General features: G+C 38.4%; 2 protein-coding genes across 2 annotated transcripts; both read right to left on the bottom strand.

The window, feature by feature from the left end:
* Positions 1-42,165: 42,165 nt before the first annotated feature.
* On the bottom strand, positions 42,166-47,387 carry LOC149786982 (toll-like receptor 2 type-2). Its single transcript, XM_089978311.1, has 2 exons — positions 47,321-47,387; positions 42,166-45,679 (listed from the first exon to the last, which is right to left on the bottom strand). Exon 2 carries the CDS (start codon positions 45,614-45,616, stop codon positions 43,232-43,234), a length of 2,385 nt encoding a protein of 794 aa, XP_089834437.1. The 5' UTR covers positions 45,617-45,679; positions 47,321-47,387; the 3' UTR covers positions 42,166-43,231.
* Positions 47,388-57,732: 10,345 nt separating this feature from the next.
* On the bottom strand, positions 57,733-60,774 carry LOC149786981 (toll-like receptor 1). The gene has a single exon (XM_089978309.1). It carries the CDS (start codon positions 60,714-60,716, stop codon positions 58,377-58,379), a length of 2,340 nt encoding a protein of 779 aa, XP_089834435.1. The 5' UTR covers positions 60,717-60,774; the 3' UTR covers positions 57,733-58,376.
* Between the last annotated feature and the right edge of the window lie 11,315 nt (positions 60,775-72,089).

Below are 72,089 nucleotides of genomic sequence, written 5' to 3'. Positions count from 1 at the left end.
TCACGCGCTTGATTCTATCTGTATTGTGCACCGTCCATATATATTTTTATGCAGTAACCAATTGAAGTGTTTCAGCTACAAATTCCAAACACCACCAGAAGGATGTTGCGGTTAATTTCTTATCAGCTGCTTCCAGAATAAATATTTCTTCGGTTCCGTTATTTAATATAACAGATACAACCCCGGAAAACCTGTCGGTGGAATGACGCCATGGAAACGTTGTAAATATTTCAAATTTTGCAGCACTAAACACAGACAGCCTGTACACGCCAGTGACTGTTGCGGTATATTTGATAGTATTATTTTGCTGCGACCATGTTGCAAATCCCGATGATACCGTGCATACGATGTTTGTGATATGCCCGGGAGTTATTCCAGCTGGAATTTTAATCAAATTGGTTTTATTGATAATCTCAGGAATTCCCGCTACGATGTCTTGCTGTGTTCGTTTGATCGTGTCTAGGTCAGTTTTGATATCAGAAAGTTTCATGTTGATGACTGGAGGAGTGCCAAAGAACTTATCAATGGAATCATCGGTTTTTTGAAAATTTCTTCGAAGTCTTATAAAAGCGCCTGCGTGAACATCATATTCGGCCCGTAACGTGGATAATTTACCGTCTACGGTGTCGACGTATTTTTTTGTTGCTACGTCTTCGTCAGATGTTGGATCTCTTAAAACTACTATTTTATTTCCGTTCATGCTGAGTTCACCCGTCATTGTGTCACCGGTGTTTTTCATACGATTAGCAACACTTCTTGCAATTTCATTTCTAATTGTTGCAAACGATATACTTGAATCTCTGATTTTGCCGCTATCAGTAAACACGGGAATATTATCCGTAACTGCACCGAGTACTCGCCGGACTATATCATTCCATTTGATATTGCTGGTTTTTAGTTTACCATATCGATCTTGAAAAATAACAACTTCATCTGGGTCAACTCCAGCCAGGTTCATAATATCAGCGAGGTCATCCTTAGTCGCATACTTCGACAGATCAACGTCGCCGGGCTTTTTCTTAACGCGTGAAGAAGATCTTCCGTAAATATCAACCATTATATAAGATCCTTTGGATCTAAGATCTGTTTAAAACGCTTTACGCGCAACAAATCGGTTGCTTGTATAATCGTGCACGACTTTATGTGGCGGCCTGGATGATTTTGATATAGCGTCGAGTACATTAATTACTTCACGGCCGCATATTGGCGGATCTGTCATTGTTTGTGTGGGTAGCGTTGAATACCAAACTTTGGAACCTCTGGTTCCTGCGTGAAGTGGTGCGACATACTTGATAAATTCAACAGGTGGAGCTAACCCGTACGAATCAAAATAAATGATTCCACGTGGATCAACCGCGTATGATACCCAATGAGTACCGGGTCCGGAACGTACGTCAAGATTAATAATACCTGTTTCGAGTTTGTTTGGTTGTTTCGGTAATTGATCTCGCATAAAAACACCTCTAAAGGCTTTTATTTTTAATTTTTTAGCGGCATTAAGTAAATCAAAATTTGATGCTGGAACGTCTAACGAAGTGATCCTGGAAGCCTTAGGCCTCTCCCCCAACGAGATCCTGGCAATCTTAAGCCGCGTCCCTTTTTTTTTGTATCCTTGCCCTGTTGCTTTCTTTAGTGCCATTTCAGCAGCTGTTCCAACAGCACCTAACGCGGCTGCTTTTGCTACGGCTGGAGCAGCTGCAGCTATTAATGCCGGAATGGCCGCAAGAAGTGGAAATATACCACCGGTTTTAAACATGTCTTTGATGGCGCTCGGGGAGAGATGAAATTGAACTCCAGTTTTTAATTCCAGAGCTTTATTGAAATGTTTAATCTGATTATTTGTCAACGATAATTTGTTTGGATCACCACTAATCTGATCTCGTTTTAGTGATATTTTAGTTCCGCATTTGTTGGCGGTTTTTGATTGAAGCTTTTGTAACTGACCGGGAGTCAGAGTAACATTAACATGACTATACGACATTTTTTATATAAATAATATTTTTTCTGAATAATTAAAGATTTTCCACTGGTGCATCAACAACTCTCATTCGACCACTACCACCTTCAAGTAACATGGCTTTGTCGCTAAGTATGACCGCGATCGCTCTGTAATCAACACCACCGGTATTTAATGTTGCTTTGAGATGGATATCAACGACAGATTGTTTTGATAGATCAAGATGTTCTAATGAAAAATAATAAATCGGGTACAAGTTTTTAAAATCTAGTTGTGATATTTGCAACCCAGTATCAACATTTTGATCACGTCCCATAAATGACATCAAACGATGATATGCACGTCCTATATGATTTTGTGCATAATTTAGTTGTACGTTCTCTGTTGGTTCCTGTTGTCCGTTTATCCGTAAGGAAATATTTGTGAGACCTAGTTGGTCAAATATCATATGAGAGTGAATTTGTGAGTTTAAACGATTAGTTCCCTGAAAAGCAATAAAAATATGTCGTGGTGCAGAAACACCCTGTTGTGATGCTATATGCCATGTAAACTGACCGTTAACGTTAGTTTGCATGCTATCCGTGCTTGTTGTTAACCATGACAACAAGGATTTACCACCTGCATCCATGAAAGAAATCAATTTTTGTTCTTCTGCGATCGTTGGAGTCATTACCGGCATCCACAGTGAAAGTTTCGATAATATTACTTTACCAGCATCACCAGCGGGTCTCCACAGAGCATCATTATCATCGTTCTTTCTTACAAGAACAACCGTGTGTCTAGCTCCAAAAATAACCTTTTTAACATTCCTGCAAAATCCAAAAATATGCGATAGTTGAATTGTACATGAAAAACCTCTATTGCCTCCTAGCAACATATTTCTACGTGCTGCAAATCCCAAGTTGAAATTTTCATTAGAACCATGAACTACTGGCCACACAGGAGCATCAGCGGTATCGGCATCATTTCTTGGTCGTCTTATATTATACGGATCATTTTCAGGGTTATTGGAGTTATCTTTCACAAACATCATTGTGGGACCTGCTGATCTTGTATAATCATCAGAATATCTTGCTAATCCTATTATTGTTGTAGCAACGTCGACATCATTCTGAATTGATTCAATATTTTTTCCATCAATCATATATGTGGCGCCACTAAATAATGCCATGATCCCGTTGTTGACAAAACCAATTTTTACTGGATTTGCGTAATTAGTATCATCCGTTTTTATAATTGTACCTTCTACCTCAAGAAAGGCATCAGCGGGTAAAAAGTATCTACTTGTGTCATGAACTTGTAGTTCAATTCTTCCACGTTGATCTGGTTGTTTTGCGTCATAGGAATAAAATTGATAATCACGTACCGATTCATCCTTAAGGACGGGTGCTTCCATGTCAAATGCTGTGTCGGATACGCGCTTGAACATTTTATTATAATTATTTTTCGTCTAACACGTTGATTACCGCGTTCGGGAAATTCCACCTCGGGAAGTTCCACTTCGGGAAGTTCCACTTCCGGATATCAAACTTGAGATATTATTTCCAGATTCACCGAATCCTTGATCTGCTAACGCTGCTAGTTTTTGATTTGCAGCTTGATTTATTATTTTACTGACATCTGCAGGCATCACCTCAGTACTTGCCAGTTTCACTGGTGGTTGTTGTTTTCGTCGCAATAATCGTGCTAGTCTTTCTTTGATCGCCGAGAACGCCTTATCAGCAACATTGACAATTGCACCAGGAGCTTTATCACGAACAATATCAATAGCTTTCATCGATAATTGTTTTGCAACAGGTGCTACTTTTGGAGCTATCCTTGTAAATAATCCCTGAATAACATCACCAAGTCCATCTCCGTAAGTAGCTCTATAGATTGGTAATCGTGAGTTTACCGCTCTGACCTGTACAGGTTTGCGATGATTATTATGCATTATCATCTTATTTTTATTTACCATTTATCTGACAACTAGTCATCAACAAGTTCATCAATAAGTTCTCGGTAAACGCCGATATCCATGATACCACCTTGAAATAGTCGCCGACAAATATCAGCTGCTTCATTAATTATTTCTGGTGAATTATTTCCAGCTCGTTTTCCTCCTATGAGAACTTCTAACCGTGACACGTCATTGATGATATTATCAGGACATAAACCAGATCCTGTTTTAGGTTCATCTTGAGGTGTTTTAAATACTGGTGGTTGCATTACCGGAGTAAGTACTTCAGTGGTGACCGGGGGTGAGTCACTTCCTCGAAATCCAGGTGGTGTATCTATCGGTGTAAATGTTATTTCCGGTGCAGAAATTTTACGTAAAGGTGAAGGAATTTTCTTCCGGGAGGGTGATTTTTTAAGTAGCTCTTCAGCCCTTTTAAATTTCCGACTTCAACCTTTGCTGCGGCGAAGAAGATTGCTGTTGTTCTATTTGTTGCAGAGGTGGAGGAAGCTGATACTGGGAGAACTCTCCTTGTTCTGGTTGTTCCAGTCTCTCTCTGTAAAGTCTTTTTACTTCTTCATTAAGTCTTTTAAATTCTTGACCTCTAGCTTGTTTTTTATTGTAATATACGCGATATATCCATTTAATGAAATTATCATCACTTGTTTTTTCATGAAAGGGTTTTAAAATATTAGATTTATCAGATATATTATTTAATATCATCTCAGGTAATTTTTTTCTTTCAGTATTTCTAATAATATCAACAACTCCTTCGTTAAATCTTGCAATTAGTTTTAAGTTTTCTTCTTCTGATTTGGATTCAGATGCAAGTTTTTTTCTCACATCGGCGACTTCAGTACGAAGTTCTCCAATACTTTCAAGTATTTCCTCACCAACAGGTGGAGGTTGAGCTGCAGCTATGTCAGTTGGAAGGTCTCGTAAAATCTTCTTTGCCTGTTTAGTTCTTCTTGCTATTTTTTCTGATACCGGAAGAAGATCTTCTTTGATGACAGTTGTAACTTTCTCAGTAGCTGCAGTGACGGGTTTAAATAGTTTTTTAGTTTCTTCTTCATACTCAACTTGTGCTTCTTGCTGCGCTTGCAGATTTTTTCTGAATGAGTCTCTGACAGGAAGAAATTTTTTAATTGCTTCTAATCGTTCTCGAGCTGTTCTTGCAGTATGAAATTCTGGATGTATCATTTTGTTATAACATAATGATTTAATTAATATCAGCAGAAGAGGTGTAAATTAAATTAAACAGATAATGAACAACTGTGCGTGGCTGCGTCAAGGAACCACTAACAAATGTAATAAAAAATGCCGTGGAGAATATTGCAAGAAACATAATTATCTTATAAAGAAAAACCTTCATGCTGGTCCACGAAGTTGTGTTGAAAACAACGGCGTTAGAGGATTATATCAGATTTGCAAAAATTGCGGTGGAGATCGATACAGAAGTTTGATGATATATTATAAACACAGAAAGAACATAAATCCAAAAATAGAAAAACCACCATCAGAACTTGAATATTACTTGAAACATAGAACAAATAAAGATGAAACAGATGAAGATGAAACAGATGAGGGAAAACGACAGCGAGAACGCGTTGAAAAATATTCATCAAACTTGGTATGGTGGTAAATTAATAGCAGCAGAGAGGGTACCTACCAACGTTGGTCGTCAAAAAAATAAACAAAAATAAATAAACACGTAGAGTACTTTATTTTTTCAGCTACTATTTCGAACTGAGGTTTTATTAGTACAATCGGTCATTACAGAAATAAAACATCTCAAGGAAAAGTTCATTTGTAAAAATCTTGACCTTTCTACGAGATGATTTATTTTGTTTGTTTTATTTGTTTTGTCGGAATTTTATGGTCTGTTCACCCTCTCTGCTGCTGTTTTGGTTATTATGTTCTTTGTCCCTATTTGTTTGTGTCTTTCGACGTTAACCCTAATGTTGTTAATAATTTCAATTTCTAGGAATTTGGCCATTTGACTGCGAGTGCTGCAGTGTACTATTATGTATCTTGTGTTTGGCCTAAATATTTTGAATTGTCCTTGATGAACCCTAAGGAGGGCCTGTGTGAGACTGTTAACAGTTAAGTTTATCAGTTTATTGGAGTTGCTACTGATATAAAGTGTGTGTTCTATGGGGTGGTATGAAAATTTGGCCTGTTTCTTTGGTTCTTTGGGGGGGGGTGTGAGTTTGAATTATTTTGGGGGGGCAGGTTTGTTCTTGGTAAACATGGGTCCCTTCCCTTTACCCTTGCCATCCCACACGTTAGGTTTTGATTTAGTGGTTGGGTTAGCTTGTGTTTTGTTTCGGCTGCTGAGTAATTGTTCTTCAGTTAAGGGTTTTGATGGTCCAGGGGTCTGACTGTTAGGTTTTGATTTAGTGGTTGGGTTAGCTTGTGTTTTGTTTCGGCTGCTGAGTAATTGTTCTTCAGTTAAGGGTTTTGATGGTCCAGGGGTCTGACTGTTAGGTTTTGATTTAGTGGTTGGGTTAGCTTGTGTTTTGTTTCGGCTGCTGAGTAATTGTTCTTCAGTTAAGGGTTTTGATGGTCCAGGGGTCTGACTGTTATGATATTTCGGTTTGTTGTTACTGATATGAATGGGTGGAGTTATCGTTACCATGGGCGCCATTTTGGGTGTAGTTTTTCCTTTGTTACATGAGTTGGGCCCTATTTTCGGTGGGTTTCTTATTATCATGGCTATATGTTTTTTTTCCGGGGATTGTGCAATGACCATGTATTTGGGGGTGGGTGGCTGGTCTTGTTTTTGGAGTGGCGATATTGGTGTTTCTAAAGGTATTGTATCATCCAGGTCCTTGTTTGCCGATGGATCTAGTAAGTTTTTGAAACTTACAGTTGAGTTGATACTTAAGTCGGCTGCTGATATTTGAATTAGTTCATCTCTCTCAGGGGTGGTTAGATGCGGTGTTGTTAAATCATTCCTTTCAGGAGTGGATGAGAAGTTGAGTTTCTTCTCGCAAAGTTCAAGGTGCTTGGAGTTTGCACTGAGATCCAATTTCCCCGTGATTATTTGCGGGTTTGGTGTCATAGGGGTGGGAGGTTTATGTGATTTCATTTCCTTTTCAAGCCTATTGTTTCTCAGAATTTGTTTTCTAGTGTTAAAGTTAAGTTTGTTTGTGATTGATTGAGACATTCCTACTTTGGTTTTGAATAAGGTTTAGGTTACTTATTGTTGTTAATAGTGGTTGTGGTTATGAAGAAACAATGAGAGATCAGATTCTGTTACGTTCCGTGAATCGGAAAATCTCACAGCGGTTAGGTTGTGCTTGTAATTTGTGAGATTCTGACCAGGCGTGGTATCAGTGTGTTTCCTAGTGCCTGTTTTCGGGAACAGTGCTAACAGCTAGAGTTGTTATTATAAGAAAAAGGTAGTGGTTAGTTGTGTAATTTGTCGAATTTATTCTCTATGATTGAAAATCACACAATGATATTTGGTGTTTGTATCATGTGTGGGTTCAATCCAGTCGGTTCTAGTATGTTTCTTAGAGACTGTTTAAGAGAATAGGCGGCAAATTGAGTAAATACGGAATTTAGTACAAGTAAGGTAAAATATATTATAGTGAGATGTAAACAGCATAGAGTTTTAATTGCCCGCAGGCTTAGTAATTTTCCTACCTTGTACTAAAGTACTTAGCTTTTATACGAGGTGGTATGATCCAAAATGGCTGCGTGGCGGGCTGCTTGGCTGGATTTCCTTTGTCTGATATATTACTATCTTACTGCGTGTTCCTATCGTTCCTTTGTGAGAGTTCCTTAGATCGGTGCACTTCCTTTGTTCACGGCTTGGCGGGTTGCTAATCGTTTCCTCTTCTTAGCATTATTTCTTTGCACAAGTTGTCCTGTTCCTTTTTTCTATATTAATTGGTGTTGGTGGTGGCCGCACTCAGTAGAAATTTTAAAATTATACACCAAGCCGGTTTTAAAACAGTAAACAAATCAAGCAAATTCAGAGATAGTTTTCAAACTTATATTACCTAGATCATCACTTAAAGCGCGCGGACGTGAAGGAAAACATCCCTACTTTTCTCATATCATATTATCTACTATCCACATACGTGAAGCAGCAATAAACAAACCCAAAATCTACTATTCACACACGCAAAGCATTAAAATGAAACCCAAATCTACTATTCACACAAACATACGTGATTGATTACAAAACCCAATAATCTACTATCCACACAAACGTACGTGAGCGCTTACAAATACACAATCATATATACAAACACATACACTCACACTATGAAAAAAGAGTCAGTGTTTATATTCACACTACTCTACATACACACATTGGCAAATCGATTGCTATTTCTTTTCTAGAGATTGGGGTAGCCCTGAAAAGGGCTGTTTGTTTTTTTAACTCCAGGGCACCTGGTTAATGGTTGAACCTCCCCGGCCTGGCACCGCAAACACATCTCCGACTCCAGTCTCCTTTCATTCTTTTGACTGGGAGCGCAGAGGGAGGATGATTGGTTTCATCACCCCAATCCTCTGTCTTTGGTATCTTGTAAGTCATCCTCTCTCCTATTTTCTTTTCCTCCTCTTCCCTCTGTCTTCTCTCCTCCTCTTCCTTCTTTATTCTTCCATCTTCTACTATGGCCTCTGCAGCCAGCTCATTCACTATACGCCAGGCATATTCCAGGTGCATCTGGAGTTCTAGAAGTTTCACAATCCTTGTATTCATTGTCTTGCTGTTAACAGGTCGACGATGGGTAGCCCAACTGACGAATAATTTTCAATTTATACGGAAAGCACGGACGTGAAGGAAAACATCCTCCTAAGACAAAACTTATATTATCTAGATCATGACCAATCAACGCGCGGACCTAAAAGAAACACTCACTCACTTTTTTATACTACCCATCACTATTCTAAACATTTTCATTAATCACTTAAATATACTATCCACATACGCAAAGCAATCAAATCAAAACCAAAATCTACTCTCCACACACGTCAAACAGCGAAAAATAACATTATTATTATCTACTATCCACACAAATGTACTTGATCGCTTACAATCACAAACACATACAATCACACCAGAAAAGAGTGAGTGTTTATATTCACACTACTCTACATACACACATTGGCAAATCTATTGTTATTTCTTTTCTAGAGGTATGGGTAGCCCTGAAAAGGGCTGTTTTTTGTTTGCTATGGCGATCTTTTATATTCTAAGAATGCGACGTCCTCTGACGATAGGCTTTCTGACGATAGGTCTGCTTCTTCGGAAAGAGAAGAAGAACTCTTTGGTGTCGATACGACAGTCGACAAAGCCTCTGTCAGGTTCAGGTTGCTGCTGCTTCTGTTGCTGCTGTTGCTGCTCTCTCTGCTGTTTCTGAAGTCTGTACTTCTCTGTCCATTCTTCTTTCTCCCTTTTAATTTCTTCTCTGAAGAGCTCTTCTATCAGGTCTTCAGTGACTTTTAACATTCTCACATTCTCTGTCTCTTCAGGCTTCGGTATCAGACTGTGTCTGACCCTATGCAAATTCACGTAGGCTTCGTTTAGCTTAGCTAGTCTGGAGCACATCTTCGTAGGAGGATGAGTCGACAATAGATGGTTAGACTGTTGTTGTTTTGTTGTTGAGTTGAATTATCGTGGTGTGCGCTCGCATTGAGCATGTACCACTGGTTTATGATGCCACAGGCACCTATTTGATTACTCCTGGGGGAAGGAATGGTGCCACTTCCTCCAGGCATTTATGTGTTCACAGAACACTAATTGATTGGGCCGTCAGGTCGAGGTACTTTTGTGTACGTATCGATCTGATTGTAAGGCCTATGTTTTTGATTGAGTGGGATTGGATCCAGCACGCACTCAGTCTTGGTTAGACTGGAAATTTCCCCGGTTTTTAAAGTCAAAGCGCGGACGTGAAGGAAAACATCCCCACACGGTTTTCGAGCCGGAACGTTTAATGAGTGTCATGAGAGGGATAGTAAGAAGTCAAAGAGCATGAATCAAGATTCCTATAGCCAAACAAACCACAAAGGCATTTTTTTCTTCAAAACAACATTTTTTTATTCAAAATCACTTAACACTAATAAACAACTATAACATTTTTAACAATAATCCATCAATATAACATCAAACATTTTTTCAAATGACAAACATTTTTTTTCTTCAACTAACACATTATTTTGGACAGGGCTGACAACGTTGTGAATGAAATTGTGATTTCCACTGTTGGAAGTCATTAGGCCATTGATGGACACTACGTTTCCTAGCTTGAGACAAAATTTAAGCATGATGGTCACAAAACCATTTATCTACTTTCACATCGTTTCTAGAAGAAGAACGAGGATCAAAATGAGTCACTAAATGTTCTAAGGAATAACCCAGGCTGCGATGATGCAGAAAATACATACAATATTGTCCACACACCAAGGAATATGTGCCTTGTAATTTCACATTATTGAATCGTGTGGTCTGAGCATTTCTTCTCATAAAGTCAATGATATCGTCTTCCAAAGGAGGCAATCCATAGGAATCAATATATTCCACACATCCTTCTTGAGGAAAGAAAATGGCTACCCAGTGGGTTCCTGGGAGATGACTGTCGTCAGTGTTGATCACATAAGTTTTATGGTCTTGAGGTTTGCGATGAGGGAGTTCATCTTTAGCACAGACGACAGGATTCCAAGAAGCTGTGTACGAACTGTGGTTCAAAAGGTAATAAAGTTCCCAGGTATCCATGTTTTCTTCTTCTTCACAGGTAATGATAAGTGATCAATTCGATCCTGACTTTTTGCTTGAAAATGTCTGACAAATAACCGTTTCTTCGCCTCGTCTCCCCACTCTGATTCTGGAGAGCTTCGATACGATGGATCTCTTGAGTGGTTAATGGTGGACAAGAATGTTCACGCAAGTCTTTATACCACTGATGCAACACGACTTGTCCGAGATGAAACTCCAAGCTTCGTCCAGATACTCGTCCAATTTTTCTTCTTGACTCAGCATCAGGCATTTATCGTGTTGAATTTGACTGGGATGATCGTTTTGACATCCATAGCAATCTTTTTTGATCAATTCCGTAATTTTTTCGACCAAGTGTTTGGAAAAACAGGAGACTAAATGGGCTTCTTGTTCTGGCCATCTCGACTTCATCATAATAACTTTTTCGTCTTTGTCTTGAGATTCTTCTTCCACAGTCTCCTCACATTCCATCTTCAAAGTTTCCCCGCTAGGTAAAGAGGGATAACAGTCTTCCATGGCTTCTAATAATCTAGAATGACTTCTCTCAAACTGTTGATTTCTATGGTATTATCGAATTCTGCATGCAGGATGACGTTCACCGTTTCATCAGGTTCTCGTTTTGCAAACTGAATTTCCACACGAATTTGGCCGGATTTTATAGGGTGGAAATGTCCTTCGTCGCTGCCTTGGTCTGGAGTGAAATCAAAAGCCCACAAAGCATAACCTCCTGCATAAGTTTCGTACGTAATACGGTGACTGGTGTTGGTTCCTAACTGGCCGGTAGCTTCGTACAAGGACAAGTACGATCTCAAGTAATTCTTCTTGTCAATGTCAGGTTAGAAAGGTCGGGTACACAAGGTCTTGCCATCGCGACTGACTTCGATCTTGGACACGCCAAAGTGTTGAAAGTAGAAAGGATTTTTAGCGATAGCTCCGTTGAAGGCTTCATTCTCGACGATACCAACGATTAAACGTTTGGGTAGCTGTCCTTGGAACAGATGATCTTCGATCATGGATCGTTGCCCCTTGGGAATGGTGAAGGTTTTCACTTCCACGCGACGTATCGGATACTTGGCGGTCGTTCTGTTCAACGTCTGACTGATGTCGTTTCCCACTTTAGGCAACACTTCCACACGTCGTACTTAGAATCTGGCTTCTTGGATTTTGGTTTTGTAATCGTCACTATCAGCTATTAAATGGAAAGCGGTACTGCTACGATTCAGTCTCAGGCGGACATCCTACCCGTTCAGCAAATACTTCTCGTGCAACCACATGTCCAAATGCAAACGATCCATCGGTTCTAAACTTGTGTTGGGACCCATGATTCTCTTTCTTCGTTATACAAATCCCTCATTGTATTCTTTCTTTTCATCAGTTGTAATAATTTCGAATAATTCAAACTGGCCTGCTTCGTCAGCTTCCCATACCACACAGGCATTGAGATGAGTGTTCTTGGCGTCTATTCCGTACGTCAAGAGATTTTCCAGGTAGGCGCGATAAGGGTAAGTATCCATGCTGCTACTGACTAGTTTGTTATTCAAGTACAAGTCCACTCCACTGTCCTTTGATTTTAAACTCGATGGGAGCGGAATCAGTCAAAGAGGAGACGGGATGAAATTCCACCCACTGGGATTCTTGCATGGTCATCATGGTGGGAGGCATGGCAAACAGATCTAGTTCCGACTTGGAACAGGCGCAAGACTCTCGGTGCTTCATTTTATTTCCGTTTCTCAATAATCGAAAACGTCTAAGTCTCGAACGGTTCTTCTTTTCTTTGTCTTTTTAGCTTTAGACGTGTGAAGTCTGGTGAAAGGGTGTTTTCTTCGTCGTCTCTTTCTGCCTTGTCCTTGCTGAATGCCTGACTCGGTAGCGTGCAGGGCATTTATAGGTGTTTCTCGTCGGCCCAAAAGGTCTTTACCCGTTTGCAGCAAGACGTTTTTGCCTGCCCTCAAGAAGGCTTCTTTGGGGTTTTGTTTGTCGATGATGACATTTTGGAGAAATTCTTTACCGTGCGTCAGTGCCGCATCTTTCAAGGCGTGCAATCCGCCTGTCACCATCGGTTTCAACACGGGAGCCATCGAACGAAAGGCTGATTTTAACATATCTCCTAAACCGTGTCCTCGCTGTCGAGCAACCCCTCGGTACACTGGATACATGACTTACGAGTCGTGAGAGAACCGTTTTCGAAAATGGAGTTTCACCGTGACTTTTCCTTTGGTGAATGAAATATTTTGTCCCAGATCTCCTTTTATAGCAATGTTGACCGTGTCCAAATACGACTTGCTGACGGGCAAATAATGAGGATGTACAAATTCGCAGTGGAAGTGATAAGTGTTTCCACCTTCCTCGTCAGCGGCCGTGGCAGAATCCACTTTGAAAGGAATGACACGCAGTAACGGTACGGAGGTGTATCCCACCACGTTATACTCCACCACATCGGAGTACACAAAGATCAAATTCAGTCCTTGGTTCAGTTCTACCGGGGTACGAAAATACTTGACAAAAAGTTTCGTTGTCGGAAATGACTAGTAATTCTTTTTTTTTCTTGTTCTACTTTCTTTCTCATCTCCATGTCTCCGCCCAACATGGCAAACAATTCAGGACAAAATAAGAAAGACATGATTTTACCCCCCTCAGGAAATTTCATTAGGAAGCGACGAGCTACTTTATGGTATTCCAGGGTGACACTTTTTTTGACACTCTCCAAAGCTTTAAGAAACACGACATTAAACCTGGAAGCTATGGTGCTCACCAAATGTTGACCACTAAAATAATAGCCTGGGGGAATGGACAAGTGATAGTCGGTCCACTTTTGATTTTTTGTGTTATGGGCTTGAAAGTTATATTTGCTGTGGGTATTCAAGTACTGTTGCAACGACTCGTCATGAACTTCCGCCGTAAAAATATTTTGACTGGGAAGGACATTGAGGACTTGGGTCGGGTGAATGATTTCCACTAAAGCCACTTCCCAATGGGCTTCGTGATCTAATTGGATGGCCTGAGGTAATTTGGCCGTATAACAGCACAACGTGTTGTTGGGAAACACCTCCATGGAACTGTCACTGGGTAAGGTTAAGTTAAATTGGTTTTGGTGACTCATAATTCCAGAGTTCTGTGGCTGTCCGAGGGGTTACTGGACGTCAGAGGAGTGTCTCCGCTTAAAACGGGGTTGTTGTTGTTGTTGTTATTGGAGTGGTGATTGACACTGGCACTGGACACAAGGTTCCCGTTGTTCCCGTTGGAAGAGAATTTCAGGGAGGGATTGGGAAGCAGGTAACCGATGCAACTGCTCAATAAAATGGTCCACAATTGTTTGTCTCCTTGTTGCAAATTCAGATTGGCAATGGCTGCCCCGATGACACAGTACAAAACAAAGATTTGGCAGAAAAAAGACGATCTGCGTTTTAGGCACACGTTCACCACACCACACGCACAAAGTTTGTTTCTGTAAATCTTGCAGAGAAAAACTGGGTGAAGGAGTGGTAGCAGTAGTAGCTGCGTCTGTGTGAAAGGGCATGATGGTCACTTCATTTTATAGTCGATGACTTGCGAAGCGTCGATCCAAGAATCAAAACTGCGTGGATATCCTTTCCAACGTACTTTGACTTCTTTGACACGTCGTTTGCCTACTTTACGGGTTCTGCGTTCGAGAATGCTTTCGATGTCGTGCACGTCGTCTTCTTTTTTGGTGACACGTTGTAACTCGGGCAAATAAAACGTTCCTTTGAGCACTTCTCCGTTCATGTCTTCTAATTTATAGACGACAGGATCACGGCCATGCACTTGTCCAGTGACACGAAACAATTCGGTAGTCCAGTTGGGTAAGTAACCTTTGTCGAAAGTGCGTTTGGTTTTGCCAATGCGCACCTAATCTCCTATGGCCAACACTCCACTTTTGTTGGGGACAGGCCTCGTCGGGGGCGTACCAAACAGGCGCTCAAACACCAGCACTTCGTTGTCGGGAGTCACTTCTTGCTGGGCACGTCCGATGCTTAGATGTTAAAATTGGTAGTACGCTTGCACAAGGTGCGGTACGATGTCGATGTACTTCAGAGCGTGGTGATGCGTAAAATATTTCCACATGCGTCCTTTCAAAGTGCGTTGAAAACGTTCCGCAATGCTGGCTTTGGCTTCGAGATTCTCGGAGGTAAAAAAATGAATGTCACGTTTCTTTAATTCTTTTTGGAAAGCTTGGTTCAGAAATTCGGTGCCTTTGTCCGTTTGCCATCGAAGAGGGTGACGACCACTTTGTTTCAACACTTGTTGCAGGGCTCGCACTAACTCGCTGCTCGATTTGGAAGTCAAGGGCACGACCCAGGCAAATTTGGAAAAGACGTCAATGACACAGAACAAATATTTGTAGCCGCGATTGTAGCTAGCCAAATGAGAGACATCGGCTAAATCGGCTTGCCATTGATGATCGATGCCTTCCACTCGGGTGCTACTTCTGGAAAACTGGGTTTGTGTAAAGTGTAGGTAGCTTGTTCTTGTAACGATCGTTGCACTTGAGGTAAACGGAGACTTTTCAGTCGCGTTTTGGCAGCACGATACAATTTTTGAACTCCTGCATAACCTGCAGGATGGGAGGGATCGTAGTAAATGCTGGCTAACACCTTTTCCATTTTTTGTTTGTTTGTTAATAAGGCACCCACTCTTGGAGGATGCTACTCTTTTTCTCTTGGGGTATTTTCTTGGATTGCAATGCTTTGCGTGTGCGACCGGCAATAGGTGTCGTAGAAGAGGATGTCTGAACAGGGGATATCTTTTCTTGTTTCACTTCTGTCTTCACCTTCTTTTTCTCTTTTGATGAAGAAGGAGTCGTCATCATCTTTTTAATCCATCCAATTCTGGAGGTAGGTGGTGTTGTTAACTTGCGTACTTTTTCTGGTGGAGTTTGAAACCCTTCTTCTTCTCCTTTTTCTGTCTTGATCACTGGCAGTGGTGGTGATAGTGGTGATGGTGCTGGACTTTTCATCAAGGTCTTAAAATCTTTCAGAGTGGGTAGAGCTGTTTCGTCTGAGGCTTTCTGGCGGAAGAGTTGCAGTCGTTGCAAGAGTTGACCGTACTTTTGCGATTATTCTGTTTCGGACAAATCTTGGCGATCCATCAAGGACTGCAATTCGTGTTGTAACTGGGACTTCTCGCTCAAATTGGGATTGGGAGGTAAATGTGGGGTGCGTTGTTCTTGCCACCGATGGTATTCCATCCATCGTTTGTAAGGTACTAAAGCTAGTTTTCGTCCTTCCATGGGATGTCAAGGGTCGATTCTGAGATCTTGGGACTTCAGAGGGTCTTTTTATCTTGCTCCCATCATTCCTCCCAACATGGTTCCCAAGACTCCTTTCAGTAATGGGCCTAACAAGAGGGTAAAATTCCTCCACGTTGGACCAACATCTTCTTCTTTTATCCGATGGGAATTTTCTTTTGAACCATTTGGCGAAGAACGTGACGATGCTTGCCTAAGCATTGTTTCTGGTGTTTGGACAAAGGGATCGTGCCTTTCAAGACGTTCAAACAAAATTCGCACATGGTATCGATGACCTCTTTGGAGGCTGATTGAATGAGTTTTTTTCGTAGGGGTGGAGAAGCTTTGGACAGGACAGATAACGTGTCCCCATGTTTGACTAAACGTGGAGGCAGTCCTTTCCTTTTCTTTCCTTGGGGTTGTTTAGAAGAGGGATGTTTTCTGGAGGGTGACATCTTCAAGAGCACCAAAACACTGATACCCCTACTCGGTCACACACCTTTTTTATACTGGAACGCGTCGCCACTGATTGTCTTTACGTCGTATTAACTTCAGGACAGGCATGACACGTCGTGCAGGGGTACGTAACGAACTAAATCGAGCCAGTTCTTGCTTGGACAAATCCAGTAAACTTTGTAACATGCCCGATCTTTCTTAAACTTTGATTTTGGGAGAAGGTACTTTGTGAGCAGCGGCCATTGCCACTAAATTGGAGGGTCCTGCCACTGGGGAAGTTCTTGTGGTCATCAACGGAGAAGTTCTTGGTGTCATCAACGTCTCCAAGTACTTTTCAGTTCTTGGGGTCATCAACGGAGAAGTGAATGACCCTAAGGCTACCGGATACGCGGTCACCGACGTTGCAGGACGTGGTTTGCGAATGTAAGGTTGCGTCTTGGCCGAAGTGCCTCTCTTGCGACTAGTTTTCTGTGGACGTTTCTTTTTCTGGGGACTTTTTCTCTGTTTCTTTTTCTGGGGGGCTTCTTTTCTTCTTCCGAGGTGGTGTCTGGTAAGAGGAGGGTCCCGCCACTGGAGAAGTTCATGGAGACACAGGTCTCCTTGGGGACCTGGTCTTGACACCGTGACTCTTTTTCTTCTTCTTGGAGCTTCGTTTGACTTTTTTCTTGGGGAGAACTTTATGGGCATTAGGATCCCATCTTAAGAGAGAGCGAATGATGACCCCTCCAAGAGTACCGCTCCCTCCAGGTTTCAAAATGATTTTTTTTTGGTTTGAGTGTCGATGCGGTGATCGGCCAGTTGGGTCAAAGCGACTTTGTTTCGATCAAAAAAGCGTTTGGTTTGATGAGGAATCTGAATGATCCCTTGTAGTAATTGACGTGCTGTCACTGTGAACCATCGTAAGACTTCTTTGAGAGTAGCTTCTAAGACACGAGCCCGTATTTGTGGATTTTTTTCTCGACTGATGCTATGCAAGGCACGAATCAATTTGACGGGAAGATGCGACTGAAGGGACGTTATGTTGATGCTGTGTGAGACAGACTAAAAGTGTTTGAGGTTTTTATAGATTTTTTGGTGTGGATAAGTCGAGGACGGAGACGTGTACAGGACAGGCCGTCCGTCATGGTACCAGTGGTGAAACAATTGGGTACGAAATCGCAAATCATCGGGGGTCGTAGGTTTCAAATCGACGAGTAAATAAGCGTGTGGAGTTTGAGTGGCATCGTCGTACGCCTGAGTCAGCCAAGGCGTTCCTAACTGTTTGGCTAAGACTTGCACTTGCGATTTATCTCGAGGGCGTTTAAACAAGACCACGTAATGCGCAATGAGACTGATGGTGCGATGGGCTTTACTTTGTTGAAACAAATTTTGGGTGGTGTAAACGACACTGGCATTACGATGATGCCCTTTGCGCGTGAACCGCAGTTTAATTTCTTCTTCGTCTTCTCCTAACTTGTCGTCGAAAATGACCAAATGGGTTAGACGGGAGTCAGAGACGATTCCTTCGTCTTCTTTAGGAATGCCTTCCACAAACACGATGGAATCGCCTTGACTTTCTCGCAAGAGGCTGTACGCCGATTGCCACTCTTTGTAACACCACACGATGCGTTGAGGTGGCCGATCGATCAAATGATGTTTATGTTCGATCAAACGTTTGACGAATTCGGTTTTGCCTGAACCGCTAGGTCCAGCGATGAGCATGTTAAAGGGATGGCGAAGATACAAAGCCTCCCAAATGGCACGATCTAAATGTTCGTCGATGACTTTGACAGTGAAGAAAGAGGGAGCAGAGACAGCAGAGGTAGCCATAGTGTCAGGAATGTCACTTGTGACACGAAAACAAATAAGACAAGAGTTCATATAGTTTTTCCAGAACACGTTTATTGAATGTTTTAAACATGAATACGAAAGACAAAAATACATAAAAGCCAAAGGCTTAAGTACAACGATAAAAGGCACATGAAAACCATTAACGTGGAATAAAAAGAAGTGTCTGTACAACATGTTTTGAGTAATGTTCTGATCAGTTCTATAGGGTTACCCCCTATACAAGTGTCCTCCCGAAAGGGTCTTTCAGGCATGTCCACGACAGTCCTGTCCTGGGTGACGGGTTCTTCTTCTTCATTCACTGTTACTAACACTGTTTGAAAAGTGACTTTTTTTGCTTGAACAACTCTCGTGCATATTGGGCCACTTCTTGGGTCCAAGACTCAAAACCCCCTTTATTCCAGGCACGGACATCTGTCCAATGGGGGTGTAAGTCACAAGCTACACACACATCGTCATACACGTCTTCGGTAGCTAAAAGTTGACGAATCTTTTTTTCCCATAGAGGTCGAGAGGTATCCAGATGAAAACGCAAGGCTTTGAGCAAGAGGAGTCTTTCGTGACCATTTAAGGATATTTGGGTGGTAAGTACTGTTCGTAAAGAGTCCACAAGGAATCGGCTGGTAAACGAAATCCCAGAAAACAAGTCACTAAGACACACACTATGCGTCGTCCCAAATTGATTGGATACAGTTCTTGTAATAACTGATGGTAATGATCCACTGTTTGAATATGATTATTGAGTTCCTTCCACGGAATCTGTTCAATCACATGTGATAAAAGTCGTGGCATGGATTCCTGTTGTTATAGTCTCTTTGTTTCGGAAGCAACAAACGTACTTTCTAGCCAGAGATCTTCGTTCTCCAGTGTGAAATTTAAATGCTCCAAACTGTAACCTACAGTTCAAACTTCGTTTAGAAGTTTCCTCTTCCGCTAAGCAGATTCCAGGTAATAGACCTTTGTAATCCTTTAACTCGTCTTCCTCAATGCGTTGCACTAAGTGAATCTCGAAGTAACCAAAATGATGAACATTTCGATCATTCACTAACTCAAAGTGTTGAACAAGATCTGACCACTGAAACAATTTCTGACGTATCAGTTCTCTTGTACCATTCAGGTACCAGTGGTTCAAACACCGGTGACGAAACGGATGCAAATGTTCTTTACGTTTGACTTATATTTTGACCAACTCTCGGTAAATGTGTTCTCTGAACTCCACAGGCAAAGCACGAATGTTCTCTTGTAAAGGATCCATGAATAGGTCATACCAAATCCTCTTTCTGACACAAGAAATGTACCGTTTGCACAGACATGGTTTTAATTCAGTGTCGAATCTAAATCGTTTAATCACTAATTTACACATTACAATTCGTTCAGAAGTTTCCTCTTTCACTAAATTGACATTGTGTAAAAGATGTTGGTAATTCGTTAACTCTTCCTCTGGAATTCGATGCAGTAAGTTTACAATGTTGCAGATAGAATCATCAATAGCAAACCAATCCTTTTTAAAACTAGGGGATCGTTGATCAATGTCTGTCCAATGGAACACTTTCAACTGAATCAGTCCTTGTATAGCATTCAGGTACCAGTGGTTCAAACACCGGTGACGTAACGGATGCAATTGTTCTTTACGTTTGACTTGTATTTTGACCAGCTCTCGGTAAATGCGTTCTCTCAACTCCACAGGCAAAGCACGAATGTTCTCTTGTAAAGTATCCATTTAAATATATTGTCCTACTAAGGGTAAGTAATGACAACTGGGATACCATCGAGCATGTTCCAGGTAGGCTGAACCTTGCGGTTCCCAGTGGTGAAGTGACACACCGCAACTGAAGCACTTGACTTTATCCTCTTCGCCCAAGTAGTAAAATCCGGCTTTGGCTAATTCTTCGGGGATCGGTCCTCCCAGATACTTAGGCCATTTTCCTTTGAACGATTGAAAACGATTTTCAAAGTTGCAGTATTCCGACAAACGCACAGGGAACGAATATTCGTCTTTCACAGGTTCGTTTCGATGAGGGTTGGGTGACATGGACAGAAGTTTGCTCAGGGCTGGATGACATCCGTAGGGAGGTAGACGTGAAGGTGGACATCCACCTTTAAAACGAAACCCAGTAAAGTGTCCAAGAGGACGAGCGGCATCACTTTCGCATCCCTCAGGTTTGACACGCACAGCATCACTTTCCATGATAGGGGCAGTGAGAACAAAGTTCCCATGATGCTTTACGGCATCGCTAAGGTCACAGCGTACAGCATCGTTCCCATACAAAACATGTATCAACCACCAGTGACGTGGTTGGAGGGGTCCTGTTTAGAGGCGAGGGCTGGCGGGGCCCCAATTAATTATAAAAATCGCAAATATGCGTAAACCACCGACAGTTGTCAGCCATGGGGATTCGATCGCCAGACCTCGAGTATCATGGTCGGATACGTTATCAACTGAGCTATCGAATCATCTAACAATACACATTTCAGAAATTGTTATATAGCTACGGTTTTTGAATAGATTGTAAGTTATACATATTTCTGCATTAAAACAGCGGTTTCTGAATAGATTGTAAATATTTCTGTATTAAAATAGTGGTTTCTGAATATTTTGTAAATATCTGCACTAACAGCGTGTTCTGCCTTGATTTCTCGTAACAGATTGTAAATATCTGCACTAACAGCGTGTTCTGCATTGATAAAATCGAGTCCTAAAAAGTATATGTACATCTTCTACCACTGTACCATCAAACGTTTTATCACCTACAGATCGGTTTAAATATTTATGCATTATAACAGTGGTTTCTAAACAGATTGTAAATATCTTCACTAACAGCGTGTTCTGCCTCGATTTCTCTTAACAGACCTAAAAATAACTCGCTATATTCACGATGTAAAATACGTTTATTCTTCTATTTTGTAAGTTAAAAAACCATAAATATCTTTCTACGAGTATAATTATTGATATTAATTACAACGTAGATGGTTAATTGACTAATTACGACCATAAAAATCAGAAATCTACGGAGATATATATATATTTAGAGAATAATCTCCCTTTCGCATAAGTCAAAAAATAAGTAGTAGAAAAGTGAGGGTTTCTGACAAAAAAGATAAATAATTAAAAAATAGTTAATAAACATAATTTGAGGTAATTACTTGATAGTGATGACAGTTTATCTCCATTATTGATATTGGAAAATAATTTTCTGTTTATATTTCTTGGAAAGAGTGGGTTTGGTTATATTTTCCGCGACAAATTGTACTGAAGGCGGATTAATATTCAAATATTTCGCAGCTAAATTCATTGATTGAAATATAATTTCTTCGCCAGTTTATATGTTTGCAGATTTTACCGCCCTCCTTCCGGTGGTTCTACATCTCCCATTATTACCACGTGTATTATTCTCGCTCTGTGTAACAGCTTGAAAATTGGATAAATAATTATTTTGAGGATTCCCGTCAATATGATCGATCACAAGACCGTCTTTGATCAAACCCTTGTGACATTCATACACAAATCGATGACAGAGATAAGGTTTCTTCTCAGCAGTAAACAATAGGTAGCCAGTATTATTAATATAACCAACTGGTACTTTCTACTGACAATTTCTGTTCATACCATCAATATTTGATTCGTAGTTTGTTATTATAGGATGTGGGACAAATTCATTTTGCTCCATTATACAATAATATCATTTGTTTAAATCATAATTTGTCTGAAAACTTAGGTAATCCTCCACGGATTTTATAGCGTTTTCATTGACTCTGTCAGGGTCATTATTTTTTTATCATAATATCTTTTAAGTTCGCGATATTTCTTACCACCACAACACGGACATAACTGTGTTTTCCTCGTACTCCACATCGCAGACATAGTATTGGTCCTAGACTTCCGCTGCGAACGGACTGCAAGTGAATCTCGTAGAATTCCTTCCTGCAGGGGTTATTACAACGAGTTAATGATCCGATCATCAACCATTTGCACTTGTTCTGTTGAGACATTGTATATATGATATTTTTTATTTAAATACTTGTCTGAAATATAATATGGATGAGTTTGAGAGGTTATCCAGAATCAAGTCTTGGAAAACAAGTAAATTCAACCTCGACAGGATATCTTCTGATCTACCAATACGAGATCTGGTTGATCGGAAAAATAAAAGTTTGATCAATAAAATTCACGACGCCAAGAAAGAATTTCACGCAGATGGTGCATCTCATGTCTGGTCAACGTTCAAGATTATACGTAACACCAAAGGTGTCGATGGTATCATCGATGCTACGATGAATGACAAAAGAGCAGCTATTATTAAACAGCTCGATGATAGAAGTTATCTTTTCAGAATAAAATTTGTCATACTTGCAGAAACAGATAACTGGATTATTCCTTGACAAATATGATCCTGTCCACGGTAAAAAAAAACTGTCATGCTAAGTAGAAATTCCAAACCAGGTCTATTGATCGGTATTAACAAACCATATCCTGTAACAAAAGTTATTTATGGAATCTATGTGATAAATGAAAAACCTAGCGTTGATAAACTGGCACCGATGAAATTTTCAAAAAATAAACTGTTTAGCCGAACGGGTAATAGAACATTTTACAAACGCGGCCCGTGGAAACGGTTTAACAGATAAAAGACGTAAAATAATAAACACGTGGGGAGAAATGGTTAAAGATACCGGGGCGTCTATCAAAGATGTCACTGAGTTAGGAAAAAAATCAAAATTCCCAATAACCGTAGCGACGATTACAGGAGAAATATTATATGAATCAAAATATAAATCAAAAGGAGCTTCGATCGAAATTATTGATCATAACGCACACGCACACGCGTGGACTAGCGCAGTAACAATATTTCCACAAAATCGAACTATTAAATTTTATGATGATAACATGTTTGATTTTATTAACAAAATAAGTAAAAACGATCCTGTGTCAGTGTGGTTATTTAAGAGCTCAGATGATGAAAAATATGATCAATTTGTGCGACCCAACGGTCAAATATATCGCACAGAATCCCTTCATGAAGAAATGAAAAATCTTGCTCAAAAATATTCAGAAAATATTGATGAGCTGCTCAGCAACTGTTTTACTGTTCCATCTGTTGCAGCTCATGTTGCTAGTGAAAAAAATTCGTGGAAACCAACCCGAAATGAATTTCTTTCAGATATACAATCAAGTTGTGTCGAGTATGGCCACGGCGGATTGTGATATACCAAATATAATTACAACGATATGATATCTGTTGATATGGTTGCGTGTTATCCAGGAAGTTTTCTCGGATACGGAGATTGTTCTAAGTATTTTGCAAGGTTCGGTCATCCAACACATGAAATGACTCGAGTATCGATAAATGGACCATTGCCGGATTTTGATCTAACTGGATATGCTTGTGTTGAATCATTCGAGTTTGCTATGGATCTTCATACGATATGTTATGTTTGGTTTGGTAGACATTTCTCAGAAAAACGCTGGGCACCAATAGTTTTATTACGATATATGCTTGATTGTGCGATATTGGTATCGTTGGTGGTTAGTGAGGCAATTATATCATATAAGAAACAAACCGAGGTTTGGTTACCACCGAGGGAAAATATCAGTCTCGATGAGGTCATTAAAGAATTTAGAGAAAAATGTCCTGATGCTTTCAAGGATGATATCATCAAAGAAGCTCCTAGAATCCTCCAGATTAAACTCAATAATAGCGATAAAACAGCAAAGGATCTTGGAAGAAAAATAATAGGAAAATTTACTGAAGGTGGAGCATATGATCATAAACAACGTCATGCACGATTAATACTGGATGATACCGAATACGATTTTATAGTTGCTGATGCAGCAGCGAGAAATATATTTATAAACCGCGAAGATATTTATTTATCAAATGAAACACGATTAGGTACGATTGTAAGCTATATGGATGGAGAATCGCCTCAGTATACGCATTTAAGATCATCGATGTTGGCCTACGTGAGCATAACTTTACTATCTATGATAAATAAACTTCCTGATACCGCAGTTAGGGTTGCAACGGATTCGTTCTATATCGATAAGAAATATGCAACGTTGTTGGATGATTTTACGGACGATGATGCACTGTGGGGTTCATGGAGAATAAAGAAAGAAAATATACTTGATTATTCAGAATCAGCAGATGTTACGATCAAAGATGATTATTATAAAAATCAGCGATCAAATATATCATCTGCACCATCGGTATATGATCCGAAAGCTAGATATAAAACGATATACATAAATGGATCGGTTGGCTCTGGTAAAACCACTCGAGCGATCGAACTATTTCAGAAATCAGAGATGAAACAACGAGGAGTACAATCATGTACTTATCACAGCTTCTTCCGATGGAAGGGTGACGCATGGACATCTTTAAGGATGGACGAGAAATACATTCCAATGATCATCATTTGGGATGAAATATGCACTGTGCCGTTAGAAACATTAAAAACATTTCTAGATTGGTTGTTAACGAGAAACACTGCTGTGATAATGTGCGGCGATCATCGTCAACCACCACCGTTTGTTGGACCATCTCCACATGGATGGCTAAAGAACTTTGTCGATTATCATGAAGTGTCTGATGATTATAAATCTCTTGATGCAACGTTGAAGGAATTTAAAAAATTAATCAGACTACAACCGAATAAAATTCAGTGTAAAGTAATGCGCGAGATAATTTCAGAAACACCCATAAACGACTTTTTGCGCGCGTGGAGACCAAATGATCTGATAGTTGCAAGTAGAAGGATAGTTCGTGATACACTTCAACGAGAATTATTGCAGTTACAACGAGAAAAGTTTCCAACGTTGCCAGTTCCGTTATGTTATCGACCAGCTGATACACGGCGGTAAAATATTGACGTTGATATACCAGGACAGACCGAGTCAAGGAAACAGAATCTTGTGCTGAATGATATTGTCGCAGTTGATGTTGATGTTGTTGAAGATGCTCTACGTGCTGATAAATCCCCGTGGACGCTTGGATACGCAATGACAATTCATTCATCTCAGGGATTAACTATTACTGATACAGTTGTTTGGATCGTCGATGATCACATCGAATGGTCAAACTTAGTTTATCTCGCAGTGTCTCGAGTTAGAAAAATATCTCAATTGAGACGAATCGTCATGGACTCGTCAGTGATCAATGATGATATTGACAATGATATAAAAAAAAAAAAATTAGCTGGTTATAAACAAAGTGACAAAAAAAAAATAATCGAGAATTTGATCTTGATGTTGAATTTATTAACGCGCTGAAACAACAACAGACAAATCATTGTGCAAGTTGCAATTGTATAATGTTATGGCGGTATATGAAAAATGATCCAAGACAATTTACCGTAGACAGAAAAAATAACAGTCGCGGTCATACACGAGAAAATACCATGTTGACCTGTCTTGAGTGTAATCGACGTAGGGGTGCTAGTTAAGTGATCGCGGTGGTAATTGTGTATCCTCGGGAATTACTTGTAATTGTTTACGTACAAATACACGTTGAGGAGCAGTTGAATCTAATCGGTAGATTGCAGGTCTACCAGTGGATCTTGTCACGGTGGATATCTTATGTATGGTAACACTCCAAATAGGATCAGTCGCTCTTTTTTACCACCTTCGAGTTCACCGGGTTCATATAAGTACCTTACAGTGGTATTACCTAATAGTGGCTGTGCTGAAAGATCACGTTGTTGTGTAGGTATATTGTTTTTGTAATTGCATTAATAGGTTTCATGTTGGTCGTTCGAGTTGTTTCATTATTTAATGCAGTTATCACACTTGGCAATCTTGCCACCCATTCACGAGATCTCGTATCCTGAATAAATTCCTTCGCATATTGATATCCAAATAACCGCTCAGCGAGTGTTCGATTAAATCGTTCAACAATTGCCTGATCACGATAAATGGCAGTATGTCCTCGTCGTATTTTGGTATTATGTTGTTTCATCAATGATGATACTGAACCAAGAAATTCCTTGCCAGGATCAACCTGTAGCAGCTGTGGCCATCGTAGACCACCTCGTTGATAAATTCGTTCAAACGCATCGGCTACCTCAGCAGCTATTTTCGTTGATATCGGTTCTGCTTCTTTATATCTACTTGCAACATCAACAACGGTTAGCGCGTATTTGTACGTTTTTCTACGTAATTAACAAATATCAGCTTGATGAACTTCATTAGGAACACTGACACTGAAATGTGCAAATCGAATTTGCTTAGGTGGCGGTAGGTGAATTTGTCATTTTGCCTGTTTGGATAACCGCGCTTTAGCGGTAGAATGTTTAACCGCTGCTGCGTCAGCGAGTTTACTAATTGCTGCTTTACCTTTCCAGTATCCAATTGGTGAATAATAAATCAATTCCATTTACACATTACCAGCACCTAGCGCTAATTTACCTTTCATCGCGAATCGTACTAACCAATTAGCTAATTTTTCTTTGATATTTTTATTTTTCATAGAATTTAGCGCATGAATTAATTTCACATCTGCAATATGCCTATGTTGTAGATCATTGCTTTTATACGCAACATCATGAGCATGACATGTTTTATCAATAGCGTTTATAGGTTCCTCGCCTGGTTTTGGCTGATCCTGATTATCAAGCCCGATATCGAGTCGAGTACCAGGACCGCAATAATTATATCCTGGTAGATGTTTTTCTCCTGGGAATTTAGCCCACGGAGTTCCCGGTAATTTTCCTAATTTTGCTGCAATATCACCTCCGCGTTGCTTTTTTGTTTTTAACGCTGACTTTGTCCATGACTTATCACCTGGAATAAATTTAAATATCTTTGTACCACACCGCGTACACTTACCCGTAACCGCTGATCTGTTATTTTTTGTGGTAATAGTTGTTAGTGTATCCGTCGGGGTACGCGTCCTGCACTTCACACAATATAAATCCATGGATATTTTATACAGCATGGATATAATTGATTTTTCAGCGACAAGGAAACGAGAACCTGTCAAGCACCATCCTGCGTTACCGAATTCCATCAGAATGATAACAATAGGACCATCTAGAAGTGGAAAGACACATTTGTTACTTAATCTTATAATGAGATGGTTAAAGTGGGATAAATTGTATTTGGTTGTCCCCGTCAGTTGATGATCAACGATGTTATGATGTGCTCAAGAATTTTAATGAAAACGCACGAATAGATAAAGATAACGATGTTATCGAGTTTATAACTGATATTGATGAAGCACCATCAGTTGATTCCATAGACGGATTTATTAATAATTTGGTTGTATACGATGATGTGATGCTGGATAAACAATCAAATCCAGCTAGGATTTTTTCCCGTGGTAGACATAAAAACATTGATGTCATTTATGTTACTCAACGATTCACACAAATACCAAAAGTGATCAGAGATAACTGTAATATTTTAGTTGTGTTCAATGGAGTTGATACACATACGTTGCGAAATATTCATCAAACTTGGTGCAGCGGTGACATGGATATAATTAAATTCAGAAACTTCTTTTCACGATCGCAAGCTACTCCGCATGGATTTATAACAATAAGTTTGCACGATCCTAGAACAAGATATCGTATTTGACTTGATAAAATATTTGGATAAATTAATAGCAGCAGAGAGGGTGGGGACCTCAATTAAGACGTAATTGCGTAAACAGCGTGCATAATAAACTAGAAAAAATCACCAACGACAATGGAGTAATATTAATTGGAAAAATTTCATAGAGATTTTCTCAGTAGAGTGTCGACGCTTTTTTAAATCTGTCGACGCTTTTTATTTTTTGATCGTTGGTAGGAAGGCTTATTTTCGACGTTTCGACGCTTTTCTGACAATGGTCTGTCCACCCTCTCTGCTGCTTAGCTATATATGTGTTCCTTTTCGGTGTCTTACTAACTGGGCGTTGATAAATATTGCTATATATGTGCTCCTTTTCAGTGTCTTACTAACTGGGCGTTGATAAATATAGCTATATATGTGCTCCTTTTCGGTGTCTTACTAAAAGAAGAAATAAAAAGACTCCAACTCTTCGTTTTGCAACCTGGAACATCAGGACCATGTGTCCTGGATTGGCCACTGACCTACAGCAGATCGACGATGCACGGAAGACTGCCGTCATTGACAGAGAACTCTCTGAACTGAACATCGACATTGCCTGCCTCCAAGAGACCCGACTGGCTGACAGCGGCACCATCAGGGAAGCCAATTACACATTCTTTTGGCAGGGGAAGCCCTTGGATGAACCTAGGCAGCATGGTGTAGGCTTTGCCGTCAAGAACACGTTAATCGCCTTCATTGAACCTCCATCATCAGGTACTGAGAGAATCCTTGCCCTCCAGCTGTCAACATCCTTAGGCCCGGTCAACATCTTCAGTGTGTACGCCCCAACCCTCTGCTCCACCTACGAGGAGAAAGACAAGTTTTATGAGGCTCTGGATCAGGCAATATCCAGTATCCCCAACAATGAAAGCCTTTACTTACTAGGAGACTTCAATGCTAGAGTGGGAGCTGACCATGAGGCCTGGTCCACCTGTCTCGGCTTCTACGAAAGGGGCAAGATCAACGAGAATGGTCAGTGACTGCTGAAGATGTGCTGCTCCCACAGCCTATGTGTGACCAACACTTTCTTCAAATACAAGGAGATCCACCAGGTGTCGTGGAGACACCCACGTTCACGCCACTGGCACCAGCTAGACCTCGTCATCACCAGGCGTGCAGAACTGGCCAGTGTCCTCCTTACCCGCAGCTACCACAGTGCCGATTGTGACACGGACCATTCCCTCATGGCCAGCAAGGTGAGAATATTACCCAAGAAGCTGCACCACGCCAAGAAGAAGGGCCACCCACGTATCAACACCTGCTGTGCAAGCAACCCAGAGAAAACAGAGAAAACACAGCAGTTCATCAGCAAACGGAAGGAAGCCCTCACCAAAGTGACACCTGATGACACCATTGACTCCAAGTGGTCCCACATCCGTGACTCTGTGTACAATTCAGCCATCACAGCTTACGGGAAGAGGGAGCGAAAGAATGTCGACTGGTATGAGGCAAACTGGGAGGAGATGGAGCCCGTGACTGAGGCAAAGAGGAAAGCCCTCCTGGCATACAAGGCTGCACCTAGCCCCAGAACATTACAAACCCTCAGGATTGCAAGGAATAATGCCCAGAAGACCGCCCGCCGCTGTGCCAACACCTACTGGCTGAACCTTTGCAACAGTATACAGACAGCTGCTGACACTGGGGATACAAGAGGACTGTATGAGGGTACCAAAAAGGCGACAGGCCCCCCCCAGCTACAAGACCGCCCCCCTCAAGTCCAAGACGGGCGAAGTCATCACAGACCAGGGGAAACAACTGCAGCGATGGGTTGAGCACTATCTCGAGCTCTATGCAACCCAAAACAATATCACTGGAACTGCCCTGGACGCCATTCCAGACTTGCCTGTCATGGAGGAGCTAAACACACAGCCCACCCTGGAAGAGCTCGGAAAAGCCATCGATTGCCTTGCCTGTGGGAAGGCTCCTGGAAGCGACGGCATCCCGCCTGAAGTCCTCAAGAGCGGAAAACCAGCACTGCTCCAGCCCCTACACACACTCTTCTGCCTTTGCTGGGAACAGGGATACATCCCACAGGACATGCGTGACGCCAACATCGTCACTTTGTACAAAAACAAAGGAGACCGTAGCGACTGCAACAACTATCGGGGCATCTCCCTCCTCAGCATCGTTGGAAAGACTTTCGCCCGTGTTGCCTTGGCACGTTTGCAGATCCTAGCCTCCCGCGTCTACCCAGAGTCCCAGTGTGGATTTCGAGCCGGCAGGTCAACTGTAGACATGATCTTCTCACTACGTCAGCTGCAGGAGAAGTGTCGCGAGCAGCAGATGCCCCTCTACATTGCCTTCATAGACCTGACGAAGGCGTTTGACATGGTTAGTCGGAGTGGACTCTTCAGACTCCTGCAGAAGATCGGCTGCCCCCCCACGTCTGCTTGCTGTCATTATGTCGTTCCACGAGAACATGCACAGCACAGTGTGCTTCAATGGCGCAACATCTAAAGCATTCCCAGTCATTAGCGGAGTCAAACAAGGCTGTGTCCTTGCACCGACACTCTTTGCCATCTTCTTCTCCATGCTTCTCCAGTACGCATTCAAGAACTGCAGCGAGGGAGTGTACATCCATACCAGGGCTGACGGCAAGTTGTTCAACATCGCCCGTCTCCGTGCTAAGACTAAAGTCACAGAGGTACTCATCCGTGAATTGCTCTTTGCCGACGATGCAGCCTTGACATCACACACTGAAGATGGACTTCAGCAGCTGGTATGCTGCCTCTCCCATGCATGTAAGGAATTTGGACTGACCATCAGTTTGAAGAAAACGAATGTCATGGCACAGGACACAGACTCCCCTCCCTCTGTCTCCATCGATGGGTACAATTTGGAAGTTGTCGAGAACTTCACATACCTCGGGTCTAACATCTCCAGCTCACTCTCCATTGATTCTGAGGTGGGCGGCAGGATTGCCAAGGCAGCAGCAGTGATGGCCAGACTTTACCAGAGGGTCTGGAACAACCCCAACCTCACAGAGAAGACCAAACTGCGTGTCTACCAAGCCTGCGTGCTCAGCTCACTTCTCTACAGCAGCGAAACATAGACCACCTATGCAAGACACGAGAGGAAACTCAACAGCTTCCACCTGAGATGTCTGCGGCGCATTCTGCACATCCAGTGGCAGGACAAAGTACCCAACACAGAGGTTCTAGAACGCGCCAACATGAACAGCATGTTCTCCATACTCAGCGAGAGGCGCCTTCGCTGGCTCGGCCATGTCAAGAGAATGGACCCAGGTCGCATTCCCAAGGACCTGTTATATGGGGAGTTAGCAGAAGGTGCACGACCAACTGGACGACCACATCTGCGCTACAAAGATGTTTGCAAGAAGGATATGAAGACAGCAAACATCAATGTCAACGACTGGGAGATCTGTGCAAACAACCGTTCCAGCTGGCGTCTAGCTGTCAGACAGGGAGTTCAAAACGCAGAGGAAAAGAGAAGAATAAAACAAGCTGAAAAGAGAGCTAAAAAGAAGGATAAGCAAAAGCGTACTTTGGAGCTATGCCATCGTCTCCCGTAGACGGACGGATGCCAAGAATGTGCTCCTTTTCGGTGTCTTACTGACTGGGCGCTAAAGAAGGATTAATTGTTCGAGCGGTAGGTAACAAATTTACCATCAGCCATTAATCGGAGTTTCATGCTAGGAATTTTGTAATCGGCCTATTATGTACAGCGTTGGAATTAATCTGGACTTCTGCTGAAGCTTATTCATCACTTGTATTATTATGTAATTCTATGCTTATTGTTGGATTTAATTCGCAATTTCGTAAGTTCTTTTTCCATTTTCACTTTGTGTTATAAGGAAATAAATTGTTTATTGAATTTTACAAGGCATGGTGCTTTTCACTCTTTTCTGTTACGTATTTTAAGAGCACATACTCTGAACAAGTCCTGATATATGTCTGTTTTAAATATTATACACACGTATGTGAAAATATACATCGTATGAAATGAAACACGTGTTGGCAGTCGTGGAATAATTTTGTACATCTTTCAAGAAATGTCTGTTACTTGCATAGCTTGAGACTCTTTCATTCGGAACTATTCAGCAGATCGGAGATAAATTAAGCTGTTTCAAGACCGGATATTGATGTCTACACATATTTAGAAAGAATGTGTGATAAATCAACACCATTCATATATATAAAAGGTCCTTTCACCAATCTTAAAGTGATGAACTTTTGAATTTTGTTTAGTTTGAAACCTATATCTTGCAGCGGGGTTACCATGACTATTGTTTTATCCACCATCTGTCCGTCCGCCCTTATGACAATTACTTAAAACCCGATCCTTTAGCCTAGAGGTTAGAACGTCCGCCTCGGATGTGGGAGGTCGTGGGTTAGAACCCCGTCCGAGTCATGCAAAAGACTTATAGAAATGGTACTAACAGCTGCCTTGGTAGGCTCTCAGCATTAAGATGTTAGTGCAAGTACCAGTTGATCTGCTGTCAGGATTATGTGACTGGTGACACCTCATGTTACATGTCTGCGGCATGATGCCCCAGTCCTAAACATTACTGTAAACTGCCACACTGCATTTATCACAGCAATATGACTGAAAAATTGTTAAAGCTACGTTAATAATAAAACAACAACAACAACAACAAAACGACCAACCACGATATTACTGAACAAATAGCTTGTCACAGATAATGTTAAATCGACATGCTTCTGTCCATATAGAGATGGCATTTGTTTCATGATTTATGCAGTATCAACCCCCTTTTTTCAGCCTTCATAACGTAACCTTTTAGAATTCCTCTTCCTTTCAGGAAATACAATTCGTTTGCAATTATTGTATAAATATGTAGATGATATGAGGAGAATTTCATATCCTCAGAAATTAATTTTCATTTTTGGCTTATATATATATATATATATATATATATATATATATATATATATATATATATATATATATATATATATATATATATGGTCAAGTACAATGTCATCCAGAGAGAGAGAGAGGGAGAGACAGATTGAGACAGAGACAGATGCAGAGAGAGCTGTCTTTGCTTGGTATGATATGCAAGTGATAATACCCCATTTTGTGGTAAGGAAAATCAACCCATTCATTCAGTACCCATTATTTTCTGAATGTAAAATACATGAGATATATGCTGAATTAAGCAATTCATTATTAATGAGGACAACTACAATTTTTTTGATGGTCGTCTAATGTTTATTTCAAAGTGGTCGGCTTTTGAGTGTCATTCTCACCGCATAGCAGGGATACAACTTTTATGGTATTTGCAGATACATGTATAGCAGGGATACAACTTGTATGGCATTTGCAGACACTTGTATTATCACTAATTTTACAAGCATCATACAAAGATGACATTTTACAACGAAATTATATATTTTCACTTCTCATCCGAGATAGGGAATGTACGGAGCTATTTAAGTGTAAAATATTCACTCATCAATAAAGAGTAGCAAACTCGGAAAGAATGCCTCAAACAAAAACGAAAATTACACAGTTAAAAGCTGACGAATGATATTCAGTTACTTCAGCAGTCTCTGTTACACATCCTTCTTCCAATCGTGTACTAGGCGTTGTTGAATTTATGATAGCATTATTCTCCGCAATATATTCATAATGGGCAAAGAAAGATAAGATACTTTGTCTTGCACATCTGTCTGTCAGTAAGATTACAGCGGATTCCCTTCACACAATGGAATTAAATCGTCAACTCCTTGACCTCGTGTTTGTTTTTGTTTCTGCAGAGTTTCAGCAGCCAAGGCAATTATTCTATCACAAATAACATCCCACGAAGGACGAATCACAAATTGACCTTCTTTGTTAGACCATGTTGCTCTGGTGTAATACTTGATCAGATGTTGAACAGTTGTCTCGGCTTGTGATGTAACTGTCTGTTCCTCCATCAGTATCAAGACTTTTCTGTGCTTTTGAATTGCAACCGCACATTCAGCGTGGCTCCATTCCGACTGGATAAAAGCTGGTGTTATAATGGGAACTACAACTAGACTTTCATCGATACATCGGTGTATTTCATCTATAATTAACATTCCGGGTGTGAAATTGTACTTTCCAGTGCAGAAAACTTCCTCGTCAATGTCTAATTTCTTGTTTATTGTAGTTCTAAGAGCAGGTAGAACAACTGTTTCAACAAAATCGTCGTCATGACTGCAGTAGGGAATAAATGCAATATAACTGAAATTTCTGTGGCAGTTATGAATTTCCTTTCTTAGGTTTTTTAGGTCGCTCTCCTCCTTTCGTTTCCGGCGAATGTGACGAACCATAAAAGATATAATGCTCAAACTAATGATCATGGACACCGTTGCTGATATAGCTTTGATGATAGTAGCAGAAAGTTGACAATCAGATTCGACCCTTTGATGCAATTCATTGTCAAGGGGATGATTTGTGTGTCCATATTTACATGTCAAAGTATTCCTATTGGCCAATCCGGTCTCCGTAGTAACAGCCCACTTCAGAAAACCAACATTATCGCATTTGCATTCAATAGGATTGTCAGAGAAATCTATCTCTACATATTGCGGCATAATGGCCCAATTGACCACAAGACTCACATTTGTGCTAGTATTGTTGCTATATCTATATTTTTCTGCTATATTATTTATCTCCAGTGACTGCCAAAGCAGACCTTCATTCAAGTAGCTAATATTGCTTTCTTTGTCCTTAGCTTGATGCGCGTATAGCACTTCCAAGGTTTGACATGTTTTAGAAGGCAAACCTCCTAACTGATTTTTACCTACATTACTATATATATTTGTCTTAGATTGTCGTGTATTTAAAAAAATGTGTTACGCTAATCTACAGTAAAGTGCGCATGTACTAAACAACAAAAGCCTGATGATACTTCATCACAAAACTAATTTAGTCGAACTTAAACATGATTTCCGGAAAGAATAAAGCCCTTTCACGTTTGGACAAAATGATTTTGATTAGGCATTCAGTTGCATTGCCAATGATGAAAAAGAAGGAAACGTTTGTACGTGGCGACGTGCTTTTGAGGGAGAAACTCAATATTGTCACATTGCCATAATATATTGTTGTACGAAGTTAATATTATCAATACTGCTGACATCCATCACTGCCCTTTCCCATGTACGCAGTTCTACTTTAAAGTTTAACTGAATGAGTTGATCGAACATGACCACATCCACAAGTAATATTGTATATTTCTTGAAGAATGTTTCAAGTAACACGTTGCAATGATTTTGATTTCGGGTTCGGGAAACACTGTCACATTCACCAGCACATAGCACTCGCAGGTTTGGTACGGAATCACAGATAGTGGTTTTATGAATGATTCCATTCCAAGCTTTTTGTAAATGAAATATATTGCGATATCTTAAATGGTAAATTGCAGAATATTTGAAGTTACCAATAAAGGAAATTCCCCCCCCCCCATATCAACTCAGCTTATCTCTAGGTATATAAGTGCTTTTGATTTAAGCGCAGTAAAAACAAAAAAAAAAAACAACTCCGTGAAAACTAACTTCATTTATATAAGCAGTGAAGGGGCACCCTAGCGAGAATGGGACTTCTATGTTAAAAAAGTGTCTAGGCACTCTGGAAACTAGGGGAATTTAACATGAGGAATTTTAACATGGGTGGGCCTATAGAGCGACAATGGACTGGGCCTATCTAGCGACAAGGGGAATTGAGCATTGTTTAGTTACGTCAAGGTACTTGACACTTGGGAAACTATGGTAACAATGTTGCAAGTGGCTTACCTCAATCAGGCGGAACAATGTGGTAAGGGGTTACACGGAATGCACGCTACTCTAGGTATATATGAAGAGATAGACATAGATATGTGGTTAGAGACAGGGTTAGAGACAAGGTTAGAGACATAGACATACATAGATTTATCCACAGAAATCTATCACACAAACGAATCGACAAAATTGTTTTAGGCAAGAGAGAATATAAATATGAATGAGGCAAAGGAGTGGGCCTGAAAGGGGCCGTTTAACTTTTTCTAATTTCTTTCATCCTTTCTTCCTCTCCAACCTTCTTCCCATCCATTACATTTGTCTTCATTTTCTATCCATTCTGTTTCTCCTCCTCCTTCTCCTCTTGTTTCCTATTCTTAATATCCTGTTTCTTTTTCAAGCTTAGCATTTTGGCTCTCATTTGCTCCTTTTCCTCTTTGTCCTCCTTCGCATCCTTTCCCTGTTTTATCAGGTCTCTCAGCCTTTCCTTCGCCTCCAAACTATTAATCTCCATTTTCATTTCGTGAGGGCTATAATCACCATACTCCATTCTAAGATCTCCTCCACCATTCACAGGTCATCCACTACCTCATATAATGTCATCATTTTGTCAATTTGGTTAGAAGCCACTATACTTTATATCAATACATAGCGGAGAAGGACATTTTTTAATTTAGAAACCCCACCATCACCTGCAATCACATCAGCGACGGAGTAAGTTTACTACACAATCACACAACGAAGTTAGTTTATTACACATTCACACAAAACGAACGATCTTAAGTGTAGCGACAAAGGATTTGTTAAGGGAAAAAGACACTCAGACACACTCACACACACGTACCCGCACACACACAAATACAAACAAAAAGATACACACACGTACGCGCTCGCACAATAACACCAAAAATCCACACACACGTACGCGTACGCAAATAAAAAAAAATACACACGCACGTACGCGCATGCACACAAACACAAAAACAAATATACACGTACACAAACACACAAACTCTAATATGTTTGGCAACTTCATCAGTCTCTCTTTTCTGGAGATCTTTTGAGTCCTGAGATGTGCTGCTGTTTTAAAGTCAATTTGCTCCTCTTAATGCCTACACGTACCAGACAGGGCACCATACATGCATCGCCAACTCAAGTCATTATTCCAATCGACTGTAGCTGATGGCAGTGCAGAAGCAGCTTGTACGGCCTCATCATGCTAAGCTTCAGTTTGTTGAACCCTGAAGATTCTGCCTGCCTGCGGATGCTGCTGTGGCCTCCTTAATTGTTGGGGACGCTGCGGCTCCCACTCTCGCCGCTGTCTCTCCAATTCTTACTCCAAATTGTCTATCTGAGAGACAGCAGGCCTCAGTGGTGATGGTACTGGTTGTGGCTTTGGATGATGATGTGTTGGTGAGGGCGTGCCCACTTCAGGGTTGTCCTCACAGGTCTGTCTTATAATAAGGTTAGGTAAGATCGATCTTTTCTTTACTCGTCGTCTTTTTCTTTTTCCTCTCCTCATCCTTTCCATTTTTGGTTTCTCCTGCAAAAACCTCCATGGCTAGCTTATTCAGCAGACACGGGGCACATTCTAGGTGCATCTGGAGTTCTAAAAGTTTGGCAAACCTACTCATGATATTGATCTTGAGACATCAACGATTTCTAGCCAGACAGACGACTGGTCCGCTTTATATTCCTGAAGCACAGACGTGAAGTAAAACCTCCCATTACAAAAAACTAACAATACCCAAAACATCATTAAAGAATGCAACGTGAGGACCTAAAAGAAACACGTTTACTTTTTAATCTACAAACACACTTTATTGCCACTCATACATATAAAAAAAGCATAGACGATCTTACAAGTCAGGGACAGGACGTGTCTATAGGCACACTTCTATCCAACCACTTACAAACACACACACACACACACACACACACACACACACACACACACACACACACACTCTTACAAGTGAGGGAAACGATGTTTTTATAGGCACACTTCTAATTTTATTTTACCTACTGACAGACACAAATACACAAATGTTTGACAATTTTTGACTACTATCTCTTTTCTAGGTTTTTGGGATAGCCCTGAAAAGAGTATTTTGATTGGGGTTGTGGCAATCTCTTATCGTCAAAGATTGCGTCCCTGTTTGGTTGCAGGTTTTCCCACTGGACACGGTCTGCTTCTTCGGAAGGAGAAGAAGAACTCCTTAGTGTCTACATGACAGTCCACAAGGCCTTTGTCTGGCTCCTGCGGTTGTTGTTGTTGCTGCTACTGCCGTTGCTGCTCTCTCTGCTGTTTCTGAAGTCTGTACTTCTCTGTCCATTCTTCGTGATCCATTTTTATCTATTCTTTAAAGACCTCATCTATCATATCTTGTCGCACTTTCAGCATCCTCATATGTTCAATCTCGACAGGCTTTGACATCAGGGTTTGTCTCACATGATGCAAACAGACGCGTGCTTCGTTTAGCTTTGTCAGTTTAAAACACATCTTTTCAGGTTGACGCATTAACAATGGATTACCGGACCAGAGAACGCCACGCTTTATATGTCTCATGCGCGGCCCCGATAGAAAACATCCCTGTGGTTTTTTGGTAGGAACGCAATAGCTCATCTCATGGTGGGGGATAGAGAGAAGTCAAGAGGCAAAGATGGTGATACAAAAATTTTAAACCAAAACACCAAACATATATTTTTTGATAACATTTTAATTCATCCAGCAAACAACCAACCAATAATATAACATTAACACATTTTTTAGACAACACATTTTTGGCAAGGTTGACAACGTTGTGAAGTCAAGTTAGATGGAGATCATTTAGCCCTTAATGTCCAGTTAGTTTCCTAGCCGAGGACAAGAGATATCCATAATGGTCACAAAAAACGTCTATCTACTTTTTCATCATTTCTAGAAGAGTCACGATCAAAATAGGTCTCTAAATGTTCTTAGGGATATCTAAGACTGAGTCGATGAAGGAAATACACACAATATTGTCCACACACCATGGAATCTGTGCCTTGTCACATTATTGAAGCGAGTCGTCTGAGCATTTCTTCTCATTAAGGTGATGATGTCTTCTTCCAAAGGCAGCAATCTATACAAATAAAAAATACTCCACACAGATGTCGTGGAGAAAGTAGACGGCTACACAGTGTGTGGATGCGCTGGATGGTCTTTAGGTTTGCGAGGAAGAAGTTCATCTTTAGCGCACGTGACAATATTCCAAGAAGCGGAGTACGAACTGTTTTTCAAAAGGTAATCAAGTTCCCAGATATCCATTTTTTTCTTGTTTCACAGGTAATGATAGGTCATCAATTCAATTCTGACATTTTGCTTGAAATACATAGAACTGTTTCTTCGTCAACCTTGTCATTTTTTGCCAGGTGTTTGGCAAAACAAAAGACTAAATGTTGTTGTTTTTCTGTGTATCTTTTTTATCGGCCGATCTAATCCACAAATTATGGTTATATTGAAATTTTTAAAGTTACGTTAAATAAGAACTATATGAGTAGTCCGAACCATTTATATACACATAACGTTTTTGCTTTTCACTTTAGGAAGGACTAATCGCTACGTTATCGGATTTGTTCTACCAGTGTCATAAACAAATATGGTAACTAAATTCATTATAAGAGACTCGGGGAAGTGAAACTATCTTCGAAAACATCCAGCCTCTGTACATGAGCAATAATTAATGAGAATTGAAAAAACAGTACGTTGTCATCTATTAGTATTTCTAATTCCCTGATTCGGATATATCCAAACAGTCAAACCGCGGTTTTCGGTTTTCGTGATGAAATATATTTTATTTTCTGTTTAATACATCAATTTGCAAATAGCCGTGTTCCGCGCCCCACTCTTAGTGCGCCCGTTAAATGCACATACGAAATAAAAAAATTGTGTGTGGTAATTGAGTATATGCCAGTGTTCGAAAGGGAGGATCCGTCTGAGTGCCACGTACGCCCCTGCAACCATGCGAACATTAATTAGTTTAGTAATGTTCTAAGTTTTTAAGTCAAACAGGGAAGCGACCGAGCCAAAAAATCAAGAAGTGAAAGAAAGAGACGGTGATTTCCCTGATTGTGAAGTTATCAACATCTTAACATTCTGATTATATGTATCAATACAAATGGAACCAATTCTATTTTATGCTACATTTGAAATATAACTTAATTCCTTGATACTTTTTGGGGAAGTGTCTGAGGCTTAAGTATGATTTAATTAACCACCTATACTTCGCACAAAATTCACGGTATATGCGTTTAGTTTGGACCAGCCGATATGTGACTCGAATGCAATTTTGCAGATAAAGATGTTTTAAAATACACACAAGGAAAATATAAAATCATTAACGTCTAATACATGCGAAAAGCATATTATTATACATTTTAAATAATCAAAGTCGTCTGACACGTGATGAGCAAGATCCGAATTCATCCTGCTATACCTTTCTCGAAGTAAACATGTAGGTGTAGGCGTCTTTGAGTCAGCGAACGACGTCTGTGTAAATTTAAATTTCACAGTGTATATGAATACCTTATGAAACTGGTGCAGGGCGCAAAATTGTAAACAAGTTGCATTTCTCTTTTTATTCAGCTAAATACCTTGAAGTAATAGCAATACTATCGGAAGTTGTTTAGAAGTGACCTATTGTATCTGTAACAACATGCTAAAATTAAAATCGATCAGAGTCGAACGTTTTTGCTGGATGTATCTTTTACCTCATTTACGTCATATGGTATCTTCTTTACATACTATTTGGAGTAATATATGATAGTTAGGGTGATTTATGATAATACTGATTTCTTGCATGAGTATTTGGTTCTTTACGAGCTGATATCGGGGCCCCGAGTGGTCTAAAGAGCTCTCCGTTATAGATCACTGCCATCTCACCTCTGTCTGCGCCGGTTCGAGTCTCGGATTCAGCCAATGTGGGCATGTGAGAAAGCCTGCAAGTAGCTTCTCGTGGGTCGGTGGTTCTTTCTTGGTTTGTCCCGGCTTCTTCCTGTACCATTAATACTGGCCGGCATGTATAGCCTATCGTGTGCTGAAAAATGGCGTTCAACCCCACAAAAACAACAACAACAATATCGAGCTGATATCAGATAAACATGGTCCAAATGCAGCTCTGATACTTAATAGTTGATGTTTTCCGAATGTGTTGAAGCTGATGAAGACATGAAAGTCCGGAGGAGGGCACCTGATAATGATGTTTGACCAGTAACAGTTGATTATGCTGGAGCGGATGAGAATTTTTATCTTCTTCGATATGACGAATACTTATTACGTTATCAGGTCGATAAAATGTGAATCCATGTTCATCGTACGTTTTAAATAAAAGCAGAAGAATGAAACTATTCAGTCTCACTGTACGTAAGCAAAGCAAAACGTGTGGGTACTGTACAAAAAGGTGCATGTTATAACGTGTAGGTAATGTAAGTAAACACGAATTAACTTATGCATCTTTTTTATATCAACATTCCTTTGTATGCGTATGGAAGTTTATGCAAGCCTATGTTGAATATTTAGATCGGTACCGCAAGCTTTGATGTAGCCGACATTTGTGATTTGATTGAGGAAACATCAGCCACGTTCATGAAAATTACCATATTGGAAGCGTCGATTATGAAAGGATGCTGTGATTTCATCCATTTCCATCTGTGTTACAGTCTATGGAACGTTTGGCAGAAAAAGCGAGAAATCTTATATCCTTGATATAAATATTCAGTTTCTCTTTCCAACTATAAGATCAGTTAGAATAAAGATTAAATCTCTTTGCGACATAACAGGAATTTGTATCTTATTATGTGTGCATACATTAAAACAATGAATGACTATTTTGCCAATGAAACAGCAATCCTAAAATATAAACACCTTAAGGTTTATTTTGATTTCTGCGTACATAAGTTAATGCATCCGTGTACGTGTATACTTAAGTTGCCGTATAAATGTTTTCTGTGCACGTTCATAATTTAGAAGTCCGTATCAAATTATGCTGATACGTGTATAATTAAGTGGCTGTTTCAATATTATCCATGTACGTGTTAAATTAATTGGTTTTAACAATAGTAATTCTGTATGTGTATAACTGAGTGGATATATAATATATAATCTGTGTACGTTAAGGTTCTGTATTAAATGTATTTGAGTACGTGTATAATTAAGTGATTGTTTAGAATGTTATTCATAATATTCTAAGGTTGACCTGAGTTTTGGAGGAACTTAGTATAATTGGATGAAGACGGATTTTCATTACTTTCTGAGAGGGTCGTAGCGATTTTACGACATAAATTCAAATTTGATATTCTTGTGATGTATATGAAATCTGTTTCAATTATCTTGCATATATATATATATATATATATATATATATATATATATATATATATATATATATATATATATATTAGTTGGTATTGTGATGGTGGAACAATATGGTCATGTGGAAGATATGTCAATATGGAGTCAAATTGAATTTAAATTTAATAAATTTGTTTAACACTATGAGTCTGTCTGGAATGAAGTGAAAATGCAATATTGTAAACGTGTAAATAATTAATAAGAAAGGTCTGTATTGTGCCAGGGATGAATGTAATGTTCATACAACTGTCCATAGATTTTCACAGCTTTCATGACTTAACCTTTTAGAATTCCCCCTCCTGTCAGGAAATACAACTCGTTTGCAAATTTTGTATACATATTCAGATGATCTGAGGAGAATTTCATTCCTCAGAAATTAATTTTCCTTTTTGGCTTATGTATATAGATATATATATCGTCAAGTACAATGGCATCCATAGGGAGGAAGAGAGAGAGAGAGACAGAGAGAGAGAGAGAGATAGACAGTGTGAGAGAGAGAAAGAGAGAGAGAGAGAGCTGTCCTTGTCTGGTTAGATACGCAACTGACAATACCCTATTTTTAAGAAAAGAAAATTAACCCACTCATTCAGTATCCATTATTTTCTGAATGTACACTACATGAGACATATGCTGAATTAAGAAATTCATAATTAAAGAGGACTACTTCAATCTTTTTGCTGGTCGTCTAATGTTTATTTCAAAGTAGTCGGCTTTTGTTGTTGTCATTCTCACCACATAGCAGGGATACAACTTTTATGTGTGTGTGTGTGTGTGTGTGTGTGTCATTTGGATTTGTAGCGTAGCTTTTACAATTTTTTCAGTCATATCGTTAGGATGTCTGCAATGTGACGGTTTTTGTGATGTCTAGCACTGAAGGATAAAGCCGCAGACATGTAGCATGATGTCCCACCCACCTCTTAATGCTGAGCGCCTGATATGTCTCTGCTAGGGATCGAACGCACGACCTCCCACATCCGAGGCGGACGCTTTAACCACTAGGCCACCTGAACGGTCAACTTTTATGGTATTTGCAGATACTTGTATAGTCACTATTTTTCAAGCGCCATACAAAGATGACATTTTACAATGAAATTATATATTTTCACTTTTCATCCGAGACAGGGAATGTACGGCGTTATTTATGTGTGACATATTCACTCATTAATAAAATGTAGCAAATTCCGAACGAAGACCCCAAACAGAAACAAAAATTACACAGTTGAAAGATGACGAATCATATTCAGTTACTGCAGCACTCTCTGTTACACATCCTTCTCCCATTTATGTACATGACGTTGTTGATTTCATGATTGTGTTATTATCAGCAATATATCCATAATAGGCAAAGAAAGATAAGATAATTTGTATTACACATCTGTCTGTCAGTAAGATTACAGCGGATTCCCTTCACACAATGGAAATAAATCGTCAACTCCTTGACCTCGTTTTTGTCTTTGTTTCTGCAGAGTTTCAGCAGCCAAGGTGATTATTCTATCACAAATAACATCCCACGAAGGACGAATCACAAATTGACCTTCTTTGTTAGACCATGTTGCTCTGGTGTAATATTTGATCAGGTTTTGAACAGTTGTCTCGGCTTGTGATGTAACTGTCTGTTCCTCCATCAGTATCAAGACTTTTCTTTGCTTTTGAATTGCAACTGCACATTCAGCCTGGCTCCATTCCGACTGGAGAAAAGCTGGTGTTATAATGGGAACTACAACTAGACTTTCATCGATACATCGGTGTATTTCATTTATGACTAACATTCCGGGTGTGAAATTGTCCTTTCCAGTGCAGAGAACTTCCTCGTCAATATCTAATTTATTGTTTATAACGGTTCTAAGAGCAGGTAGAACAACTGTTTCAACAAAATCGTCGTCATGACTGCAGAAGGGAATAAATGCAATATAACTGAAATTTCTGTGGCAGTTATGAATTTCCTTTCTTAGGTTTTTTATGTCTTTCTCCTCCTTTCGTTTTCGTCGAATGTGACGAACCATAAACGCTATAATGCTCAAACTTATGATCACGGACACAGTTCCTGATATAGCTTTGATGACAGTAGCAGAAAGCTGACAATCAGATTCGACCCTTTGATGCAATTCATTGTCAAGGGGATGATTTGTGTGTCCATATTTACATGTCAAAGTATTCCCATTGGCCAATCCAATCTCCGTAGTAACAGCCCACTTCAGAAAACCAATATTTTCGCACTTGCATTCAATAGGATTGTCAGAGAAATCTATCTTTACATATTGCGGAATAATGGTCCCATCGACCACAAGACTCACATTTGCGCTAGGATTATTGCTATATCTATATTTTTCTGCGATATTGTTTATCTCCAGTGACTGCCAAAGCAGACCTTCAATCAAGTAGCTAATACTGCTTTCTTTGTCTTTAGCTTGATGCGCGTATAGCACTTCCAAGGTTTGACATGTTTTGGAAGGCAAACCTCCTAACTGATTTTTACCTAAATCTATGTATTTCAAATTCAGGATATGGGTAAAATCGATACTGAAGTCCGTAAGGTCGTTCTCTCGCAGATCAAGGAGCATCAGTTTGGTATTAGAAGACAGGAAGGTAGTTGGTATTGAACTAAGGTGGTTTTTTTGAAGCAACAATACCTCAAGCTGTACGTTTCCACTCAGTAAATTACTGAAATCGTCCATATCTTGCATTTTATACAACTGGTTTTCAGAGAGGTTAATAATCTTAAGTGAAGGGAAGCTGCTTAGGACTGGTGGCGATATGTATTCCATACCGTTTTTCGAAAGATCAATCTTCATCAGCCCGCGAAAACAGTTTGTCTCTATCTTTGTTGAGTTGATATGGACAATGTGGTTACTGCTATAATCCAAAAATTCCAAATTCCTACAGTCGCAATTAGTCACTTGTATTTCATAATTTATCTGAATGGGCTTGTCAGTCATTACCAGGTCCGCACCAATATAATATTTTAGCGCTTGAGGCATGTTGCAAGTAAGTTTGCTCCATGTTTTTGGTTTACGATATGTTACCAAACTTTCACATCCACTAACATCTAGCACTTGCAGGTTTGGTACTGAATCATCGATGGTGGTTTTATGAGTGATTCCAACCCAAGGCATTTTTGAATGTGATGCATTGAAATATCTTAAATAATAAAGAGCAGCGCCATCGTCGGTAGCATTAAAGGACAACCCGGCTATGTTTGCATAACTTATATCTAGGTATATAAGTTCTTTTCCTTTCAACGCATTTAAAAATCTTTCTCCAAGGATACTAGCTTCATTAGTACCCATTTGAAGATAACGTAACGATAGATATTTAAGTTTGCTGGCTTTACCTGTCAGAGCCATTTCTACAACAGATAATTTCAAATTCCTGTCTCCATCAAGATATAGTGCTTCAAGATCTGGAGTAGAACGAAGCATGTCTGGATGAATGTAGTCAAGGTCCTTGCATGTCGATATTGATAGATATCTCAGGTATTTCAGTCCATCCAAAACTGATGTATCAATTGAATCGATAGATGTAAATCCAAGAAGGCAAAGTTCAGTTACATTCATCCAACTAATGTCATGGAATAGTCCGTTAGGAAAGGATCCCTTGAGTTCATCCGTTCCGGTTAGTGTCACCTTTTGTACAAAGTATGGCAAGGAAGGCGGAATATCTTCTATGCGTGATATACCGTTACAGATAGAAGAAGTGCCCTCCAAATTACACGATCTTGATTCCCCTTTGAAAGCAAGTAGGAGTCCGATTAAACACGATATATATTTTCGCAACATATCGGGAACATGCTCTTACGTCATGAGACTAAGTGTGCAAAGTTTGAAGAAATATAAATTGTTCTGAAAAAAGAAAAACACAGTTAATTGAAGCTTCATTATTACAATCATAATGGCAGAATGTAAGACTTTTTTTACGTTCATTTAAATGGTTGGAGGCACTATCAAAGTTGGTGTATTTCTATAATGAAACTTATATTTGCTATCTTACTCATAATATTCAAAAGTCGTCACTACATTAACGAGAAACACAGATTGATAAAAATGATTGCTAAATCATTTTACAAACAGGCTACACATATTTAGAGACCAAAACTCGTATTTTATAAAGGAGATCACCTTCAAATGAAATTATCTTGAATATATAATAGGAAATTCAACACCATGTAAGCATTGCACAATGAAAATCACTTACATGTTAAGCTTAATTACGGATATATGGTGTTTAATATTCTAATGATAAATATCGAATAGGATATAGCGGCTCGCATGTGACGGCCATACTTATCATGAAAAATGACATGAGACGGACTTAAAGATTATCTGTGGGAACAATCCTTTATATATATATATATATATATATATATATATATATATATATATATATATATATATATATATATATATATATATATATATAATTAATAAATCGCCTAGTGAAAACCAAAAACAAAGAAAAACATCAAATACTGAAGATATTTTAACTTAACTTGAATAAATCACAATAGATGTGAGTTAGCATTTGATTCATAGTAAACGTGCCGGCAATAATATATTTAATCACCAATTATTTTCCAGCACGGAAACAAGTCTGCTAGTAGGAGAATAATAACAAAATTGGGTTCTAAACTGAGAAAGTATAGCATAAATTCACAATATAAGGCTTTTTAACAGTTGCTACCAGTGCCTCGCCAGCAACACATCCAACCTTTTAATGTTGAAGAGCGTAAAGGCAAGCAAAACAGTAGAGCAACTTTTGTATTTCATGGCTGTAAACAGTTTTCTCTAAATCTAATGAGTGACAGAGCATGATTAGCTTGTAATACAATATAAATCCAAAATTAATGTTATTTTCAAATGTCAACATGAAGTTATAAAGGAACTGAATTATTGGACCGAATCTGTTATACAGACATAATTTTGTCTAAACCTTGGACAGGGTTACAAAAAAGGATTTGGATAATGTTCTACCTCTGTCGAAGGGGCCCCGACTGGCCGAGTGGTCTAAAGCGCTCACCGTTACGGATCACTGCCATCTCACCTCTGTCTGTGTGAGTTTGAGTCTCATGCTCGGCTAACGTGGGTACGTGAGAAAGCCTGCCATTTGCTTCTCGTGGGTCGGTGGTTCTTCCCGGGTTTTCCAGGGTTCTTCCTCCACCAATTATAATGGCTGCCATGTGTAGCCTATCTTGTGCTAAAAATATGGCGTTAAACCCTACAACAACAACAACAATAACAACAACCACTGTCGTAATCAAATATGCTACTTAATGCCGGTAACATTTATTCTAGGTAGTGAAAGTATATTCAAAAACTCTGTAATTGAAAGTTCCAATCACAGAACATTGTGACAACAGGGTAGATTATAGCTGGAATATAGGTTATTGAACGAGTATTTTTCTATAGGAATAAAATTGTTTTCAGAAGACAATAAGGCAGAATATCATACTGCTTGTAAACATTAATGCTGGATAACATACATACCGTAATATACAAAAAGGTGTCGGCCTATGAATCTATAACATAGTCCCTACACATAATCATACCGTGTTGCAGTCTTGTTGAAAGTTTGCATATTCTAAGTGTGTTGTGTCATGTGAGGTGCTTTATTCTATTCACATTACTGAATGTTGCACAAATCCATTTAGTAATTTTCTCATTTGTCCAAGGCGAACAGGGAAGTGACGAAAACGAAGAATCAGGAAGTGAAATAAAGAGACCGTGATTTCCCTTTTTGTGCATTGATACACATTTAACATTCTGAAGAAAAAAAGATTTATGCTCATTTCAATAATTAAATTAAAATGTTGATATGAAATAGTCCAATTGAGTCCATCTTTGTGGGGACTTGGTGTAATGATGTAAGTATGAATTAACCACTTGCACTTCACCTATAATTGTTTCATATAATTAGTTGACATCAGCCAAGATGTGATCGAGTGGAAGTTTGAAGCTATGGTTTAAAATGCATTAAAGGGATTAAAATAAAAGATCAGATGAAATACATGAGATGAGCATATTACTAAAAAAACGAAGAAACAAATAAAAACGGAAATTATTTTGACGCCTTATGAATATCTTCCGACTTCATTCTACCAAAATGTTTAATGTTTAAGTATAGGAAACTTCCAGTGAACAAAAGACTTTGTCTAGACCTACTTTGGGCATTGAATGTGAATTCCTAATGAAAAAGTACTTTTACAAAATTGTATTTCTCGTTTTCTTCAACTAAATGCATTGAAATAATAACAATATTATCACCATATGTTCCTAAATAGCCTATTTTACAGCAAAAAAAGGTATGTTACGATTAAAATCAAATCACATAAGAAAGTTATCTATGGACGTAACCTTGCTTTCATTGCCACCATGCAGTGTCTTCCCAGTATGCTATATAGGGTAATATAGGGTAGCGACGTTTAACTAGTTTTGATGATAAAAGGATTTGACCCATTTGTACATGGTTCTTTATGAGCGGGTATCAGTCAACCTTGACAAATGCAGGTGTCTGAGTTGCTATTGATGGTATGAGGTGTTGAAGTTGACTAAAGCATGTAAGTCCGGAGCGGGCCACCTTGCATTAACGGTTGTTCACTGCACTTTGCTCATGTTGGAAAGGATGATCGAACACAGTTTGGCAGAAGCTCTATTCCAGTGACTTAGTACTGCACTGTATATTATATACTGCGCTATCTAATATATAATTAAATAAACAATGAATCAATTCAAAGAAAGTGGAGAAGATTGGCTTGGTGTCCGCAATTTTCCATGTTAGCTGATCTCGAAAGTGCTTCTGATATCTACGAAAGTGTCCATAATCATATCACTAGATTAGACCTGCTTTGGAAAGGCGCAGATATAAATAATCGATCTTCAACGCACACATACCCCCCCCCCCACATACACACACACACGTTCGTCTGGACGCATAGATGAGTGAGATAACACGGTTGTTGTTGTTGCGTTGCATTATAGAGATGTGCGTCTGCAATAGACATGTACATCTGGTTAATGGTGCCATAGGCACCTTTTTCATTACTCCGTGGGGAAGGAATGGTGCCACATCCCCCAGGCATTTACGTTCTCACAGAGAACTACTTGATTGTAGCCGTTAGATTGTAGAAGCATTATGTTCTTAAAAACCTAACTGTAAGGCTCTTGCATAAGTGGGAACAGTGAAAGCACACACTCATGTTAGTAAAAATTCAGTCTGCATTAACATTGCCCCAGGTATCAACCGAAGCAGTATGTAACGTCCGCTGCGATTGGTCGGCAGCGATGACGTCACATTAGGATACCTGGTCGTGTGGCAAGTGGAAATCGTTCCACATCTTGCCACATGTACGATATCCGAGCGTGGTGAAGGAGGAAAAGGCACTCGGCAAGCCAGCAATGGATGTTGTTTACTCCCCGGAACGCCAGCCCGTACAATTTCAAATTAAGTCCAATTGTACTAATGGACATTGATAATTCTAATGATGTGTTAGCAACCTGTGCAATTAGTTCAAATTCATACACGTCGTATAATTTTCCTACGTTTCTACTTACTCTATCTAATCTAGTACAGGGTGTACATATGAAGTACCTACTTTCCCTATTTAAAGTAATATGTCTAAGCGACATTTAAAAGTTTTGTCACTGTAAGGATTTTTGGTAGTTGTGAATTTTGAGCGGTGGTCCAATGGTTCAAATTTGTAAGTTTTTTGGCAAAATCAACGAGGGAAATCAAGCCATTTTAGGTTTCATTATTAGATAAGAAGCAAATTTTTAGCCTTTAAAAGGACTGTTTAGGTGGTGCACCTCTGTATGGTTCTCCACCATGATTGATGAAGTTTCTTGGCGGGTAAATATCGTCTCCGGGGCATTCTTTTGGTGGGCCTGATTCAATTAGGTCTTTCAAAATCCAGTCATTCATTCGAACCTGGTATGCTATGTTTGGTGATTCTAATCCATGATGGACTCTCACAATGGTAGCAATCATGACGGCTAAATTTAGTGGACATTCCTGGAGTAATTCACCTCTCTTTTTGAAAGCAGTCAGTGTTTTTTCTTTTACTTTTGATTTGCTTGGCTTGGTGGTGGTGGTTGTTTAATCTTCCCATTTGTTGAGTATAAGGGTGTTCATTTCATCCAAAAAGAGTGCGGCTTCTTCTTTGTTGTACCATATGTCTTTTAAACCATAATCCTCTGTGTATCCCCAGGCAATATGTCTGTTTGCCTCATACAGACTGTGTTTGCCCACGTTTGGATCTGCTGGGTTTGCTGGTTTGGGTGGTGATGTGGCTGTATTTGCAGACTCCGATTGGTCAGATTAGGTTGGTGTAATTGTAGGTGATACGGATTGTAGAGGTGGTGGTGGTGGCGATGGAGTTAGTTTAAGCTCCTTTTTCGACTTTACAGTTTGAAGAATTGGTGTTTCAGTCGTATTTCTAATGCTTTTCAACATAGGTGAAACTTGTGGTGGTCGTTGTTCCCCGACTGGTTCAAACTGCTGCTCTTTTATAATTGTCGTCATTGTTGAAGCTTCCTTGGTGGTCGCCGCCCTTTGTATCTGTTGTAGTTCTTTTGTCTGGGTAGAAATGGTAGTGGTGGTGGTTGTGCCAGTTAATAGGGGCCGGTGCGGGGATTACTGCAATAGCCGGCAGATATCTCTTCGTGACGCTTGACTAGCTTTGTGCGCTCTGTGCAGTTCTGCTTTCCATCGCTGTCGTGTTACCTCTTGCTCTGTTCAACGTGAATGGATAACATGGTTGTATTTTTTACATTATATTGAAGAAATTAGTCAACTTTCCTTGATGATTATCTTAATCTTCTTGGAAATATCGAACTCATATTCAGTTACCACAAACATCAAAACGATAAGCCATGAGATAAAAGTTGCAAAATTTATGGTATATACTTTGTTAGTCTCACGTCTTTAATTAAACGTACGGGAATGAAACAATTAAATTTAAATGCGTACAAATCATACCTATAATGTTGCCATGATTCCTTTATTTTTTTTACTTTATCCGGATTTTTAAATACAAGAATTCAGCTGTGCAGTTCATGCTCTCTCTCTCTCTCTCTCTCTCTCTCTCTCTCTCTCTCTCTCTCTATATATATATATATATATATATATATATATATATATATATATATATATATATATATATCACTGATATCAAAGGTCAATTTGGACACCAACTTCATCTTATATGTCACTGAGAAATATTCTGCCGAACATGTTGTTGTCACTTCAATAATAAACTCTTATATCTCGACAAAGATACCGCAAAATGTACATAAACTACTTTTCGCTACACTGCCATTCTCCCCAGCGTCTATTTCGTCCATTTTCACTTAATATTACTTCATTTCGTAAAGTTACAAAAGGTGTTGGCATTTTGTTAAGAATTTACAATGCATAACAACAAATCACTCCCGTCATTTCATAGCTGTAATATTATTTAATATTTTAACTGATCCAAAGGTACGTAATGTATTTCTCATCGTTAATTAATCGCAGTTTCATATGCGAAATTTAGGACTCGACCTTGTTATATTTAAAGCGGACATGTATCTGTTTTTAACATTATAGACATGGATGGGAGTTCATAGTGTATGGTGCGAGATAACTCATGTGCAAACAGCATATCCTTGTATACAGAGTAGAAAAATTAATTCTCACGTACACAGTCTGGCAATCTGTTAATCACATTTGAGATAAAGACTGTTTTCACCGTGTTCATTGATGATGCTGGGGGATACATTTCGTTGATATCTCTCCTTGCCCCATCCAGGGTGAATCCCACTTCAAAACACAAAACAAAATGATAATCAGATGGTCCAGTGCTCTGTCGTTCCTGACTAATCCGAACCAAGCCACTCCTATGCAACCGTGAGTTAGCTTTTTTGTTTACATGTATGCATCAAGCATAAAAATAATATTGCCATAAATGGGATACGCTTCTAAACTACAATCAAATATTTGTGACTACTACTGTGATGTCACTCCACAGTGATGGCGTTAAATTGGGATATGCCTTATTGCAAAACAAAGTGAGTTCATTGAAAGGCTATTACTTTATGTTATTTACTCCTTTTCTTTTTCAGAAATAAGAGCCAATTTAACAGTATTAAATATATTTCTCTTGGATTGTCTTGTATTTAAAGAAATGTGTTACGCTGATCTACAGTAAAGTGCTTATTTACTAAACAACAAAATCCTGATGATACTTCATCACAAAACTAATTTAGTCGAACTTAAACATGATTTCCGGAAAGAATAAAGCCCTTTCACGTTTGGACAAAATGATTTTGATTAGGCATTCAGTTGCATTGCCAATGATGAAAAATAAGAAAACGTTTGTACGTGGCGACGTGCTTTTGAGGGAGAAACTCAATATTGTCACATTGCCATAATATAGTGTTGTACGAAGTTAATATTTTCAATACTGCTAACATCCAACACTGCCCTTTTCCATGTACGCAGTTCTACTTTAAAGTTTAACTGAATGAGTTGATCGAACATGACCACATCCACAAGTAATATTGTATATTTCTTGAAGAATGTTTCAAGTAACACGTTGCAATGGTTCTGATTTCGGGTTCGGGAAACACTGTCACATTCACCAGCACATAGCACTCGCAGGTTTGGTACGGAATCACAGATAGTGGTTTTATGAATGATTCCATATCAGGCTTTTTGTAAATGAAACATATTGCGATATCTTAAATGGTAAATTGCAGAATATTTGAAGTTGCCAATAAAGGAAATCCCGCCTCCTTAATTGTTGGGAACGCTTCGGCTCCCACTCTCGCCGCTGTCTCTCCAATTCTAACTTCAAATTTTTATCTGAGAGACAGCAGGCCTCAGTGGTGGTGGTACTGGTTGTGGCTTTGGCTGATGATGTGTTGGTGAGGGCGTGCCCACCTCAGGGTTGACCTCACAGGTCTGTCTTATAATACGGTTAGGTAAGATCGATCTTTTCTTTTCTCGTCTTTTTCTTTTTCCTCTCCTCATCCTCTCCATTTTGATTTCTTTTGCAATAACCTCCATGGCTAGCTTATTCAGCAGACACGGGGTACATTCCAGGTGCATCTGGAGTTCTAAACGTTTGGCAGTCCTACTCATGATGTTGATCTTCAGACCTCAACGATTTCTAGCCAGACAGACGACCGGTCCGCTTTATATTGCTGAAGCACGGACGTGAAGTAAAACCTCCCATTACAAAAAACTAACAATACCCAAAACACCATTAAAGAATGGAACGTGAGGACCTAAAAGAACCAATCACGTTTACTTTTTAATCTACAAACACACTTTATTGCCATTCATACATATAAAAAAGCATTGACGATCTTACGAGTCAGGGAGAGGAAGTGTCTATAGGCACACTTCTATCCCAGCACTTACAAACACACACACACACACACACACACACACACACGCGCGCACGCACACACACACACACACACAATTTTACAAGTCAGGGAAACGATGTTTTTATAGGCACACTTCTAAATTTACTTTACCTACAGACCGACACGAATACACAAATATTTGACAATTTTTGACTACTATCTCTTTTCTAGTTTTTTGGCACAGCCCTGAAAAGGGATGTTTTGATTGGAGTTGTGACAATCTCTTATCGTCAAAGTTTGCGTCCCTCTCTGGTTGCAGGGTGTCCCACTGGACACGGTCTGCTTCTTCGGATGGAGAAGGAGAACTTCTTAGTGTCTACATGACATTCTACAAGGCCTTTGTCTGGCTCCTGCGGTTGTTGTTGTTGCTGCTACTGCCTTTTCTGCTCTCTCTGCTGTTTCTGAAGTCTGTACTTGTCTGTCCATTCTTCGTGATCCATTTTTATTTATTTTTTAAAGACCTCATCTATCATGCCTTGTCGCACTTTCAGCATCCTCATATGTTCAATCTAGACATTCTTTTACATCAGGATTTGTCTCACATGATGCAAACAGACGCGTGCTTCGTTTAGCTTTGTCAATTTAGAACACATCTTTTCGGGTTGACGCATTCACAATGAATTACTGGACTAGAGAACGCCACGCTTTATATGTCTCATGCGCGGCCCCGATAGAAAACATCCCTGTGGTTTTTTGGTAGGAACGCAATAGCTCATCTCATGGTGGGGGATAAAGAGAAGTCAAGAGGCAAAGATGGTGAGACAAAAATTTTAAACCAAAACACCAAACATATAATTTTTGATAAGATTTTAATTCATCCAACAAACAACCAACCAATAATATAACATCAACACATATTTTTAGACAACACATTTTTGGCAAGGTTGACAACGTTGTGAAGTCAAGTTAGATTGAGGTCATTTATCTACTTTTTCATCGTTTCTAGATGAGTCACGATCAAAATAGGTCTCTAAATGTTCTTAGGGATATCTAAGACTGAGTCGATGAAGAAAATACACACAATATTGTCCACACATCATGGAATCTGTGCCTTGTAGTTTCACATTATTGAAGCGAGTCGTCTGAGCATTTCTTCTCATTAAGGTGATGATGTCTTCTTCCAAAGGCAGCAATCTATACAAATGAAAAATACTCCCCACAGGTGTCGTGGAGAAAGTAGACGGCTACACAGTGTGTTGATGCGCTGGATGGTCTTTAGGTTTGCGAGGAAGAAGTTCATCTTTAGCGCACATGACAATATTCCAAGAAGCGGATTACGAACTGTTTTTCAAAAGGTAATACATTTCCCAGATATCCATTTTTTTCTTCTTGTTTCACATTTAATGCTAGGTCATCAATTCAATTCTGAGTTTTTGCTTGAAACACATAGAACTGTTTCTTTGTCAACCCTGTCATTTGTTTGCCAGGTGTTTGGCAAAACAAAAGACTAAATGTTTTTTTTCTTTCTGTGTACCTTTTTTATCGGCCGATCTAATCCACAAAGTATGGTTATATTGAAATATTAAAGTTACGTTACATGAGAACTGAATGATTAGTCCGAACTATTTATATACACATAACTTTTTTGCTTTTCACTTTAAGAAGGACTAATCGGTACGTTATCAGATTTGATCTACCAATGTCGTAAACAAATATGGTACATAAATTCATTATAAGAGACTCGGGGAAGTGGAACTATCTTCGAAAACATGCAGCCTCTGTACATCAGCAATAATTAATGTTGTTGAAGGAACAAAGTACTGTTGAGATAATGGTTATTCAGACACAAGAAAAGACAATTAATTTTCAAATATTCAAATGCTGTTAAATATTAATGTTCGATAGTATACGGAGAGTAATGTAAAATTGATGGCGGCCATTAACCCTATAATATAGTTGTAAATTTAAATTTCATAGTGTATGTGAATACCTAATGAAACTGCTTCAGGGCGCAAAATTTTTAACAAGTTGCATTTCTCTTTTTATTCAGCTATATACCTTGAAGTAATAGCAATACTATCGGAAGTTGTTTAGAAGTGGCCTATTGTATCTGTAACAACATGCTAAAATTAAAATCGATCAGGGTCGACCGTTCTTGCTGGATGTATCTTTTACCTCATTTACGTCATATGGTATCTTCTTTACATACTATTTGGAGTAATATATGGTAGTTAGGGTGATTTTTGATAATATTGATTTGTTGCATGAGTATTTGGTTCTTTACGAGCTGATATCGGGGCCCCGAGTGGTCTAAAGAGCTCTCCGTTATAGATCACTGCCATCTCACCTCTGTCTGCGCCGGTTCGAGTCTCGGATTCAGCCAATGTGGGCATGTGAGAAAGCCTGCAAGTAGCTTCTCGTGGGTCGGTGGTTCTTTCCTGGTTTGTCCCGGCTTCTTCCTGTACCAATAATACTGGCCGGCATGTATAGCCTATCGTGTGCTGAAAAATGGCGTTCAACCCCACAAAAACAACAACAACAATATCGAGCTGATATCAGATAAACATGGTCCAAATGCAGCTGTGATACTTAATAGTTGATGTTTTCCGAATGTGTTGAAGCTGATGAAGACATGAAAGTCCGGAGGAGGGCACCTGATAATGATGTTTGACCAGTAACAATTGATTGTGCTGGAGCGGATGAGAATTTTTATCTTCTTCGATATGACGAATACTTATTACGTTATCAGGTCGATAAAATGTGAATTCATGTTCATCGTACGTTTTAAATAAAAGCAGAAGAATGAAACTATTCAGTCTCACTGTACGTAAGCAAAGCAAAACGTGTGGGTACTGTACAAAAAGGTGCATGTTATAACGTGTAGGTAATGTAAGTAAACACGAATTAACTTATGCATCTTTTTTATATCAACATTCCTTTGTATGCGTATGGAAGTTTATGCAAGCCTATGTTGAATATTTAGATCGGTACCGCAAGCTTTGATGTAGCCGACATTTGTGATTTGATTGAGGAAACATCAGCCACGTTCATGAAAATTACCATATTGGAAGCGTCGATTATGAAAGGATGCTGTGATTTCATCCATTTCCATCTGTGTTACATTCTATGGAACGTTTGGCAGAAAAAGCGAGAAATCTTATATCCTTGATATAAATATTCAGTTTCTCTTTCCAACTATAAGATCAGTTAGAATAAAGATTAAATCTCTTTGCGACATAACAGGAATTTGTATCTTATTAGGTGTGCATACATTAATGAACTCTGAACCTTCAACTCTCAAGAAAACAATGAATGACTATTTTGCCAATGAAACAGCAATCCTAAAATATAAACATCTTAAGGTTTATTTTGATTTCTGCGTACATAAGTTAATGCATCCGTGTATGTGTATACTTAAGTTGCCGTATAAATGTTTTCTGTGCACGTTCATAATTTAGAAGTCCGTATCAAATTATGCTGATACGTGAATAAATAAGTGCCTGTTTCAATATTATCCATGTACGTGTTAAATTGGTTTTATCAATAGTAATTCTGTATGTGTATAACTAAGTGGATATATAATATATAATCTGTGTACGTTAAGGTTCTGTATTAAATGTATTTGAGTACGTGTATAATTAAGTGATTGTTTAGAATGTTATTCATAATATTCTAAGGTTGACCTGAGTTTTGGAGGAACTTAGTATAATTGGATGAAGACGGATTTTCATTACTTTCTGAGAGGGACGTAGTGATTTTACGACATAAATTCAAATTTGATATTCTTGTGATGTATATGAAATCTGTTTCAATTATCTTGCATATATATATATATATATATATATATATATATATATATATATATATATATATATATGTATTAGTTGGTATTGTGATGGTGGAACAATATGGTCATGTGGAAGTTATGTCAATATGGAGTCAAATTGAATTTAAATTTAATAAATTTGTTTAACACTATGAGTCTGTCTGGAATGAAGTGAAAATGCAATATTGTAAACGTGTAAATAATTAATAAGAAAGGTCTGTATTGTGCCAGGGATGAATGTAATGTTCATACAACTGTCCATAGATTTTCACAGCTTTCATGACTTAACCTTTCACAATTCCCCCTCCTGTCAGGAAATACAACTCGTTTGCAAATTTTGTATACATATTCAGATGATCTGAGGAGAATTTCATTCCTCAGAAATTAATTTTCCTTTTTGGCTTAGGTATATATATATATATATATATATATATATATATATATATATATATATATATATATATATATATATATCGTCAAGTACAATGGCATCCATAGGGAGGAAGAGAGAGAGAGAGACAGTGTGTGTGTGTGTGTGTGTGTGTGAGAGAGAGAGAGAGAGAGAGAGAGAGCTGTCCTTATCTAGTTAGATATGCCAATGATAATACCCCATTTTATGGTAAAGAAAATTAGACCACTCATTCAGTACCATTTTTTTCTGAATGTACAATACATGAGACATATGCTGAATTAAGACATTCATAATTAATGAGGACTACTTCAATCTTTTTGCTGGTCGTCTAATGTTTATTTCAAAGTAGTCGGCATTTGTTGTGTGTCATTCTCACCACATAGCAGGGATACAACTTTTATGTATGTGTGTGTGTGTGTGTGTGTGTCATTTGGATTTGTAGCGTAGCTTTTACAATTTTTTCAGTCATATCGTTAGGATGTCTGCAATGTGACGGTTTTTGTGATGTCTAGCACTGAAGGATAAAGCCGCAGACATGTAGCATGATGTCCCACCCACCTCTTAATGCTGAGCGCCTGATATGTCTCGGCTAGGGATCGAACGCACGACCTCCCACATCCGAGGCGGACGCTTTAACTACTAGGCCACCTGAACGGTCAACTTTTATGGTATTTGCAGATACTTGTATAGTCACTATTTTTCAAGCGCCATACAAAGATGACATTTTACAATGAAATTATATATTTTCACTTTTCATCCGAGACAGGGATTGTACGGCGTTATTTATGTGTGACATATTCACTCATCAATAAAATGTAGCAAATTCCGAACGAAGAACAGAAACAAAAATTACACAGTTGAAAGATGGATCATATTCAGTTACTGCAGCACTCTCTGTTACACATCCTTCTCCCATTTATGTACATGACGTTGTTGATTTCTTGATTGTGTTATTCTCAGCAATATATCCATAATAGGCAAAGAAAGATAAGATAATTTGTATTACACATCTGTCTGTCAGTAAGATTACAGCGGATTCCCTTCACAAATTGACCTTCTTTGTTAGACCATGTTGCTCTGGTGTAATATTTGATCAGGTTTTGAACAGTTGTCTCGGCTTGTGATGTAACTGTCTGTTCCTCCATCAGTATCAAGACTTTTCTTTGCTTTTGAATTGCAACTGCACATTCAGCCTGGCTCCATTCCGACTGGAGAAAAGCTGGTGTTATAATGGGAACTACAACTAGACTTTCATCGATACATCGGTGTATTTCATTTATGACTAACATTCCGGGTGTGAAATTGTCCTTTCCAGTGCAGAGAACTTCCTCGTCAATATCCAATTTATTGTTTATAACGGTTCTAAGAGCAGGTAGAACAAATGTTTCAACAAAATCGTTGTCATGACTGCAGAAGGGAATAAATGCAATATAATTTAAATCTCTGGGGCAGTTATGAATTTCCTTTCTTAGGTTTTTTATGTCTTTCTCCTCCTTTCGTTTCCGGCGAATGTGACGAACCATAAACGCTATAATGCTCAAACTTATGATCACGGACACAGTTCCTGATATAGCTTTGATGACAGTAGCAGAAAGCTGACAATCAGATTCGACCCTTTGATGCAATTCATTGTCAATGGGATGATTTGTGTGTCCATATTTACATGTCAAAGTATTCCCACTGGCCATTCCAATCTCTGTAGTAACAACCCACTTCAGAAAACCAATATTTTCGCACTTGCATTCAATAGGATTGTCAGAGAAATCTATCTTTACATATTGCGGAATAATGGTCCCATCGACCACAAGACTCACATTTGCGCTAGGATTATTGCTATATCTATATTTTTCTGCGATATTGTTTATCTCCAGTGACTGCCAAAGCAGACTTTCATTCAAGTAGCTAATACTGCTTTCTTTGTCCTTAGCTTGATGCGCGTATAGCACTTCCAAGGTTTGACATGTTTTGGAAGGCAAACCTCCTAACTGATTTTTACCTAAATCTATGTATTTCAAATTCAGGATATGGGCAAAATCGATACTAAAGTTCGTAGGGTCGTTCTCTCGCAGGTCAAGGAGCATCAGTTTGGTATTAGAAGACAGGAAGGTAGTTGGTATTGAACTAAGGTGGTTTTTTTGAAGCAACAATACCTCAAGCTGTACGTTTCCACGCAGTAAATTACTGAAATCGTCCATATCTTGCATTTTATACAACTGGTTTTCCGAGAGGTTAATAATCCTCAGTGAAGGGAAGCTGCTTAGGACTGGTGGCGATATGTATTCCATACCGTTTTTCGAAAGATCAATCTTCATCAGCCCGCGAAAACAGTTTGTCTCTATCTTTGTTGAGTTCATGTGGACAATGTGGTTACTGCTATAATCCAAAAGTTCCAAATTCCTACAGTCGCAATTAGTCACTTGTATTTCATAATTTATCTGAATGGGCTCGTCAGTCATTACCAGGTCCGCTCCAATATAATATTTTAGCGCTTGAGGCATGTTGCAAGTAAGCTTGCTCCATGTTTTTGGTTTACGATATGTTACCAAACTTTCACATCCACTAATATCCAGCACTTGAAGGTTTGGTACTGAATGACCGATGGTGGTTTTATGAGTGATTCCAACCCAAGGTATTTTTGAATGTGATGCATTGAAATATCTTAAATAATAAAGAGCAGCGCCATCGTCGGTAGCATTAAAGGACAACCCGGCTATGTTTGCATAACTTATATCTAGGTATATAAGTTCTTTTCCTTTCAACGCATTGAAAAATATTTCTCCAAGGATACTAGCTTCATTAGTACCCATTTGAAGATAACGTAACGATAGATATTTGAGTTTGCTGGCTTTACCTGTCAGAGCCATTTCTACAACAGATAATTTCAAATTCCTGTCTCCATCAAGATAGAGTGCTTCAAGATCTGGAGTAGAACGAAGCATGTATGGATGAATGTAGTCAAGGTCCTTGCATGTCGATATTGATAGATATCTCAGGTATTTCAGTCCATCCAAAACTGATGTATCAATTGAATCGATAGATGTAAATCCAAGAAGGCAAAGTTCAGTTACATTCATCCAGCTAATGTCATGGAAAAGTCCGTTAGGAAAGGATCCCTTGAGTTCATCCGTTCCAGTTAGTGTCACCTTTTGTACAAAGTATGGCAAGGAAGGCGGAATATCTTCTATGCGTGATATACCGTTACAGTTATAAGAAGTGCCCTCCAAAGTACACGATCTTGATTCCCCTTTGAAAGCAAGTAGGAGACCGATTAAACACGATATATATTTTCGCAACATATCGGGAACATGCTCTTACGTCATGAGACTAAGTGTTCAAAGTTTGAAGAAATATAAATTTTTCTGAAAAAAAAAACACAGTTAATTCAAACTTCATTATTACAATCATAATGGCAGAATTTAAGACTTTCTAACGTTCATTTAAATGGTTGGAGGCACTATCAAAGTTGGTGCATTTCTATAATGAAACTTATATTTGCTATCTTTTTCATAATATTATTAAGTCGTAATTACTTTAACGAGATAAACACAGGTTGATAAAAATGATTGCTAAATCCTTTTACTAACAGGCTACACATATTTAGAGACCGAAACTCATATCTTAAAAAGGCGATCACCTTCAAATGAAATTATCTTGAACATATAATAGGAACGTCAACACCAAGTAAGCATCTGATATATGGTGTTCAATATTCTAATGATATATACTGAATAATATATAGTGGCTCGCATGTGATGGCCATACTGATCATGAAAAATTACATGACATAAGACGGAGTTAAAGATTCTCTGTGGGAACAATCATTTTATATATATATATATAGTAAATCGCCTTGTGAAAACCAAAAAACAAAGAAAAACACCAAATACTGAACATATTTTAATTTAACTTGAACGAATCACAATACATATGAGTTAGCATTAGATTCGTCGTAAACGTGCCGGCAATAAGGTATCGAATCACAAATTATTTTTCATCACGGAAACAAGTCTGCTAATATTAGAATAAGAACAAAATTGGGTTCTAAATGCTTTGAGATGCAATCATTGGTTAGTAAAAAGATTTGATTTCTTTAACGATTTCAAACACACACACACAAACACCACCACACAGACACATACACACACACACACAAACACACACGCATATATATATATATATATATATATATATATATATATATATATATATATATATATATATATAATCCTGAGAAAATATAGCATAAATTCGCAATGTGAGATAATTTTAATAGTTGCAAACCAGTGCATCGCCAGCCTCACATCCAACCTTTTAATGTTGAAGACCATAAAGGCAAACAAAAAATGCAGAGCAACTTTTGTATTTCAAGGCTGTTAACAGTTTTCTCTATATCTAATGAGAGTGAGAGAGAGAGAGCATGATTATCTCGTAATACAATATAAATCCAAAATTAATGTTATTTTGAAATATCAACACGAAGTTATAAAGGAACTGAATTATTGGTCCGAATCCGTCATACACACATAATTTTGTTTAAACCTAGGACAGGGTTACACAGTAGGATTCGGATACTGTTCCACCACTGTCGAAGGTGCCACGAGTGGCCGAGTGGTCTAAAGCACTCACCGTTACGGATCACTGCCATCTCACCTCTGTCTGCGCGAGTTCGAGTCTCAGGCTCGGCTAACGTGGGTACGTGAGGAAGCCTGCCAGTAGCTTTTCGTGGGTCGGTGGTTCTTCCCGGGCTTTTCCAGGGTTCTTCTTCCACCAGTTATACTGTCCGCCATGTATAGTCTATCTAGGCTGAAAAATGGCGTTAAACCCTAGAACATCAACAACCACTGTCGTAAACGAATATGCTACTTAATGCAGGTAACATTTACTCTGGGTAGTGAAAGTGTATTCTAAAACTCTGTAATTGAAAGTTCCAATCTCAGAACATTGTGCCAACAAGGTAGATTATAGCTGGAATATGGGTTATTGAACGAGTATTTTTCCATAGGAATAAAATTGTTTTCAGAAGACAATAAGGCAGAATATCAAAAAGCTTGTAAACATTAATGCTGGATAATATGCAAACCGTAATATACAAAATGATGTCGGCCTATGAATCTATAACATTGTCCTTACACATATTCATATCGTGCTGCAGTCCTGTTGAAAGTTAGCATACTCTAAGTGTTGCTGTGTCACGTGAGGTGCTTTACATGACTGAATGTGGCACAAACCCATTTAGTAATTTTCTCATTTGTCCAAGGCGAACAGGGAAGTGACAAAAACGAAGAATCAGAAAGTGAAATAAAGAGACGGTTATTTCCCTTTTTGTGGAGTGATAAACATTTAACATTCGGAAGAAAAAATGATCTATGTTCATGGTAACAATTAAATTTAAAGGTTCATATGAAAAAGTCAAATTACCTCCATCTTTGTTTGGACTTGGAGTAATGATGTAAGTATGAATTAACCACTTGCACTTCGCCTATAATTGTTTCATATATTTAGTTGACATCAGCCAAGATGAAATTGGGTGCAAGTTTGAAGCTATGGTTTAAAAGGCATGAAAGGAACGTTTAAAATCAAAAACTTGAAATAGATGAGAAGAGCATATCATTAGAAAAAAAACAACGGAAATTGTTTGAAACCTTATGAATATCTCCCGACTTCATACTACCAAAATGAATAACATTTAAGTGTAGGAAGCTTCCAGTGAACACAATACTTTGCCTAGACCTACTTTGGGCATTGAATGTGAATTCCTAATGTAAAAAGTACTTTTACAAAATCGTATTTCTTGTGTCCATCTTTGTGGGCACTTAGATTAATGATGTAAGTATGAATTAACCACTTGCACTTCACCTATAATAGTTCCATATATTTAGTTGACATCAGCCAAAATGTGATTGGGTGCAAGTTTGAAGCTATGGTTTAAAATGCATTAAAGTGACGTTTAAAATGAAAAACATGAAATACATGAGAAGAGCATATTACTAGAAAGAAAAGAAAAAACACAATGGAAATTTTTTGACACCTTATGAATATCTTCCGACTTCATGCTACCAAAATGTATAAAGTTTAAGTGTAGGAAGCTTCCATGAACAAAAGACTTTGCTTAGACCTACTTTGGGCATTGAATGTGAATTCCTAATGAAAAAAGTACTTTTACAAAATCGTATTTCTTGATTTCTTCAACTAAATGCATTCAAGTAATAACAATATTATCATGAGATGTTCCGAAATGGCCTATTTTACAGCAAAGGTATCTTACGATTAAAATCAATCACATACGAAAGTTATCGATGAACGTATCCTTACTTTCATTGCCACCATACAGTCTCTTCCCAGTATGCTATATAGAGTAATATAGGTTAGCGACGTTTAACCAGTTTTGATGATAAAAGGATTTGACCTATTAGTACTTGGTTCTTTATGAGCGGGTATCAGTCAACCTTGTCAAATGCAGCTGTCTGAGTTGCTATTGATGGTACGAGGTGTTGAAGTTGACTAAAGCATATAAGTCTGGAGCAGACAACCTTGCATTAACGGTTGTTCACTGCACTTTGTTCATGTTGGAAAGGATGATCGAACACAGTTTGGCAGAAGTTTTATTCCAGTGACTTAGTACTGCACTATGTATTATATTCTGCGCTATCTAATATATAATTAAATAAAAACTGAATCAATTCAAAGAAAGTGAAGAAGATTGGTGTGGTCTGGTCTCTGCGATTTTCCATGTCAGCTGGTCTAGAAAGTGCTTCAGATATCTACGAAAGTGTCCATAATCATATCACTAGGTTAGACCTGCCTTGGTAAGGCGCAGAAATAGATAATCGATCTTCCACACACACACACACACACACACACACACGTTCGTCTCGACGCATAGATGAGTGATATGACATGGTCGTATTTTTTACATTATATTGAAGAAATGAGATAACTTTCCTTGACGATTATCTTAATCTTCTTGGAAATATTGAACTCATATTCAATTACACAAACATCAAAACGATAAGCCATGAGATACAAGTTGATAGTTTTATGATATATCTTTGTTAGTCTTACGTCTTTATTTAAACGTACGGGAATGAAACTATTAAATTTAAATGCGCACAAACCATACCTTGAATGTTGACATGATTCCATTATTCTATTTTACTTTGTCCGGATTTTTAAAACTTTAAATACAAGAATTTAGCTATACAGTTCATGATCTCTCTCTCTCTCTCTCTCTCTTTATATATATATATATATATATATATATATATATATATATATATATATATATATATATATCACTCATATCAAAGGTCGGTTTGGACACAAGCTCCATCTAATATCTCACTGAGAAATATTCTGACGAACATGTTGTTGTTACTTCAATAATAAACTCTTATATCTGGACATACATACCGCAAAATGTACATAAACTACGTTTCGTTACACTGCCATTCTCCCCAGCGTCTGTTTCGTCCATTTTCACTGTATATTACTGCATTTCGTAAAATGACAAAAGGTGTTGGCATTTTATTAATAATTTACAATGCATAAAAACAAACCACACGCGTTATTTTATAACTGTACTTTTATTTAATGCTTTAACTGAACCAAAGGTACGTAATATATTTATCATCGTTAATTAATCGCATTTTCATATGCGGAATTTAGGATTGGACCTTTTATTTTTAAAGCGGACATGTATCTGTTTTTAACATTATAGACATGGATGTGAGTACATATTATGTGTTGCGAGATGACCCATGTGTAAACAGTATATCTTTCTATACAGCGTAGAAAAATTAATTCTCACGGACACAGTCTGGCAATCTGTTAATCAAATTTGAGCTGAGCACTGTTATCACCGTGTTTATTGATGATGCTGGTTGATACATTTCGTTGGCATCTCTCCTTGTCCCTTCCAGGGTCAATCCCACTTAAAAACACAAAACAAAATGATTATCAGAATGTCCAATGCTCTGTCGGTCCTGACTAATCCGAATGCTTCAAGCATAAAAATAATACTACCATAAATGGGGTACGCTTCTAAACTAGAATCAAATAGCGACAATGGGAATCCTATGTTAAAAAAGGGTCCAGGAACTCTGGAAACTAGGGGAATTTAACATGCGGAATTTTTAACATGGCTGGGCCTATAGAGCGAGAAGAGATTGGGCCTTTCTAGCGACAAGGGGAATTGAAGAGGGGTGACCTCACGGTTCTTGACACTGGAGAAACTATGTCAACAATGTTGCAAGTGGCTGATTTGAATCTGGCGGAACAATGTGGCAAAAGGTTGAACTGAATACATGCTACTCTGGATACAAATGAAGACATAGACATAGATACGTGGTTAAAGACAGGGCTAGAGACTAGGTTAGAGACGTAGACAAACAAAGATTTATCCACATAAATCTATCACACAAAATCATCGACTAAAGTTTTTAGGCAAGAGAGAATATATATATTTTTGCGGCAATGCAGTGGCCCTGAAAGTATCCGTTTAAGTGTTTCTAATGTATTTCATCCCGTCGTCTTATCCACCATCTTCTCATCCATTACATTTGTCTTCTTCAGTTTCTTTCCATTCTCTTTCTCATCCTCCTCCTTCTCATCTTGTTTCCTTTTGTCATTCTCCTCTTATTGTTCAAGATTAGTATTTGGGCTCTAATTTGCTCTTTTTTCAAAAGAAGAAAATTATGTTTGGCACTTAAGTATCTGCCAGTGTGCCAGAAGGATGATCCGTCTGACGCCAAATACTTTAGGTACGCTCCTGCAACCTTGCGAACTTTAGTTTAGTAATTTTCTAAGTTTCTAAGGCGAACGGATGCAGATGAATCAGAGCTCTTTTAAATGAAAATACAATTTTGTATTTAAAATCGTAATGCTGCGTATAACACATTTTTGACAGAGAAAAAAAAATAATCCGGCGTTTCTCTCATGATCTGATGTCAATCATGTTCCAGGTTGTCTGTTCTGCTTTTGTCTTCTATCTACCAGCAAGAACTCTGTTTGTTAGTACATTAAGCACGTTTTGGTCCATTATTCACAAAAGTACTAAACTTGAGTAACAATCAATATAAATCTTAGCGACTGAAAAAATGTTAATAAAAATCATTTAAATGTGTTGAAATTCATCAACGTTACTAGGATTATTTAGTCAGTGAAATTAGTTGATAAAGAGGTTAAACGTGCCTTTATAGATTAGGCACATAATTTCATAAAATTATTCAAAGACAATATATACTTTATACATGTGACATTTCTAATACATGTACACTAGTGTAAAATTTAGCTGCTGTACAGGTTAATATTGATGTCTGCAGAAATTTTAAAACAACAGTTTGATAGCTAGCTTACTTGCAGACACGCACGATGTCCTTCTGTTTGCGTCTGGCATAATTAGTCAAATAACAGCCTCTCACAGCGAACATTAGATGTTGATAATATTACATCAGCATTTGAACTGTTTTCACTTTTCATTACTTCACATTACAGACTTCCTTTTCCGGTAAACTTAAAACATTCGTTCGGTATTTTTATAGCATGATATTTATGTGTTATTAAATACAAAAAATCATTTTTCTCATCCTAACCTACATTTTACATAAATAAATGAAATTCAGAATTAAATACATTGGAAAACACAAATAGCATATATATATATATATATATATATATATATATATATATATATATATATATATATATATATATATATATATATATATATATATATATATATTGTTTTGACTCTATGGTTTTACATTAAGTAAACATGAACATAAAACAACAAATAATATATTTCTCTTGCATACAAAGTGAACTTTTAAAAATAAACTCACAATTATAGGTTACTGCATTTGTATGGGAATATATGATCGAATTTGTAGAATGTAATGCTGCACGACCTAGGGAGTGCAGTATATCCATTCGACAAAACGAGTTAATATTTTCCCATACAAATGCAGTAACCTATTTATTATATGCTCATTTTCGTATTCTACCTAAGGCTTGATTATATAAACAAAATACACAAGAAACAAAGTAATGAATGTATGTCGTATTCCAAACCAAACACACAAGTGCAGAGTCATCATTACACAACAACAACATTTTTAATGCGCACATAACTCCGTCCAGATAAATTTGAACTTATTCGCGCGCTAGACATAAGCTTCGAAAAAAATGGCGTTTTTGTCTACTTAAAATTGAAAGTTGTAGTTATGTTGTGAATGAATGTGCATTGCAACAAGTTTTCCATTTGATCTGGAATGATTAGATTTTGGTATTTTTGTCGATTCTATGAAAATTTGTGATTATGGACTGGATTTATATGTGACAATTCCACATGAAATACATCGGATTGAAGACGCGCGGTAGAAGCGTGTTGTCTTCTGCAAATGTGTTTCTGTTTCCGTCGTTGAATGTTTCAACTCATAATGTGGGAAAAATATGAAGTCTTTCAATTTCAGGTATCAAAATCAGGCTATGGAATTTAATGCTCATTTCATTTTGAGTGCAGTAAAGAGGATGTAATTGCACTATGTTCGAAATTACAGTACAATTTCGAAATGTGTAATCAAAACTGAGAACCTATGACATGGCTCATTTAACTCTGATTTGCAGAACTAAGAAAGTACATTTTGAGGAAATTCAGGATGTAAAACTGTAAGTATAATTTTTTTGCCATTCTTATTACCAGCTAAAGAAGTTAGTTTATGCCTTGTCACTTGTATGTTATTTGAAGGACCCTTTCTGCGCCTACTGTATAGCTAGCCTAAATCCGAAACATTGTATCAAACAAGCTAACGCGGAATGTGCCAAATTAGCTGGCATATGGCAGTCCACGAAACATTTGTTTTACTTCATTCAGAAACAAATTTCGTCAACCAAAACTTAAAGCGCCTACTACGCGAGTGTACGTTATTTGTTAATAAATCAAAAGTTCTGGCGTCTGTGTCCATTGTTTTTTTACCATAGAAAGTAGTTCATTTATGCACATGAATCCGATATTAAGGTGTGCAATATCTTAAAATACTGAACGATGCTGACAATGTAAAGTTAACGGAGAAAAAATGAGTATGTAATAATAGTGTTTATTAAATCTCTAAATAGTTCTAAAATTTATATCACCAGTCCGCAAATATAGAGTATTCCAAATCAATTCCATTCATTAACATGTATGCCACTGTTGTTACAGTAGCCTGGAATCATGTTCGTGTGATAAAAGTTTTAATACGTTAAAACGATATCATCCTAACCATGCCTGGATCGATTCACAATAATTCTAAATATAACAGGTTATTAGGGTATTCCTTTAGTCAAAATGCACGTTATAATCCCAATGAATAATTGAAATAAATAAATGAAATCGTATCAGCTCAACACAACAAGATTCTACAAAGACTGAATCGATTATTACACTGAATATATATATATATATATATATATATATATATATATATATATATATATATATAAAGTGTCAAGACAGTTTTGGATGGTATTGTCTATGAAGACAAACATTTTAGGTGGGAATTATATATTGCCACTTGTCAAACTCGATAGGAAATGTATGTACAATTTATTGGTATGATAATCACTCGTATATGTGTACGTGTTGCATGGCCAGAGCAAAATAACTTAAACAAAGAAGAAAACTATGAAAGAATACTCCATTAAAAACCTAACAAAATACACTGTTTAAAGTTGACGAACGATATACAGTTCATTCAACAGTCCTCACGGTTACATACCTTTTTTCCCCAATCATGAATTAGGCATTGTTTACTTTTATGGTCATGTGACTCTCAGTAATATTTCCACCTGAGCAAAGAAAGAGACATTTTAGTGTATATATGCCTGTCTAAAGGATTATGACGGATTTCGTTCGCATAACGTGATTAAAGTATCAAGTTTTTGATGTTATTTATGTGTTTGATTCATCAGCGGTTCAGAAGCCAAGGCTATTAATCTATTACAAATAATACCCCACTAAGGATGAATACAAAATAACATCCTTTGTTCGACCATGTTGTTCTGATGTAATGAATTATGAGGATTTTAACAGCTGTCTCTGCGTGTGATGTAATTGTGTCTTCCTCCATCAGAATCAACACTTTTCTGTGCTATTGAATTGCAGCTACACATTTGGCTTGACTCCATGCCGATTGGATAAATACTCTTGTTATAATGGGAACTACCAATAGACGTTCATCGATACATCGGTGTATTTCGTATATGTCAAAGATTCTAGGTCTGAATTGTTAATTCAAGTGGAGATGACGCCATTGTCCGTGTCCAGTTTCTTTATTATATTTGTCTTAAGGGTACATAGAACATTTGTTTCAACAACATGCATTAAAATATCTTAAATGGTAAAATGTATCATATTGTCGGCTGACGTTAAAGGAACGTCTTGCTATATTAGCATAATTTATATCTAGATATAAAAGCACTTTTCCTTTAAGCACGTTACAAAACTTTTCTCCAAGGACGCTAGCTTCATTAATATTCATTTGAAGATAACGTAAATGAAGATATTTGAGTTTGTTGACTTTATCTGTCAGAGCCATTACTACAACAGCTAATTTCAAATCCCTGTTCCCATCAAGATATGCTGCTTTAAGATCTGAAGAAGAATGCAACACTTCTGGATCAATAAAGTTAAGAGATCCTTCATGTCGATATTGATAGATGCCTCAACTTTTTCAGTCGATGCAAAAAGGAATTCTCAATTGATTCGATATACTTGAACTCAAGAAGTCTCAGTTCTGTTATATTCATCCAACTATTATCTTGGAAAAGTCCGTTAGGAAACGACCCTCTGGGTTCCTATGTTTAAGTTAGTGTCAATTTCTGTACAATATATGGCAAGGTAGGACGAAAATTATCTATGGCAGATATACATTTACAGCTATAAGAGGTGCCCTCCAAATTAAACGATCTTGATTCCTCATTGAAATCAAGTAGGACACCGATCAAACACGACATATATTTTCGCGACATATCCGTAACTTCCTTTATTTCATAAGAATAAGAGTGCAGAGTTTAAAGATATCGAAATGACTAGACACATCAGCTGTTCTGAAAAACAGAAGACATATGTAACGCCGACTTCACTATTACGACCGTAACCCCAAAATGTATATATACTATAGGTGGTAACAATTTCAAAATATTTTTTTTTGATGAACTATGTTTAATTGAATCCTAAGAAAGATAATGTGAATATTTAATGTGTGTCTATATTAGCAGTTGCAATCCAGTGACCCGTCATCGCCACCTCTAAGCGCACCCCGTTGAACTGTCAAAGGCTCAATAAAAGGCGGCGCAAAACCTACTGTTCAATCTAATCCAAAAGTTATTTTAATTTTGATTTTGAACAATTATCATTTAGTTGTATCGGAACTGAATTAGTTTTCCTAATATGAATATGTTTTTAACCTTAGAAAGGTTATGCTGTTACCGATACTGGCCTACCACTGTCATAAACGAATATGGTATTTAAAGCTGACAACACATACTGGGGGCAGATACACTGTATTGGAAAACTAAGTAAGAGCAAATGTGATATAGTTCCTATTCGTTGTTGGTTAAAGCTGGAATGTGGTTATTTAAGTAACCTCCCACCCCCCAAAAATATTTTTGAATATCTGTCTAGAGGAAAGAAATTTCTTTCAGAAGACAGCATTGCAGACAATAAAGTCCGAATATCAGACTGTTGTTAAATATTGATTCTCGATAGTATACGTACCGTAATATACAAACGTGTCTGTTTATGAATCTATAGTATAGTCCTAAAATAGTTAATGAGACCCTGGTTCAGTCTCGTTCACGATAAGCACACTCTACGTATGATGGTGTCATATATATATTATTCGCCTGGCTGGATGTTGCAAAATTTAATTTAGTAATTTTCTTTTTTTAAGGCAAACAGGGGAGTGACCTAGCCGAGCAATCAGAAAGTGAAATTTAGAGACGGGGAATTTCCTTATCAAGCAATGATAAACATTTAACACTCTGAAGGTCAAATGATCTAAGCTCATGGCAACACATATATTTTAAGCTTCATAAGAGTGCAACCTAATTTTCTGAGATATTGGGGGTGTGGGTCATGTTGGTTTTCTGTTGTTGGTGGTCAGTAGTTTTGGGTACCTGTATGTCACACCAGGTGTTTGTCACTAGGTGTAAGTGTTGATTAGCATCTTGCATCCTGGTAAACACACATTTCCTATCAATATGATATTTTAATGATTATGTATGCGGAAGTTTTAAACATTATATTTTCTGCTTACCTTAGAGAGACCATTGTGTTAATCCTATCGAAAGTTTTAACGTTGCATTCACTCTAGTTTGATCCATAATGTTAAAGTTATGGATTAATGTTGAATATCCATCAGCTTCAGAGGGAAATGATTTACAAATGGCCGTAACGTTTTTAATTCTCTTTGATTCAGTTTTGCTATTTCTGACTCCATAGTGCCCCTCATAAACACTTATGTCACCAGTAAGTACACGTCACTAATGGTCTCTTTAGTTACATCAGACAATGCCTCACTTAAGGACATCGTTTTCAGCTATTGAGTTATGAAAAAGTGTACTTCATTTAAAGTAAACATTTATTATGAAATACACACGTAATTTATTTAGGGCATCAGACAATGTTAGAA

This window comes from Sinohyriopsis cumingii, chromosome 12 (genome assembly GCF_028554795.1).
Source record: "Sinohyriopsis cumingii isolate HCF-2022 chromosome 12, ASM2855479v2, whole genome shotgun sequence".
NCBI classification, from domain to species: Eukaryota; Metazoa; Mollusca; class Bivalvia; order Unionida; family Unionidae; genus Sinohyriopsis; species Sinohyriopsis cumingii.
The sequence above is the reverse complement of the archived record's forward strand: the minus strand, read 5'-3'. Positions and strand labels throughout refer to the sequence as shown.

Coding starts and splice junctions, on each gene's coding strand:
- LOC149786982 (XM_089978311.1), bottom strand. CDS start 45,616: ATGTTGCGAAAATATATATCGTGTTTAATCGGACTCCTACTTGCTTTC.
- LOC149786981 (XM_089978309.1), bottom strand. CDS start 60,716: ATGTTGCGAAAATATATATCGTGTTTAATCGGTCTCCTACTTGCTTTC.